At 43.1% G+C, this 72089-nt stretch overlaps 2 protein-coding genes across 3 annotated transcripts; one reads left to right on the top strand and one right to left on the bottom strand.

Moving 5' to 3' along the window:
• The first annotated feature begins 28879 nt into the window (after positions 1 to 28879).
• On the top strand, positions 28880 to 60295 carry UPF1 (UPF1 RNA helicase and ATPase). 2 transcript variants are annotated; one of them, XM_078862291.1, is made up of 24 exons: positions 28880 to 29318; positions 32055 to 32194; positions 32785 to 32874; positions 34916 to 35083; positions 38450 to 38630; positions 41050 to 41211; positions 42005 to 42089; positions 42402 to 42503; positions 42852 to 42960; positions 43856 to 44015; positions 45109 to 45227; positions 46749 to 46913; positions 48098 to 48212; positions 49573 to 49716; positions 50451 to 50664; positions 51486 to 51603; positions 52209 to 52365; positions 52888 to 53030; positions 53696 to 53870; positions 54123 to 54204; positions 54323 to 54487; positions 54679 to 54893; positions 55418 to 55544; positions 56447 to 60295. In XM_078862291.1, the coding sequence occupies exons 1-23, from the start codon at positions 29136 to 29138 to the stop codon at positions 55535 to 55537; spliced, it is 3312 nt and encodes a 1103-aa protein (XP_078718417.1). In that variant the 5' UTR covers positions 28880 to 29135; the 3' UTR covers positions 55538 to 55544; positions 56447 to 60295. The 2 variants fall into 2 exon arrangements, with proteins under 2 accessions (XP_078718417.1, XP_078718418.1); XM_078862292.1 differs by having other exon boundaries at positions 42402 to 42504; positions 42859 to 42960.
• A 3730-nt stretch (positions 60296 to 64025) lies between these two features.
• DDX49 (DEAD-box helicase 49) lies at positions 64026 to 71561 on the bottom strand. The gene is made up of 13 exons (XM_078861898.1): positions 71370 to 71561; positions 70968 to 71091; positions 70414 to 70499; positions 69943 to 70064; positions 69330 to 69517; positions 68931 to 69071; positions 68720 to 68795; positions 68552 to 68628; positions 67996 to 68093; positions 66929 to 67003; positions 66276 to 66364; positions 65270 to 65341; positions 64026 to 64702 (listed from the first exon to the last, which is right to left on the bottom strand). The coding sequence occupies exons 1-13, from the start codon at positions 71485 to 71487 to the stop codon at positions 64580 to 64582; spliced, it is 1389 nt and encodes a 462-aa protein (XP_078718024.1). The 5' UTR covers positions 71488 to 71561; the 3' UTR covers positions 64026 to 64579.
• Between the last annotated feature and the right edge of the window lie 528 nt (positions 71562 to 72089).

The raw sequence follows: 72089 nt of genomic DNA, 5'->3' as shown, positions 1-72089 counted from the left end.
CTAAGCACAAGACTCACCCCCGCAAGCATCACATCAGCATCCCCTGCCAGCGTGCTGTTGGCATGCCCTTCAAGCCCGGCACTGAGGTGTCATCTTCACTCCCTTTACGTGTTATTATTTCTCCCCTCAACGTCTGTCTGCGAAGCATCGCGCTGCATTACGCAGACGTGTTCAAAGATGACTCCGTGCCTCGATTCCCCTCTGCCACTGCAAAGATGCTCGTGTCAAAACAATTAATAACGGTCAGTATTCCAGACCGTTGCAGAAGCTGGGGGTGATTCCACTGGCCTCTGACTCCACTGGGTCACATGGGCAAACCTGTCAACCCCTTATCAGTGCCCGCTACCTTATTACAGACCTTATTGGTCACCCCGTGCCCTTATAAATCTCAAAGTTAATCCTACAAATTCGCATCACAAGGGAGAAACAGAAACAAATAGGCATTCTTTTTTTAGCCCGTATTGAAACGGCTGTACGCCGTACGGACCTGAAAACTCAATTCCCCTGTACAAGAATATGGCTAAACCGTATGTGTTGACAGGTATGCATGGGGTGGTTAAAAACAATATATATGTTTTAAAGAGCATTCATCCAAGCAGCCATGCATGAGTGCTGAGTCGCATGGTGGGTCATGTTGCCAATCCCTGTGGTCCATGTCTATACTTTAGTGGTTGTCTGTGCGGGGTTTGTGAATGATGAGATCTTGACACCCAAGCTGCAGGCCTACGAGTTGAACAGTAGATGGCGATGCTGCAAGTTGGCTGCTTACCTATCCGCAAATACGGTATGATTAGGGTTTATCCCATTATTAAATGTAGGTTTTTCCAAGCACCTCGGGTTACTTCGCAAATGTAGAAAACTTCATATATAACTGGCCAAACATCAAAATGCAGGACTTTTTTTATTCGAATCGGTCCTGGGCCTCCCCTAGGTCGACTCAGACTAAATTGAGTAGCTGGGGCAATGTGTGGACATGGCCACTTGAGAGACAAAGGCGGCCGGGCGCGGTGTTGGCCACTCACTCCCTCGTGTGCCGTGCCGGCCTTCATAGGTGCTCGCCAACAGCACTTGCCCCAACAGTCTGTTTAGGCTATATGGGGGATGTTTGTCTTTGTGTATCACTCACCACTGAAGTTATCCATGGCCGGGGGAATCGAACTCAAGTTTCACAGGTTCTCAGCAGAGTGCGGTAACGACATCGCCGTCACTCCACCCCATTCCAAATTGTGTGTTTCAAATACATTCCAGAGCCATTTATCTGTGATCTGTACCGTAACATTTGTTCTGTATGTACGTATGTTGAACTTTCGCACCATACATAGTTCCACGTGCTAATCGTAGGTGCGGGGGAAGGACAACAAACTAAACACAAAACGCATTTCTAAACAAATGAGTTTTCAATCTAGATTATTTTAAAGTGCATAGCTCCAGTGGCTACTTCAAATCGGAAGAGCGTTCCAGACGGCCGCAGAAGCTCCATTTGAAAACGCGTGATGCGGTGACTGTCTTTGTTCAATGGCTTAGCGTGATGGTTTATGCCCCTTACCAACAATCGGCAGATTCTGCCTTTCCACCAACACGGGAAGGAGGCTCCTAATAGTCACGTACCTTTGGTTCGGATGAGGACTGGCTCGGACCTTTGGCTGGGCCCCGCCGAGTTTACCGCACGTACGTACAGGGCATACGTCTGCCCCGGCTGCAGCCTCACGACCCACTCGCAGTCCCGGATGCCCGAGATGCACCTGCGTGAAAGGTGGCACGGGAAACACATCGTGGGAAGAGGAATATATCCCACGATAGCGGGAGAGGGGAGGACTACGTGTAAATGCATTGTCTACAGTGGTGCATTGTTGTGATGTAACAGAAGAGAAACAGGACTTTTCATGTCCTGGGAAGAATTACAGATTTACTAGGATGGCGCACTCAAAAAGGGAACGATCTTGGGAATATCAGAACAGGTAGCAACATGAGCGTTTCTCCAGAGTCTGCTTATCCCCATTCCTTTAATATAGTGGTCTGAATCCTGCCTTTAACATCAGATGATTGCCAATTTGGAGACCTTAACCATCTGTGAAACAATGCGTATGATTACAAGTTACATCCCTTTATCAATATACTCCTGGATGAAGGCCTCCCAACGCAATTTTTTTTGGTGATGGGTGGTTTGTTCAACCGTACCTCCAAAAGGGTTTAAGATTCACTTACACTTTTTGCATGAACCAGTTTTAAATAAAACACCAACTTCATCGAGGCAGAGTCATCATGAGCAATGCTTTGAAAAACAAATCATTTTATCTTGAGTTGAACGTGTGAACTGATTTGTCAACTCGGTTGTACTAATTGGATTGAAAATGACATTTCCAAAGGGTTACTAATGAGGCGCTCCTGGTTAAAGATAAAACAAATAAACACAAGAGAACCAACAAAGGGAGCAGCAGCAGCATGTCACCGTGGCCAAGCGTGTGGCAGCATCCTGCACTGGCCCAGATAGGCACAACTGCGGAGGTTTGCACTGCTGCACTGTACAGGGTGGCCCAGATGTCTTGTGACCCCCCAATTAATTGACCCCTGACATTCCTTGGCTTATTCATTTCTGTTTTCACACCCATTGGTAAACAACATTGTTAAGTTTTAGAGAATCAAATGGGGGGGGGGGGGGGTCACAAGACATCTGGAACACTTTGTACATCTCTCCAGTGTCCAACGTTTTGCTCCACGTGCTGGAAGCTTCATTTTCACGACTTCAGTCTCTGAAGAGGCTCCAAATGTCGGACATCACGCTTCTCCAAACGACTGCTGGGCTTTTTTCGATTTAAAGCTTTCGTGACTGCAGGGATTCATCTTCTTGGTTATTTCGGTAAAGTCATGTAAAAGGGAAGTAATAAAATAATAAAAAAATTTACATAATAAAATACAATTCTCACGACGTTTCGGCCACAACGCAAGCACGCTGTCTTTCCGACAGCCCTGTTCTTCACCTGAGGACGGCTGCTTGCGTTGTGGCCGAAACGTCGTGAGAATTGTATTTTATTATGTTTTATTTTTATTATTTTATTATTTCCCTTCTACGTGACTTTACCGAAAGAACCAAGAAGATGAACTGCTGGGCTATAGCGATATGCTGCCCTCCTTGGCTCCCCTCTGTTTATTTCATTTTATTTACCAGTTAAGGCCTACGGAGCTATATAGCTTCTTTATTCAGAAGCGACCTGGCCACAGATGAGAGCTCAGCAGAGTGGCTTATCGTGTGGAGGGAATAAACAAAAGGACCAAGAGAAAAATCCACGCGACCACGGGGAGAGAGACATAAAAACTCCAAATATACAACAGTTGTCAGGATCAGGATCGAACCCACGACCTCCTCCATACCAGGCGAGGCAGTTCAACACGTACGCACGTTGAACTTCTTTCGCACCGTACGTAGCCAACCGTGCTAATCTTACTCTTAGGTTTTTTCGGTAAAGTCACGTAGGTAAAACATTAAAATTAATAAAAGTACAAAAAATAAAAATCACGACGTTTCGGAGGCAACACAAGCTTCCGCCTTCAGGTGGAACCGTCACAGCCACGACAGCTGTATCAAGTAAATGAGAGATTACAAGAGCTACCACTCCGTATATATAATGGTTGGAGAGGGGGAAGGGCCAAGTACGGCACACTTTTTATTAATATGGTAAGGTGAGGCTTAAGAGGCTGAGCCTTTGTTATGGAGAGGTACGGTTTGTGACTAAGCCTGGCCTACATAACAATAGTGTGAAAAAAGAAACAAACTAAACATGGTTAAACAAGCCTGGCTGTCTATCAATAACCTGTAATAGTTGTCTGTCAAATAAGATGGTCCAAATAAGTGTAGTTAAATCTTTTTTGCATGGTTAATCACATCTTTCCAATGGTTGGCTACGTACGGTGCGGCGCTCACCCGAAGCAAGACAGAATCGGAGAGAGCCACCGGACAGGCTCACCTGGTGATGTGGCTCTCGGAGGTGTCGTCGTCCACGTCTCCTTCCGCCTGCATGCAGTGCTCCAGCGAGTACGACTCCACGGCCGTCACGTTGCCCGAGTCCCAGCGGATCGTGGCTGCGTCCATGCACGCCGTGCACTCCTCGACCAGGATGACCGGCGGCTCGGGCACTGTGGGGAGGAATCCGGGCTAAAATGAGCGCACGTGACAGTTTCAATTTGATATCGTTTGACCGGGCGAGAACTCAAAGAGAACTACACGTACGCGCGCGCCTCCGATTAGCACGATTGGCTACGTACGGTGCGGATGAAGTTCAACGTACATACATCGTGAATGGAAATTAAAGGCAACTAAGTGTTCATGGCTATGACGCCCCCTTGTGTGGTGTCTTAAGTGCTCGCTCACAGCACTTGCCAAAGTAATCTATGCAGGCCGAAAGGAAGACCTTTCTTTTTTGGGAGTGTAGATGCGTAAGTGGTTTATTTATAAGTTGCAGAGTTCGGCTGCATTGATGTTCTACGGGGTGTGGGGTTGAATGCACATGTGCATGCATGAGAGTTTATGTAGGGTAATGGATGTGAGTGTGAGCGTGCGTGCGTGTGAGTTTGCAAATGAATGTGTGCCGAGTTGAGCTTGATGGGCATGTTTGCGTCTTGATACTTGTGTGTTGCTATGGATGATATCACTCCTAAGGGGTTTATTTGGGTAACAGACTGCTCATTAGACATTCATTCACATTTTCAAATGCAACCATTAAAACACCATCCTCTCAAATGTGCCATTTTACCTTCAATGACCATTCACACGTTATGCCGAGCAAAACAACAACTGTACGGCATAAAAATTACCCATGTAAATCTCATCACAGTAAAAAAAAATCATGTTTTGACATGGAACATGTAACATCGCAGTGTATGCTGCCACCTAGTGTGATATTTGGCAAAACAAAACAAAGGAAATGAAACTGCAAACATTACTCAACAGAGTAAATCGGCGCCGCGGAGACAATGGCGGCAGGGCGTGCACCTGGCCACACAGCCCGCTCGTGTGCCATGCCGGTCTTCATAGATGGTCGCCAACAGCACTTGCCCCAACAGTCTGCATGGCTATACGGGGGATCTTTGTAATTGCTGACCTCGTCAGGGAACATAAACCATCACAGTCATCCTCGCAGCGACTTTTGGCTAACCATCGAACAAAGATGGTCACCGCATGGAGCGCTTTCAAACGCGCTTCTGCGGCCGTCTGGAGCGCTCTTCTGATTTTAAGTAGCCACTGGAGCTATGCACTTTCAAATCTGGATTGAAAACACGTTTTTTTAGAGTAGCTTGTTGTGTTTAGTTTGTTGTCCTTCCCTCGCACCTCCGATTAGCACGGTTGGCCACGTACGTTGCGAAAGAAGTTCAACATACATACATGCACACAATTGTAGAGGTGCCCTCACCGGTGCAGTAGGTGACGCAGTCGCTGGGTGGGCTGGCTCCTGCTGTGTTGACGGCCGATACCCAGAAGACGTAGAAGGTGTTGGGCTCCAGGTCCTCGATGAGGCAGGAGTCCTCCCGTGCCTCCTGCCTCACGTTCACTGCGCACGCCAACCACAGTCCACACACGGCAGCGAGATCGCGCGCAGAGACGTGTACTCCAAAAAAATATTGAAACAACAAAAATTTTGTACCATGTAAGGCTCATTGAGCTACATAGCTCTTTTTTTTAGAAGCGACCTGGCCACAAACGATAGCGCAACCAAGTGGCTTATCGTATGGAACTTTAAAGCAGCCAAATACTCATGTTGATCCTAAACGTGGAGGGAAAAACCGGAGCTCCCGGAGAAAAATCCACTCGACCACCGGGAGAACATGCAAACTCCAAATATACAGTCATCAGGGTCAGGACCGGGCTCTTGACTTCCTCCACACCACGCGAGGTAGTTAACATCTCGCCACCGTGGCTCCTGTACGCACACTTCGCCCCGCCACGGTTTACCCAGTTGCACAAAAAACGAGAGGGCCGGGACCAAGACGCCGCGGGAGGTCGACGCGGGCGACCCACCCGTGTCGGTGTCCTCGCACTGGAAGTCGTCCTCCGCCAGGTAGAAGACATTGTAGTGGTCCACGGTGTCGTCCGGCTCCGCCGTCCACTGCACCAGCACGGAGCTGGTGGTGGCTCCGGCCGGCTCCTGGGGCCGGATCGTGGGCGGGGACGGCACTGCAAGGAACGGCCAACCGTGTTTGGCAGGTGCGTGGGGTTAGTGGGGGAAGGCGTGGAGGGCAGATTGGACCCGGTGGCATTGCGGGTTGGAGGGCCAGGCGAGCGATTTGGAAGGGTTCAATTCCCGGCCGAGGGCATTGAATCAGCCTGTCATTGATTTTATTTATTTTTTTACTTATTTTTTATTTCACCAGGTAAGGCCCACTGAGCTATATAGCTCTTTTTCAGAAGCAATCGGCCCGCAAAGAATGGCTCAACAAAGTGGTTTATCACGTGGAAATCTATAGCAGCCAAATACTCTAAACGCATGTTGATTCTAAATGTGGAGAGAAAACCCGGAGAGAAATCCACGTGACCACGAGGAGAGAGACATGCAAACTCCAAATATACAGGCATCAGGGTCGGGATCGAACCTACGACCTCCTGTATCCCGGGTGAGGTAGTTAACATCTCGATGAATTGAGTGCCACGTTAAGTCAACAATGGTTGTCCTATGCAAAGACTGGTCCTGGCATAAGAATGTGGAATTTAGACCACTAATTCAGCGATATCAACAAAGGTGAGTGCCGCCCGATTGCGCATTTGAGAGGGGAGGCATTTTGACTCAACTTGTGATTTGCATTGTTGGTGGTTGATGGGACAATTCTGGCTGGGGAAGTTCTCGGCTTTAAAGTCGCTGATGGAAAACATATTAATATGTGGAGCACTAGGCCAGATAGATATGTCCCATTCACCACCATGTTACTTGTGGCCACTGTTCAATGATGCAAGGTATTTAATGATAAATATTAAAGATTTGTGACATGTATCGAGGGTCATTGATTTTAGCGTGGAGGTTATCCTGGTTGTGACACTGCATTTTGCATAATTTATGTACTCCTCTGGGATCTACTAAAATCCAAATGCCTCATTATGCGGCCCATAAGCAAACACAGTGCATTTGCTCTGTGCAAAGCACGTGGTAATCATTAGCAATTACAGAATAATTTTTCCGCTGTTCTATGCCAAGACACATCAAAGGTCTTCTCGTAAAACAAATTTTTATTTATTTTTATCACTAAGTGTTTACCACCTGTGTTTCTTAAGGCGACAATGTGGAAGCTTGGTATTGCAGAGACATACTGAGCGTGAAAATGTCACTGACACATCTCTGTACATGTATAATACTCAAACGGCTGGGAGGTGCTTCCACGTGTCAATAAATCTCCACTCGTGTGCGCTACCTGACATTTTCTAACCTTTACTGACTGCAAAGTAAACAGAAGCTGCTCCACCACTCTGCCAATCATAGAAAGACTCCCTCCACTAAAATCACCATTACAATTTGGTTCGATTTTGCCACAAAAACCCTGTGCATTTGTTTACTGCTCACCTATACCTTATTATCCCAGATATTAAAAATATATATAATAATGTATTTGTAATTTTAAAACATCTTTCTCGAATTTCGATTTAAAGCTTTCGTGACTGCAGGGATTCATCTTCTTGGTTCTTTCGGTAAAGTCACGTAGAATGGAAATAATAAAATAATAAAAAATAAAACATAATAAAATAATTCTCACGACGTTCGGCCACAACGCAAGCAGCCGTCGGCCACAACGCAAGCAGGACGGCTGCTTGCGTTGTGGCCGAAACGTCGTGAGAATTATTTTATTATGTTTTATTTTTATTATTTTATTATTTCCCTTCTACGTGACTTTACCGAAAGAACCAGGAAGATCTTTCTCGAAGTTAATAATAACAAAAGAAAAAGTAATAAATTGCTCACACCGCTGCTGGTCACAACATTCTATAGCGGGTATTTTTGGCCTACTCTTCAACGCTGCAAGAGGTGGAAGTGCCCACACTTAACCTCACCACATGCGACCTGACATTGACAGTGGCATACCCACAGTTAGTGAGTGGACAGAGATGGGCGGTGGGAATTAAGAGGTTTGCCCATTGTTGCAAATTACGCTCAGAGAGATCGAATTGGTGGCCACTGGGATTGCAAGGCCAGTGTGCTCACCGTGGCGACATCTAGCAACTACAAAGCCACGTTAATTAAGTCGGCATTTCCGAGGCACACTAAAGCCAGTAATATTGTTTCATTATACAATCATACTCTGCAGAGAGAAAACTATTTCTGAGCAGAACGCTTATGAGTCACTCAATTTTACAAGATAACCTCTACTAAAACCGATATACAGTGTTGTATATTTTTTTCATTTGTGAGCAGCCTGACATGAGTAAAGCTTTCATCTTGCTCCGTGCTTGAAGATGGAAATGGATATCCCCCCACGTAAGATTGCGGAGTTGTCTGGTTGTGAACACAGTGATTGGACCTCTTGAATTTAATGAGCACGAGTCCTCACCGCTCACGCAGCTGCTCTCATCCAGAATGATTTTCTCGTGAGACAGGTCTGGCATCGCGTTCTGGAACTCTGCTGATGCGCTCGGCTGAAACTCATCGACTTGTCCTTCTGTTAATGCAAGATCCAGCCTGCAAACAACCACCAAAGTCAGTTTAACACGTAGGCTTTCGCGACCAATTATTCATAAACAACGTAAATTGTAAATGTTGTGGTTTCACGCTTCAACACACCGGTGGGCTAAAGCAGTGAACTATTTGTCTTTTGTCAACGTGACACTTTTTTTGCTGATTGGCCGTGTCGGGTGGTGGAGGGTTACGACACATTTATAAATAACGCGATCTGAACCCAAAAACGTTGATTATGAACCACCACAGTGTCACCAGTCACGTGAGGAACATTCCCATTTGTGCTCTTATGGCACATTTATTGCCGTTCATATAATTACAATTGTGATAATGATCAGTCGGCGTTGATGATGCCGTGTGCCAAAAGCAATATCCTGCGGGCAATAAAACAATATAGGAGATATAGAGACTTTAGCCCTAAAGTACAGTTGGTATAACGCACCTGAACATAAATTACCATCATCCTTTATTCAGCATCATTTCTAGCAATGAATAAATCATTTACACATGCACTTGCACAGGTGTGAAAGCATTTATACAATCTTCTGGAAAATCCTTCAAAATGGTATGAAATATATTTCTCAAGTCTTATACTTATCAGGTGTGTAATGATGCATGGATTATTTTGCTCACGATGCATGCATTGAAAGAATCGATGATTTACAATGTACGCAAATTGTCTGCAAATTATATGTTCACGTTAAATTCATATTCATGTAGCAAGCACGACTATACAAATGAGATACGACGAGAAACAGGACAAATAAAAGAGAAAATGAGCTAAAAGAAAAATATTCTTGAATTGAATGGATCAAATGAATCGTTGCTGGGGTGAATCATGACGTGCTTACTTATTTCTATGCTACATGTCAATGGGCCAGGGACTAAAATCTTGTTCAATTTGTTTACCACACAACAGAAGGTTTTCCTCTTTCATTTAAAAATAGAATATCAGAACAATTCCCACACAATTTTTGCGGTAATGAAAAAAAATCAGAGGTCGGCAAACCACCAAAACCAACTCACTGCCCTATGCATAACCGCTGGTTAGTAGCAGATGGGATGGTGGTTGTGTCTCTGGAATAGGGATACGTTGATTAGAACACGATGGTAATAGCGCACACTCATTTACACTCGTTATGTCACCCTTAATATTAATATCAACGCACATGTTTCGGATTAGCTCACAGCCAGGCACATTGAAGAGCCTCAACGTTAGACAGGTTGCTGTGAGTTTTTACTCAAAACTTTGACCCCTATTTATCGCATGCGGGGATGTATGGCAAGTAACGTTACACTTAAGACTTTTTTTAATTGCAAACTCTGTTTCCCAATTGCTAGACATGTAGTAAACTGAAAAATGCAATGCACGAAGCAGACATAAGAAAGGATCTTTGTTGCCAGGACTCGTTATGCGCTCATAATCACTTAATATAAATGCAGCACGACGGGCTTGAAGCGTGATGCACGGACGGTCCTGCCGCTTTAAATTGAATGAAATTAAAGGATGAAGAGGGCTCTGCCAAGGGGCCTTATATTTTCAATTGATCTCCCAGTGGTTGCGTCAAATACGATCGGGGATGCGTGCACCTCGCGTGGTTTACGGTCAAAGCGTGCACGAGGGTGACGCAGGAGCCGAAGAAGCAAACGGAATTATAACCACTAGGATGCTTCGTGTGCAGGGGTTCTTTAGGCCTATCAACGTACTATCCAGTTTCATCATTAGACCTCCTTTGCCGGTACCAAAATATAATAATAGGGGTTTTCCCCTTTTTTCTGGCAACAAACTGAAACCTTTTTTACAAGGATTCATGTCTGCATTAACCACAATACTTGCAGTCAAAATGCAAACAAAAACACGCTATGATAATATATGCATTGTCCTTGAAACTGATTTGAGAAAGAAAGCCGTCCCTTTCTTTAAGAAAGAAAGCCGTCCCTGTGTGTGGACCAATCAGTTTCAAGGACAATGCATATATTATCATAGTGTGTTTTTGCTTGCATTTTGACTGCAAGTATTGTGGTTAATGCAGACATGAATCCTCGTAAAAAGGTTTCAGTTTTGTTGCCAGAAAAAGGGGAAAACCCCTATTATTATCGTACTTTCCAGTGTTTCTATGTTTTAACGAGATGGCAATAATTGACCATATGCATAGCATGCACATGCGCCGCTTTCAAAATAAATACCGTTACCTGGCTTTCAGATCTTCTGCAGACTTTAGGACACCCAGAAAGGTTTCAAATACACAAGGGGACAAAACAATGGGTTAATTCAACATTGTTTACGAAAAACCCAACATCGTTTATTGCAAAATTATAACGATCGCGTTCGTGTGGCGAAGGCAGATCTGCTCTCAGTGTCTCACAATGCTGTCAACAACACAATTACTGCGCTTTATGGTAATGATATGATGCCATATGCTACAGGATTTGCCTGCTCTGAAACTGCGCGTGATGCCTTATTTACAAAACATCACGTTGCAAAGCACAGGATGTAAAGTGTAATTTAAATCGCAAATGTTCTCACAATTCTGTAGTATCACAGCGTATCGTGGTTAGTTTACCAAGCGTAATTAACAATCTTACGAGTTCCCACTCTCTCTCTGTTTTTCTGCGAAGGAAATCCTGACGTTAGCTCGACGTTCACTGAGCATTTTTTGAAGAAGCAAGGACATTTCCCACGCTAACACACGACTATGAACGCACACTCTTAAGTTTAATTGCAAGCAACGCAACGCGCCCACACAAACTCCGCGACGGGCACAACAATCACCAAGTGTTCTTGGTTCTTTCGGTAAAGTCACGTAGAAGGGAAGTAATAAAATAATAAAAATAAATCATAATAAAATAATTCTCACAACGTTTCGGCCACAACGCAAGCAGCCGTCCTCAGGTTGGGTGACAATCCATTCTTCACCTGAGGACGGCTGCTTGCGTTGTGGCCGAAACGTCGTGAGAATTATTTTATTATGTTTTATTTTTTATTATTTTATTACTTCCTTTCTACGTGATTTTACCGAAAGAACCAAGAAGATGAATCCCTGCAGTCACGAAAGCTTTAAATCGAAATCACCAAGTGCTTGTTCGCACCATTGCTGGCCCAAGGATCTGCACTAGATGAAACTGAGAGCCTCTGGGGGGTTAATTGGCTCACTTTTCCACGCTGGCTACACACCTACTTAAGTTACATTTAATTATATTCCATATTTCAACTTAATTATTTTGTAATTGTACTATGATCGGTGTGAAAATAACCTGCCCAGTCCCGACTTATCCTGCACGGAATTTAATAGTTGACGTTGATTTAACATCGATTAATGTTTGCGCAATGTTTTCAATTTCTCCGTGAAGCCACAGCGATAAAACGGTAGCGGGAGCATATTCTTAGGTTTTTTTTCGGTAAAGTCACGTAGGTAAAAAATTAAAATTTAAATTAATAAAAGTAAAATAAAAAATAAAATAAAAATCACGACGTTTCGGAGGCAACACAAGCCTCCGTCTTCAGGTGGAACCGTCACAGCACAATAGCTATTTTTATTTTACTTTTATTAATTTTAATTTTTTACCTACGTGACTTTACCAAAAAAAACCTAAGAATACGAATCCTTGCAGTCACAAAAAAGCTTCAAATCTAGGCAGCGGGAGCACCAGGCCATAAAATCGAAGTTTCGCTCACCACGAGGAAGCCCAGGCGGTCGGCGACGGGATCCAGCGCCTGCGCCTCTGCGATGAGAGCGCGCGTGCTCTCGAGGCTGCACCTGCACAGCACCAGCTGTTCGTAGAGCGCCTCCAGCTTGGCCTTCTTCTCCTCCTCTAGGGGCACGCACAGCTCGGCGTAGCGGTCCGACAGCACCCTCATGAGCGTGTCGAACTCCTCCTGCATCGCCTGCTCCTGCTCGCTGAAGTTCTCCTGCGACGCAGAGACGCGCCCCCCCCCCCACCATCACCGCCGGCCCGGGCCACCACGGGTTGTCGTTTGGAAGGAGTGACACCGTTTTTGAAACATGTGACGGTCAAAGGAAGCGGACTCGCTTGTGACTAACAGGACGGGGCAACGTGTCTCACCGTGACTTAAGACGAGGCGGATACATCTCGCTGTGAACTGAAATAAGTCAACTGGAACAAGTCAAACTCCTACCAAACAGATGGGACTGGCAAAGCTGCACGTTATATGCACTGTGTATGGCTGGCCACAAGAATGCGGCATTTCTTCTACTGAGGGCCACCAACAGAGAGGAGCAATATCCGATGCTTATTTGAACACGAATATTATTTGACGTCGTCCCCCCCTCTCCCCTGCCAAAAGCTTTATTTACAGCTCTTAGGTTTTTCGGTAAAGTCACGTAGGTTATAAAGTAATAATAATAAAATAATAGAAATAATAATAGAAATAAAATAATAAATCACGACGTTTCGGAGGCAACACAAGTCTCCATCATCAGGTGGGACCGTCAAATTTAGCTGTGACGGTCCCACCTGATGACGGAGACTTGTGTTGCCTCCGAAACGTCGTGATTTATTATTTTATTTCTATCATTATTTCTATTATTTTTTACCTACGTGACTTTACCGACAAACCTAAGAGTATGAATCCTTGCAGTCTCGAAAGCTTCAAATCTAGAATTCATTTACAGCCTTTATTTATTACGAAGAAAGAACCCAGGTACCTATGGAAAATCAATTAAAACTTTAACAAAGAGGGATGCGAAGTGGAGCTCAAGATAAATGCAAGAAAGAAAAATTACTTCAGCTGGATGAGGATAAAAAAAAAATCTGAAATAAAGCAGTCTACAAAAGCAGGATACAGTCATTTCGTCAAATTGACTTTGATCATAATAAGCAACACACCAAGGTGCTTTCAAAAAGAAGATGTTTGTTAATCAAGTGCATTACTGCTCTGACGTTGATCAGAAGCAGGGTCATGCACAAATAAAATGGAACAGAGGCTGCAAAGTTCACAAAGAAGCATGGGGGAGATGCATGCTTGGAACAACACTCACAGACAGAAATAGGAACATGGAACGGGGAAAACATGCTGATTAAGGAGATAATGTTAACGGTTCAGGAAAGTAATTGGGCTGAGGTAGGACACATCGATTATAAGTGATTATGTCCAAAGAACAAGACTGCTGACAGAAACGGAACCAAAGGAGGAAACATGCTGCAGAGGATGACCATGGTGGAAATAGAGTAGTGAGATCAGCTGATGTGAAGGAGTGCCATGGATTGTGGCATCATGAGACTCCCATGGGGAGGTCTTCGTCCAGCAGTGGCAAGTGGTGAAGAGCCAACTGATATATTTAAACAATTTCTAAAATTAACCTCCCTTAATAGGTCATGGGCGTAGAATGGACGAACTCACACTGCCCGGGTGGGAGTTTTGTCCGCCCAAAATAGATCCATGACAGCCGTGCTCATGCACTGCACACGAAGCACGCGTGTTTATATGATGGGACCATGACCACCGGTCAGTTGTTTATTCAAAGCGTGGAAAGTCATTTATAATAAGGCCCGCAGAATAATTTGGCAACTTAACGTACAGTTTATCGAGCACTCCAGTTTCAAGGTTTAATGCCGAACATCGCTGATTTTCTTTGACATTTCATAACGCTGGGTGTGGTGGCTCATGTCTGAAATCCAACATTGAATTTGTGAAACTCCCAGACCTGCTGGACTATGCGATTGCCAGGAGATGGCAGTACAGCAAATAGATTGTGAACTTATCTCTGGGAACATTTGAGTGATGCATTAATCTGTATGTACTGTTAGTTGGTCAACAGGTAGTTCGTTAAAGTCAGTTAAAGTTTAGGCACTCCAACCTCTGTCAAGACATTTAGCCAGCGTGGCAGAGTAGGCCAAAACACATGTTTGAGTTGCCTCTAGTGGTAGCGTGAGCAAGTCACTGACAGTACAATCGTGTGTGTAAAAATGTGCAAAAGAATCTAGGCAGAGGGAAATTCACAATCTTTTTTAGAACTTCCAACAACAGAGCCATGCATTGCATTGGGGGGGAAACACCTTGAAAGTGACGTCACAATATTTCACATTGCTGCAGCTACTTTAAGGACCTTTAATTACAGCAACCTTTAAATGGCATTTTAGGCAGACGGTTTGGTGCGATTCTGTGCCAATCTGCCAAATGAGCAGAGGTGTGGACTCGAGTCATGTGACTTGGACTCGAGTCAGACTCGAGTCATGAATTTGATGACTTGCGACTCGACTTGGACTTGCATAACAATGACTTTGTCCCACCTATGAGATGTGGACTCGAGTCATGTGACTTGGACTCGAGTCAGACTCGAGTCATGAATTTGATGACTTGCGACTCGACTTGGACTTGCATAACAATGACTTTGTCCCACCTATGAGATGTGGACTCGAGTCATGTGACTTGGACTCGAGTCAGACTCGAGTCATGAATTTGATGACTTGCGACTCGACTTGGACTTGCATAACAATGACTTTGTCCCACCTCTGCAAATGAGCACTTACAGCGCTGAATAGCCAAATAACGGGCAGTATTGCGTGTATGTTGAACTTCTTTCGCATTGTACGAAGCTGACCGTGCTAATTGGAGGTGCAAATGTTTCATGCAACTTACTGCTGGCTGTGCTGCGACCATTAACTCGCTGGACTTGAGAACCTCCGTATTATCTTAAAGTAAATGCTCTTTCATAGTCCACAAAAGCCAGTCATAAAGGTATCTGATATTATTCAACAGTATCTTCTGTATGGTCAGTGATAGAAAAAAACGTAAAAAAAACTGTCATTTGCGAATAATTTATGTATTTACTGGGTTAAGGTTAGGTCAGCATGAATTGAAATCCAACAGAGAACGTACTAATACTGCGTTGTTATAGCAGTGACTTTGCCATTTCATAGCAACGAAAGTACTTGCCTCTAAGGAATCTGAGATCTCATACAGCAGTTTCTGAAGGTCCACGACATCATTGCTCCGTTCCATGAGGATCTTGGTGTTTTCCTTCAGCACCGCCTGGACAACGCACACGTGCATTAGAGACCACTCGGATACATCTCAACAATGTCCCAACTGTAAATCGTGCACTGTGCATGTGCGCACGTATGCACAGTGCGTGCGTGTTTGTATGTATGTTGAATCTCTTTCGCACCGTACGTGGCCAACCGCGCTAATCGGAGGTGCGTGGTTGGTGTTTGGTTGGTGGTTGTGGTGGTGGTCGTGGTGGTTACGGTTGTTGTGGTGGCGGTCGTAGTGGTTGTGGTGGTGGTCGTGGTGGTGGTGTTTGTGTTTAACTTAAAATATACACTCTGGTACCTTGATCAGTCTCACGGCCGTCTTAAGAGCGGTCACCCTGTGGTGTTTGTGATCTCCGAACAGTTTATCGAGCGCCGGGATGGGCTTCTTGCACGTGATGCAGTACACGTCGGGATGCTTCAACTTCCTCTCGGCCTCAGAGCCCGACTCGAGCTCGGCAAGCATCGCGGCGATGTCAAAGTCCTCCGCGTCCATGTACTCCTCAACCTCCTTGTCCATGGCATCGTCAAAGTCCTCGTCCTCCACTGAAATTAGCGAGGCATCCGGGTCCTCGATAGACTCTCCAGCCTCCAGGGAAATGTCATGCTCATACAGTTCCGCAAAGTCCCCTAATCCTCTCTGCGCCTTCCACACTTCAAAGTCAATGCCTTCCTCGGATTGAACCTCTGATCCCAAGCTGGCCTCTCTATCCAGCTCAAGGTGGATCTCATCCATTCTACCTTCAAATGAACCTTCTTCTGCATCCAGCAAATCTGTGACACCTTCGTCCATCTCTTGATCAAACATTTCATCGTCATTTAGGCTAAATGCATGTGTTTCTTCTTGATCCATGACTTCAGTGGGCTCTTCTTTCCACAGGTCTTCCGTAAGTCCAGCGCTGACCGTATCCGCGTCTTCGTTAACGTTCTCGGATGCACGGTCTTTGAATGCTTGGATGCATTCTGGATCCAAGACACCTTCGGCACTCTCGGGGCCGTGATCTTTAAATGCTCCAATTGATTCGTAATCCGAGATATCGAAATGTTCACCTCCGTTTAAATCTTCTTCAAATTCGGTGAAGGTAATTTTTATCTCTTCATCAACACCAAGGGTGACATGCTCCTTAGTGTGCCCAATATTTTCTTGATCCAAGACATCTATGCATTCAACTTCCTCGATGTCTCCGGCAGGCTCTGTGACGAATGCTTTTTTCTCTTCATCCACGTTTGCAGGAGCATGCTGTCTGAGTCTTCCAATGTTATCATGATCCAATTCATCGAACGCCTCAGCTCCCTCGAACTCTGCCGTGAGTTCTGTAATGATTATCTCTCCATCTTCACCAACGTCCCCACCAGGGGCATGCTGTCTGAGTCTTCCAATATTGTCATGATCCAATTCATCGAACGCCTCAGCTCCCTCGAACTCTGCCGTGAGTTCTGTAATGATTATCTCTCCATCTTCACCAACGTCCCCACCAGGGGCATGCTCTTTAAAAACTCCAATATTTTCCTGATCCAAGCCAGCTAGCATCTCAAATTCGTCTAATTCCTCAGCAGGTTCTATCACAAAAGGTTTTATTTCTTCGTTATCGCCCTCTACAGTACTCCATTTAAATGCTCCTATTGATTCATAGTCCATGACCTCAGCGGGTTCACCTTCATGCACATTTTCTATTTCTGTAATCGTTACTTCGTCAACATACTCATCAGGTCTTCCAATTTCCTCTTCATCCAAGGTACCTAAGGACAAGGATTCACGTTCCTCTAAACCTTCTGCAGACTCTGTAACAATAATTTTCGGAACTTTGTCAGCATCATCCAAGATGCCTTCTTTAAATGTGCCCAAATATCTTTGATCCAATATATCTATAGGCTCTTTCATCTGCAAATCTACACGCTTTTCTTCATCAACATTGTCATTGATATGTTCTTTCAATGTCCCTATTGTGTCATGACCCAACATGTGAGGCTCTTCCATCAATTCTGTTGCAGGTTCTGTAAAGACTGCGTGTGTACACTCAGGGACATTCTCTTTCAATGCGGCACACACTTCACTCTCAACAGCATCGCAGGGCCTGATTTTATTGACTCCATCAGGAATTTCCTCCTCGTGTAACGCAGAGACAAACACTGGCAATTCAAGTTGGCCATCATCCCTCGGGTCACTAGGGACAGCCACATCATCAGACACCTGCGTTACAAACGGTTCAGAAGATATAGGTCTATATCCTTCTCCTTGTGTTTGATCATCCACATCGACTGCGGAGGTCTCAGCTTGTATGGGTTCAAAAAGCTGAGTGTGATCGTCCCCACCGTCCCATGGTTGAGGTGTTCCTTCTTGTAGACTGTTGTCAAACTGAGTAGAGATCTCACAAACGCCATCTGTCGGCTTCTCTGTCAGTAGCTCCATCTGTGTGTCCTGTTGTATGGAGACAGGGAATCCTTGTGATCTCATAATTTCAGCCTCTAGATGAGCTTCTTCTCTATCAATTGACTTCTCAAACATTGGCACGCTGATCACGTGCTCTGGTCTGTCACCTGCAATAGGCGCATCGTGCCCCTCGGTGATAACACCTTCGTACAATTCTTTGCCGGATAACTTGTCTGCTGCCTCTCCCTCTTCTTCTTGCAAACTATCTCCAGACTGCTCCACCTCCACCTTCACCTGGCGAGTGATATCATGGAAATTTTCAACCTCAGCGACAGCCTCTTCTGCAGTGTCCATCCCCATAGCATTACCCTCACCCCATGTTACTTCAGATGCATGAATGCACTCACTTGTGAGCGGTTCATCGGGAGGTATGTCACTTGCTTCATGTTGCTCCCCACGTTCTGCAGAAACGTGTGTGCCCATATCCTCGAATGGCTTCACTGCCTGCTGTGCCAATTGAGCTGTGGCCATTTGCTCTGACATTTGCATCTCAGATTCCTTGACAAGAGTTGCAAATGTATCCGCGGCGTTATCTTTTGGGACAGCGTGTTCCCCTGAAACATTTTCCAGTGGATAAACAGATTCTTCATAGCACAGCGGCGCCGTATGCTCAGTCTGCCTCGGAGTGATTGCTCCTGAAATGATCTCCGCCTGGGTTGCCATGGGTTCTTTACTTTCCTCAAGACCTTCGCTATAATCAGCATCGTAGATTGCTTGAGCGTCGGTGCTACTGGTTCCCACAGGGGGGTCGTGGCTGTCAGGCATAGCGTTAAAGCCCCGTTGGCTGTCATCGGGTCTTTTCACACCGCCACCTGTTATTTCATCAGCTGGATGTCTGTCGCTGGTCAGGATATTGGTGTCTGCGCTCCCCCTCTCTTGGTCGCCAGCCGCAGTGATTCTTTCCCAATCGTCAACGTTTTCGTTAACGCCGAAGGCTCCGCGGCATATTGCATCGCGTGCACCCTGTGGAGCCACTTCAGAGACACCGTGGTCTTGTTTTTCTCTAGCAGATGTTTTAGCTAACTGTTGTAAACAAGGAACTTCAGAATTTCCTTGCTCAACGTTAATTTTGGGTGCGTTAAGAGCAACAGATGCAGCTACTTCGTAAGATATATTGGACACACTATCCACTGATTCATCTTTAGCATCCTCATTCACCGTGACTTCTGTTGTGATGCCCACAGCTGTTGCTTGTGATACAGATAGCAAGCTTGGAGTTTCAACCTCCAATTCCTCACATTCAGTAGAAGCCCCACTTGGTATTTGTGACACTGAATCCGTGTCTGCAGGGAGGAATTCATCAGCATGCAAAGCAGGCACATCTGATGCAGTCACGGTTGTTGAAATTCCTACCACTGCACCTTGCTTCACTGTCTCTTCAGCCTTGATGTCATCTTTAGCCTCTCCCTGTTGACCTTTGTCCAATGAAAGGCTGCCGACTTTATTTTCATTGCCAATCAGCCCATCTCTTGGCACGGCAGTGTCAAGAGCGGTCACACTGGTGATCTCTTTAAATTCATGAACGCTGGCATTTTCTGACGGTGTGTTTTCTTTAACCTCGTCGGGTGATTTGAAAGCGCTCTTGATACTAATTGGTTCAGATGAAAGAACCTCTGCAACACTGACCTCCGTTATTTGAGTGAACCCACTAAAAACTTCGTCACCATCACCCACCGCGCCACCATCTCCTGCCACCAGTGTTCCGGGAGTCACGTGACTATCTGCAGCTAGCTCACCAACAGACTCAATGGAAGCTTCAGACAAGGTGGATTTTTGCAGTTGCGTTGCATCTCTCAAGTCATGAGCCAAAGAGACATCCTTTTGCAGTGACATTTCGTGGGCAATCTTCCTCGTCTCCACCAGATCGGCTCGTGTAAAACCCACGTTGGCGGCAGCGGCGGCCGTGGCGAGTAAATCTCCTTTACCGTACTCTTCGGCCAGACGCTGAGCACCAAAGCGGCCGACGCTCTGCTCCAGGTCGCTCTCCTGCGACATGCCAACGCCCTCGTCCGCCGACAAGACGCCCGAAGCGTACCAGCCGGCGGCGGTCTCATCTTCCGATGGCTGATCGCCCGACTCGGATGCCGCCACTCGCCGTGAACCCGGGGCAGCGGCGGCGGTGGAGGCGATGGTTCGGGGCCGTGGAGCGAGCCCCTCGCAGTCCTTGCCCAGCACCACCTCTTTGCCGCTCATGATGAAGATGATGCGACCGGGGGACGCGGCCAGTGGCCGTGACGGCGGCGGTGGCGGCGCCAGCCTCGGCGGTGGGCTGTACACGCCCGACGTGCTGCACCCCGAGGTCCAGGAGGAACGCGAGGAGGAGCGAGGGCCGGGCGCCGTCTCCCACAGAACGGACACGCCGCGGTCTCTGCCTTGGGCGCTCAGCATGGAGAATGACGGGCTCGACACGACCACCTGCACGTGCGGCTGTGCCACCGGGTCCTTCGTCCATGCTCGGAACCTGGGCACAGATCACCCAACACAAGCCGTCATCGTCATCATTATTTACATTTTTGCCAGCATTATTGTTGTTACTTTCATCACCTTGTCATCGTCATCATTAATATTATTCTTATCATTGTCAATGACATTCCCATAACCATTGTCATCACAGTGTCATCATCAGTGTCACTATTCATCAGCAACCATGATCAATCCACCGCTCATCGCATGGAAGATGATGCTGTTTCTGACGCCAATGGACAAATATGGGTAGCCCACAATCATGTTTTTGTCTCTTTTTGTCTGTCAAAATAATTCTAAGCATACACCTCTTCATTTCCCTTTCCACACTTTCAGTTGTTGTACCATGTTCTTTGTTTTAATCAGTGCATACTACCTGCTATGATGTAGGACCCACAAACATGTACATTCACGAATAAAATGGACCAAATACTAAAAATGTCACTATTATTCTTATTGTATTATAATTGTTATCAATGCATCTGTCACAATCGTCATCATCATAACTGTAATCGTTATAATCAGCATCATTGTAGTCTTAAATAAAATAGTGATTAGATGTTTTTAACTATAAACTTTTTTTATTTTACCAGGTAAGGCCCACTGAGCGATATAGCTTTTTTTGAGAAGCAACTTGGCCAAATGATAGCTCAAGGAAAGGGCTTAACACGTGGAAATTCATAGCAGCCAAATGCATACTACAAGATAAATGTAAGTCCTGCATTCCAATAATAATTGCCTTCAGAATTCTGACGGTGAACTGGAATATCAAGAGGATGATATATAAACCTATACTGATAAATCTCCTATTTAAATTATACGTCAATACAAAGGTTTTTCCAATAACACTCAGTCCACTCTCATCAACAAACATATATATCTTGTGCTGCGTTTTCCTCTCCAAGGTTTTCAGCTGAGTGCAACAGTTTTATTTTAGGCAAGTATTTCCTAAGGTCGTTTGCAAGGGCTGAGCACACAGCTTCATATATCACGACAGCCATGGATATTAAATGTTGGACTATGGGGCAGCGATCCATCACACTGGGGTTGGCTGTTGCAGCGTTTACGTCACCACGCCTAAGAATAGCGCGCATCGTCAAGTTAAAGTTTAATTGCACAATGCCCAATTACATAGATGTGCGTGCCACATTGAAAATAGAGCAATCTTGGTGAAAACAAGGTGCATTGAAAAGTTTAAGCTGTCAATAATTTACAGCTCACATAAAATTATACCATTTGTCTCTAACCGTTGTCTGGGATATTATTTCAGTCGGTTAAGCCTTTTCTTAAACTACATTGTGAATGTCACCCTAACCTAAAGGAGAACATGAGCATAAACACCCATTATGTATGCACACATGTAATACCATATTTATTTATGGATTCTGACATTTAGTATCATATATTTGGGTCAGCGATGACAACAGTCTCAGAGACCAAGCCAGCTTGTTTTCATCAAAGCAGCATGCGATATTCAGCAGATGTATGATGCGATGTTATTTATTTAATCATCCTTACATTTTTGGACCAATAGTCAAATCCACCACCTCATACGCTCTTCTCAATGTTACATGATTAAGGTCTCACAATTGTTTGGTAATAAACCATTATGTTGTTTGGCCAGTTATTCCCTTCAATGCAATATTTTATGTAACATTGTAGAGCCATCCTGTACCGTGAGCGTTTTTTAAAGAGGGGGTTATACAAAATAATCGGGAAGGGGGGGGTCTGCAGAGTCAGTTTTAAATAAACTGCATACTTGACTTGACTACAGTATCAATATACATGTTGAACTTCTTTCACACCGTACATAGTCAACCGTGCTGATCGGAGGTGCGGGGGAAAGACAACAAACTAAACACAAAAATAACAGGTCTAAAGGAATGAGTTTTCAATCTGCATAGCTCCAGTGGCTTCCTAATATCAGAAGAGGCGTCCCAGACAGCCGCACAAGCGCATCTGAAAGCGCGTGATGCTTCCAGTAGCAGGGCTCTGTCCCATCAAGTGCCTCTGAAGTTGCAGGCCTCTTGTAGGTAAATAGTATAGTGCACTGTGCTCTAAAAGACATTACACAGTAGATTTACTGGCCGTAATTTATCAAATGGATGTTACCCGATAAAGGCCACACATCTGCTTTATGACAACTATTTAAAGCCGTAATGTGCTTTTACTGTACGTTATAGTCATTAAGATGTAATTCATGGACACATTGCTTACGAAATTGTAAGTTTTGGCAGAATATATACAGTCGTTTTGAGAACCCAAATGACTTTAGCTTAATGATACTACCAGCAGCAACAACAACAAAAAGCATGGAATCATATATTTTGACATAAATCAACACCGTGCATAAATTCAGATAGCCGAAATAAAATGCAAGTTAAGTAGACATGGTTAGGAATATTCCCAAAGGTGCAATTTCTTACCCTTCGGTCATTTCTCGAAGATCCTTGTCATCCAAAAAGTTCTCCTGGTAAGAACTGTCAGGAGACATTACTTCACGAGAGAATCCAGGGACAGAGTTTATTCCATGCCGCGTATCCATCTTCGGGTTCATTTTTGCGGCCATCATGTTCACTTCACAAATCTTTAACTGCAAGCCCACTCCTACTTGTGTTTCGACGGTCTACACAAATTAAAATTTGAAGGTCAGGAGCTAAAGCGTTGTTACCATTGCCCCGCGCGGAGATGACACGCGCGCCGTGGTGGGAGACGCGGTAGTGAAGCGCAACTCCACCACGGATATAGTTAGCCACCCACGACAGGCACCGGGAGACAAGTGGCATCTGGCAAACCCATTGCGCTTTGCCAGAACTATGTGCGCTACGGCATGCCAACGCTGGCCACGTGACTGACAGAGTTACCGCCATCGGTGTCAAATAACGGCCAGGGCGAGAAAGTTTACGAAGTCAACGTAGAGCACACAGGCCACTGTGTATCACTGCTCCGAAGGGGCTTGTGAATTAAGGTGATTTATGGGGACTAAATTACTTTAACGTGTGCACACACTTGCTAAGTCTTTGCCGGTCCTCCATTTTCACGTGAACTTTCGAAAGAACAGCAAATTCTTCTCCCTGTAGGAATGGTAGGCTTTCAGCAATTCCATGCCACTCATTAAATAAGGGAGTGTGTTCCCCTTACTGTATCCAAATCAGCAGCAGTACTCATCTCAATTGTTGGTAGAGTACTGGAATTCCACATGCCCATCGCAGGGAATTGTTTCTCCATAAAGCAATCACTGTGTACCACGAGATGTTAATTTATAAATTAGGCAGATCATTGCGCACTTGAGAATTGAACGACAGGAATACACTCTAATAAAGTAACACAATGAGATTGTGGTATTGTTAAATCACTACAATAAACTGCCACGGACAAGATTTTTCTCAAGATTCATGGAGATTCCTACACATTCGTAATTTTGCCAGAAATGCTTATGGGACTTCACTGATTTTAAAGCACTCTTAAAAAAACTGTTTAAAGTGTATTAATAATCTCCTATTGGGATTTGGAATAACATTATACTTTACTTGCGTGCTTAAGATTGCCTTTAGATTTCTGCTGTAATATTCTGCAGAGTTGTGGCGCAGTGGTCCGCGCACTGCACTACGAAGCCGGCAACCTGAGTTTGATTCCCACTCACGGCTACCTTAAGTGACAGGTGACATCTGTACTGATCCTGGTGAAGTATGGTCAAACAACTTTCATGACAAACATGTCATGGTGAGGGCTTCATCCAGCAGTGGATTGGCAAAGGGTGTTCTAAATATATGCTGGGCTTGGTTGCAGTATCAGCTTATCACATTATTTTGGATGGTACCAATGCCCTTAAAGGAAAGTATAAATGCTGTGCTCCAAAATATTCGCTACTGTATCTGTGGGAACGATAAGAAACCAATGGTGTAATTTGTGTGTTGTCGTGTGTGGCGTGTATTGTCGTGTGCCATGCACTGTAGTGTGTGCTCTGTGTGATTGCTTTATATGATCTCGCCGTGCCGTTATTGATTTTGGGCATGATGTTCAGTTACGAGACACGTAAGAATGATTAAGCCGTGCTGTTTGATCAGTTTTGTTCTGCAAAGAAATAGAATCGTGTTTCACAACCAAGCAATTACTATATATTTTTGGCTACTAAAAATCACTTCCTATACAAAATTGTTTATAGATTGTAGACAATGTACTGTGAAATACACACACACTGTATGCACAGGAAGCATTAACGAACGACAAGGGTAGGCCCTTATCCAGGATTGACATTATTATTATTTAACTTTCCGGTGTCAATAAAAGGTGTACAACTTTGTGGTCAAGTTGACACTGGTCGTATAAAAACACTGACCCACCACGATTGGAGTGCGGAATTTACAATGCCGGTGCATGTCATCCCATTGCCCATTTAAGCAAATGGGACTGTTAAGACTTCAAATTGTATGACATCCCTCTTACGAACTACACTTGCCTAAAGGGTTTCTCACCTTTAAATGCGATTGTCTAATCGTGCACTGTATGCTGAATACAACATACTGGGCAAAGAGTTCATATGGGGCGTAAATGTTCTCCCTGTTTGGATATATTGGTAAAAATACAGGCGCTGTGGTATTGGGTATGCTGTGTAGTGTATGTATTCGGTTTATGCACAGTTAGTTCATTATCCCTTGATGTGGATGATGAGAGCTGAATCTCTCATGCAAAATATATATATCATGTTCAAACTTTATGTGTTTTTTATTCCTAATGCTACAGTTCCACGAATGTCAAAATCACGTTTTCATAGTTTTCATACGAATGTGGAAGCTTAGAAGTAAACCCGTGCAAAAATAGCAAGTTTATAACATTTAAAACGCCTTTCTTCAACGAGTGTTGTTTTGCCAGTCAATGTTGACTGGAGCACGTCTAAAATTAGCAAATGGTTTTGTATGCCAACTATTAATCAGCTAATCTCCTGCCCCCCGCCACCCTGGCTACTTTACACTTACCCTTATCTGAACTATTAATCAGCTAACCCCCCCCCCCAAAACCATATTTCCATTTTGAAAATAAAACATGCTTCAAATCGCTTTAAACTAGTCATTGTAGTGCGTATTTAATGTGGCGCTGCACTCTGATGTTGTAGGAGAAAACATTTATTAAAAAGTCTATTTAATTAAGTGGAACGTGTTGTCTATATTTATTTAAAGTTGCGCATTTTGATGTGACGTCACATTTCTCACCCCCCCCCCTCGTCACACACCGTCAGAAATATCTGACCCCCCCCTAGGTGCGTGACGTCATTTATGGACGGCCCCTTTTCTTTTTTGGCATACAAAAAATAATACAAAATATATTAACTGATTATTTCATAAAAATATTTTCCAGCTTTTTAAATAATGAGATCAAATGAAACAATTTCAAAGGAAGAACATGCTAAGACGGATATATAAACAAGCAGCTAGCAAATTCAGATACAGTACTGATGAGGTACACACAATTCAAGTGCTGTATCATCAAAGGGATTCGACTGGAGAAAGAGCGAGTCAAAGACCGTGGTGTAGGGAGAGCAGATTATGGTTACACTGGTAGGAACCTCCTGGTTACACCAGCCCACAGGGGATTATTGTGTCCGTCGTGCAGGGAGGGGCTGGGTGGGGAGGGAGGGGCTGGGTGGGGAGGGGAGGGTGGGGAGGGGCTGGGTGGCGAGGGGAGGGGCTGGGTGGGGAGGGTGGGGAGGGGCTGGGTGGGGAGGGTGGGGCTGGGTGGGGGGTGGGAGGGGTGAGGCTGGGTGGGGAGGGGCTGGTCACCCCGTGGTGCCCTTATAAAACTCAACGTTTAACCTACTCACGCCGGCTTGTGACCGCCCTCACAGTCGGCCATATATGCGGAATACACCACGCCGCCGTTGACCCTGGCCATTGACCGAGCAACCCAACGTTCCTACCAGCTCCCTCCGCAGGAATGTGTTTGAGAATGATGGGGGAGGGAGAAGGTTTGTATCTGCTGGATGATGTAATGAGCTAATGGGAAGAAGGGTTGGAACAGAGTGACAATGTACTCAAGTTATGTGACGAGTGCAAGACTGGTAGAACGAACCCTGCTATTATGTCCTCTATGCTGTAATCGCTCCATACAATGGCCAGAATCACATTTGTTGAATTTGGTGAAACCACTAAGAAAGCCTGTTCTCTTAGAACACGAGAGAGCCCGATGATATCACCACATGTATATCGTTCCTATGATCACTGTTACATTGTTTTTATAGCTTTATTTTGGTGATTTTGAAAACGTTTTGGTTTAGCCATGTTTGTTTGTTGTTAGCCTGATAACTTTAATCTACATTGTCTTATGGTTGTTATTGTTTGACTTGCATCCCACTGGGATTTTTGCACACAGCGTTGAAATACGGTGTTTTTCTGGAAGACTTTGCTGTTTTTTCCAGGATTTTTCTGTTCGAGTGTAGTCACTTTAAGATGTTTCTTGTTCATGTTTTTGTTTTGTTGCGGTTGCACCCGAGTCAAGAGCCGCATGGCTCACAGGGTTATACCTAATACATGAAACTGAAACATACGTACAGATATGCAATTTATAGAATTGTATTTTCTTCAACCAAGAGCCCAGTGAGATCACCGTAGTTCTTATTCGTCTGATGTGTCCCCGCTTAACTTTACAGAGGCTGTCCAGATGCTGGCAAATATTGCCAATTTGTACCCAGATGTGATTAGAAGCTTCACTTACACCGCCTTCCGCTGGCTATTTCAACTGAGTGCCTTGTTCTCAATGTAACCAAGCAGGCTTCCCTTGCGTTTTACATACACACAGTGTAACAATAAATGTATTTTAATCAAATGTGAAATTATCCATTGACATACGCCAATACGGAACTGCATATGGGGAAGTACACGCAAAACACACGTCTGAGGTCTAATCCAGAATAATAAAGGGTCACACTTAAACTTGAAAATGCAACTCAACATTCAAGAGGGTTAAATTTCGATTTAAAGCTTTTGTGACTGCAGGGATTCATCTTCTTGGTTCTTTCGGTAAAGTCACGTGACTTTACCGAAAGAACCAAGACGATTCAAGAGGGTGTGAAACTTTAACACTCGGCGGGAGTTGTTCTAGATACCACAGTGCCCTTTTGTTGACGTGTCGACTTTGTCAAGAGAGAGCGTTGCGACTGATGCTCGTGATTTGAAGTTTTCGTGACTGCAGGGATCCATACTCTTTGGTTCTTTCGGTAAAGTCACGTAGGTAGAAAATAAAATCAATCACGAGAGATAGAGAGGGGGTGTGGGGTAGGGCGAACAAGGAGAGCAAGGCAACATGCCGGGGGGGAGGGGGAAAGTGGGAGGCTGAAGAAACTGGAGATGTGGATATGAAGGCAACGCCATGAAGCAGTTCAGACGAATACTCTAAAATGACATCACTCCAACATGCTAGTGTCCACATTCTTAGGTTTTTTCGGTAAAATCACGTGACTTTACCGAAAAAACCTAAGAATATGAATCCTTGCAGTCACGAAAGCCTCAAATCTAGAATTGATGCTTGTGTCCCTCAAGCTGATGCGTCGATTAATCGATACGTGCTCAATTCGATTATTTAATCACCACCGCGCGCAGTGCACAACGAGTCGTGCTTGTGAGAACACACGATATGTGACCCATCTACTGTAATAAAAACGCTCAACACATTCCTCAATAATTATGTTTAATGAGCCACTTCGTTGAGCTGTAATTAGTCGCTTCTGAAAAAAATAAGCTAAAAGCTCAGTTGGGCTTTACCTGGTAACAATTTTTTGTTTTATTTGTATTTACTTTTAAAGTTATTTGTTTACATTTTCTATACTTTTTTGCATTGTTTGTTGTTGTAACGTTCTAACCCCGTGCTCCTACAGGACATCTGTGATCAAGAGCTTTATAGCTCATCGGATTCCATCTTGCAGTATAAATAAAGATGCTGATTCACTTCACCCACGGTTCATGAGGGACTCTTTCAAACGACGGCAACGTCACCCGCGCGCGTGCCGTCAATATTCGGCAGGCGCGCGTGACGTCATCCCCCAAAGCTTTTGTGACGTCTCCGCGATCGCCGATTGGTTGCACGTTAACCTTGTCCCCCCACTCACTCACTCCCGCGTTGCCCCTTTCGCGCGTCATCGTGTCCACTCTCCCGCGCGCGCGTGACGTCATTCCCCCTTCCCGCGCGCCAACCTAACGTCATTATCGCTCCAGCGCTCGCGTGACGTTAATCCCCCTTCCCGCGCGCGAGCCCGACGTCATTCTCGCTCCCGCGGACGGGCGTTACGTCATTCTCGCTCCCCCGCGCGCGCGTGATGTCATTCTAGCGGAAGCTTCCGCGCGTACATGACGTCAAGCGTGGGGTGTGGGTGGGGGGAAGGTATTTTGGTAATGGCGCTTCCGCTCGTCGCGCGCCGCGTCCGGTGAACGGCTGCGCTCCGCCATTAGCGCGCGCTCGCAAATCCGCGGCGGTTCTGGCAGCAAAAGAAAAAAGAATTCGCCGCGTTCGCAAAGTTGTACGAAACGAGCGACGACAACAACAACAACGGGCGTTCGTTTTAAAAACAACAACAACCGGTCACGAATAACAACTAATAATCCGTAACAAAGATGAGCGTGGACGCGTACGGGCCGAGCTCGCAGAGCCTCACGTTCCTCGACACGGAAGAGGGCGAACTCATCGGCGCGGACACGCAGGCCACCGACTTCGACTACACGGACTTCACGCTGCCCTCGCAGAGCCAGGGAGGTCCCAGCCAGGGCGGGCAGCTCGACGCGCCGCCGCACGGACAGGTGTGGACGCACCGGTTGACGGGGTTTTTGTTGTTGTTGCGCCCGTTGTGGAGTTATTTGCGTTTAGGCCTGAGCGCAAGCCTCGGTGTTGCCTAGCGGGGCTGCCCGCTGAGGCGCGTGTGGCGACCGCAAGTCCCACACGCGGCTTCGCGGTGCCGGCCGAGCGGCGTGGGTGGTTGCGTGGGTTGTACGTCGGGAGTTTAGAATGTGATTAATGTTAATGTCATTGGGTGTTTCTTTAGAGAGTGTGTTTTGGTGTCTGTGGCTTGCTGGTTAACTGTTTCGTGGGATGTTGAACAAAGTTGACTGAAGTGGAATATCACAGTCGTGACGTACTCGTGTGTGTGGACATGCACGTGGCAGAATTGGTTTAATCTTTTTACGATTTGTCACCCTACGGGGCACAGAAAGACAAGTACGTATGACTCTACACGAGGCGGAAAAGATGACGGATGAATTCGACAATACGAGCAAAGATGGTTAATGTTACATCGCAGGGTCGTGGGTTTTGGGGAGGCCTCAAAGAGTGTCTCTCGACCATAGCTCTTGAAGACATTAAAGACCAAACGGATTGGATGTACAGAGTGCAATGGAGATATTAGATGAAAGACAATCGATTTCCTTTTTTTATCGAATCGTGATGTGTCAATCGTGGCAATCCGGGCCACTGTGCATTATTACATGCGTAGTCCACATTTTCACGCGTCATATGGCTTACAGTTGGTTACAGTTCGTGATTAAAAAATATATATAACGCTTACACTAATAAAGACATTGCGTATTAACATGATTTCTAATTAAAAGTTAGATAATTTATTCAACAAAAAATTACATTTTTTGCTTTAGTAATTTAAGGGTTTTTTTTCGCGTAAATGGGGTTGGGAAACTCTTTAGAACCTACCTAAGACCAGGACATTTTACGTAATTTCTTTTTCCCGAATACGTTTACGACAAATTGAGAAGTAAATTTTACTTGCAAAAAAAAGGAAGGATATTCTAAAATATCCGGAAATTGTATGAATAATTGCGCAATACATTGTTAAATATACCCTTTTCGAATTACTGCCTAAGACGCGCGCACGACTTTTTGAAAGTCTTAATATTGATATCGTATTCTCGTAATGAATGAGTCCACTCAATAACAAATGTGCGCTAATTATTATGTATATAAGGCTCAAACTTGATTTGAAGCTTTCGTGACTGCAGGAATTACTCTTTGGTTCGATTGCTATCGAAACGTCGTATTCTATTAATTTGTTTTCTTTCTACGTGACTTTACCGAAAGAACCAAAGGCTCTTTGGAATAACAGTCATTTTAACACGCAGGCTTTCGCGACAAATATGATTAATAATGCGTTTTTTATTCGATCGTGTGAGTATAAATGTGTCGTAACCCTCCACCACCCGACAAAGCCAGTAAGGGATTTGTCACGTCAACAAAACGCGCCAATTAGTAACTACAGCCCACCGGTGTGTTGTAGAATAAATCCACAACATATACAATTTGATTACGACTTTTCGCTGCTAAATTACATCCAGTATAATCTGGCGATTTGCCAAACGCCATACTCAAATTGTAAATGTTGTGGATTTCCTCTCCAACACACCGTTTACGTGACAAACCTTACTGGCTGTATGGAATAACAGCGTTTGACGTTTTTTGCTACATTGGCTTATACTCAAGCATAGATCCCGAACATCAGCCGGTAACTGGTCCCGAGTCTAAGGTGCCGGAGACCTCTACACTCTTGCTAAGCCGTGTCGCAGAACTGTTGTACGCAGGTTCCCATAGGCTGCAGATCTTTAACGGCTTCTGTCTTGATCCGGTGAGGCTTGACGCACACTGCTCGGCAGGATAGGATGGGGAGCGGATTGATTTAAACGCACTCTTGGTTGGTGACGAATCGGCTTAGTCTGTAAACCAAAGGCAACTAGGCTTCTTGACAATACAGCGGACAACTGCGTATCGATTTTATAAAAACATGTTCTCCAATTAAGGGACATTCATATATATACAAAAAAACCACAACCCGTTGACATTTGGTTTTACGTTATTATGAATAACCATGTCATTGGTATTGCTGGGAAGGAGTGAGGGTTATTTCGGCAGGTTGCAGCTGTCATGAGTAAAGTTGTAAATTGTGTCGTCTTGCCAGGTACCGTACACGTTTCTCATGAATTCGTTGACATTTTCGTGCTATAAGCCCAGTGCTTAAGTGCACCTTTTTCCGTGTTACAATCTTAATAATAAACAAAATTCATGTCAAGATGTAAAGAGTTATTTAGGTCCCTGAAAGTACATGTGTGTAAATTGGATACGAATGAATGAATGCCTTTTGTGCTTGTACGCATGCGGTTACCTTGCTTAAATACGCAGTCAAAATGTGATTTTGTTACATATGTATGCCAACACTGCCTGTTCACAACGACTGTACCGATGATATTGTAATCTAAATATTACAACTTTGTTGCCGTATTTTGAGTTCAGTTTTTTTGTTGGCCTTTAGAGGATCAGGTGTCAATATGCACGAACGGAATACATTTGGAACAAGTGATCCCATCGTTGCCCAGCACACACCACACGTATTGCGGTCGTCATATTTTTAAGCGGGTTTATTGAGCACCCACTGCACGCGTTCACTTGACGAAGTCTACGAAGGGAGATGTATCGCGCGTTGTTAATATGCCGTGTGCGTCGGCTGTATACAGATGTTGCTCTCTACGATCTCATTTTAGTTGAATGGACCAGATGGGGCCCTCGCGAATGGGATGGATGAGGCGGTGGCAAAAGCGACTCAGTCTCTGGCCGAGCTCAACTTTGAAGAAGACGAGGAAGATGCTTATTACTCAAAGGACCTCCCATCGCATGCCTGCAGGTAGGCGTTTGTCGCTTCCGCCGGGTGGTTTTAGAGGAAATACATTCTTGTGGAATTAAGGGAGGTCCACTATAAATAACTTTTAAGGACACTGCATTTGCAAATTGCAGTGTTTCGATATTTTGTTGTACCATATGGGTTTTCCTCAAACTAGCACATCTAATTATGTAATTTTAACTGCAGAAGCCTTAAACAAGTTATATTTATTATTTAAAGTACATTTTTATTTTATTTGTCAGTTGTTTACATGGCAATGGTTAAATTTCGATTTAAAGCTTTCGTGACTGCAGGGATTCATCTTCTTGGTTCTTTCGGTAAAGTCACGTAGAAGGGAAGTAATAAAATAATAAAAATGTTTTATTATGTTTTATTTTTATTATTTTATTACTTCCCTTCTACGTGACTTTACCGAAAGAACCAAGAAGATGGCAATGGTTATTTTGTTTAATGCTATTTTAGCAGTACACCTGTTGCATGGTATTTTAAACATATTGTTTTCATTTAAACTGATTATGTTAAAATGAGTATAACTTGTTTTCTTTAATAGATATGTTAATTGCTGAAATATGGTCATTTTTTTTCTTTTGCAGTTACTGTGGAATTCACGATCCCAATTGCGTGGTGTATTGTAATTCCAGCAAAAAGTGGTTTTGCAACGGCCGTGGGAACACATCCGGAAGGTGGGACAGATGTATTACTTGTAATGTTTAAGCTAATTTTATAATCAAAGCAAATGTTTACAAATCAGACAGCATTTCCTGATTATTTTCCATTTGGCTAAACAATGTCAATTATGATACAGCAGCTTAAGTCCACTTACCCTGTGGTGCAAAGTTAATAATGTTATAGATATGACATTTGAATTCATTTCTTGTAATTAGTGAAGGAATTTGGTGATGTATGTTGAGTCCATTCGTAAGTTGAAAAATGCGCGAACCAACATCTTTTTTGCCCCATGTGCAATAACAATCTTTTTATAAATACAATCTGACAATGATATAAGTTTACTTGACTTTTAAAACGTACCTATTATGCTGGTCCGGCCAAACCAGTTTGATCTCAAAATGTCAGGTATATGACAAATTATAACTGGGCACTTAAAAAAGCACTGTACCACGCGGAATAAATTCACGAAAAAATGTAAGCGACCGCGTACATTCACAGAAGCAGCTCATGTCTCCCCTGGAGTTGTACGTAAAACCATGTTTACGTTGTAAATGTTTAAAAGGAGATTCAGTCTACATCGTACATGTTAGAATGTGTAACACAAAATAGACTTGCATTTGGTCCACAAACATTTTAACAGGTGTAACTATCAATGTTATTCCTACTATTTTTGTATCGGTTTCCAATGGCATTATTTTGGAAAAAAATGTTCTGGGAATTGATTGAAAAGCTGCTGCCTATTGTGGGGTTACTTAAAGCCTCGGATGACTTATGTTCCATTGTAGTGTTTCAATTGAACACTGATTACGGATGTTGAAGTTTGTTACTGGGTAGCTTATTCTCCCATTATTATTTGTGGTAGCATGTTAAATATTTCACGAGTTATCTTCATGTCTCACACATGGTCCTTGAAATCAAAGGATGATGTTGCAAGAGGGATGCAATGACATTGTGTGCATGCATACATTTGATTACATTTTATATATTAATGGGAAATGAGACTAGGTAGTGTTTAGCTGTGACATGTAATATGTAGTATAGTAGACATCTCAGTTCAATACATTCTTTGGGTCTTTCGGTAAAGTCACGTAGATAGGTTCAAAGAAAATAACAAAACTACGACGTTTCGATCACAACACAAGTGATCGTCATCGGGAGGAAAAATAGGGGGAAAGCTGCTGAGATAGACTGTTTTAAAGGTTTAAAATGGGTGTAGCCCAAGGGTCATCAACAAAGTGGGTGGGGCTAGTGATGAGAAATTACCATGTTAATATTCGATCGGAGAGCGGCCTCCACTACGAGGGCGCTGAAGTGGAATTTTTGGATCGGAAGAATTCATGCTTGTCACAATAAATAATTTAAAAACCTAACGAAGGTTAAATAAATTAATCCACCACACCGTTGTGAATAACCAAAGGGTACGAAATTTTCAATATTGCCTACCAACCAGTTTACATATAAAATAAATTACCCATGTACTGTACAATGGGAAAATGCTGTGAAATAAGCCGATGTGAAACACATGCCCACATTAGTATATTCAAATTCTATGGGTCTTTAGGGAAAGCCATGTAGATAGAAAAATAATAAAAATATCCCGACGTTTCGATTGCAACACCAGCAATCGTGAAGACTGAAGACGATTGCTTGTGTTGCGATGGAAATGTGATAATTTTATTATTTTTCTATCTATGTGGCTTTACCGAAAGAACCATAGAATATGTACTGCTGCAGTCACGAATACTTTAAGTCAAGATTTAGAAAATTCAATTTTACAGTTGCAAAATACTGGAGCCTCGAAAGGGCACTGCAGATGGAAACAGAAAATCAGTCGCCTATAAAGCACATTCAGTACGTAAAACATAAGAAAATAGTGGATGAAACAACGTATTTAACTTAAATCTTGACTTAAAGCTTTCATTTCACACGACTATCCTCCTTTATCACCCCTTCCCCTAACCTCATTGTACAAAATGTATGCAGGTAGGACGATAAAGATGTACAATTCGTTTATATACCCGTGTTTTTTTGTTAATATTTTTTTTCTTCCCGCAGCCACATCGTGAACCATCTTGTGCGTGCCAAGTGCAAGGAGGTAACACTGCACAAGGATGGGGCGCTTGGTGAGACTGTGCTGGAGTGCTACAATTGTGGCTGCCGCAACGTTTTCCTGCTGGGTTTCATCCCTGCCAAGGCTGACTCGGTCGTGGTGCTGCTGTGCCGGTACGCTTCCCACTACGTACGGAATACAAAAGTTTCTTGTATTGTGCCGTTTACAATATTGACCAGCAGCACATCACATTTCTGTTATTAATTATGAGTTTAAAAATAAAAGCCAGGTGGAAAAGATACGATTTTGTGAAGTTTCTAACGTTATTGGAAATAGTTGATTCATTTTCACCTTGATAATGTGACTGCAAATGCATTTATTACTGCAGTATTTCCACTGGTTCACCACGCTCTTGGCACCTGTTGCAGTTCAGTATGCCTACAAATACAACCATATGCATAGCATGCATTGCAACGATTTATCACTTGAAACTTTCGTGACTGTAGGAATTCATATTCTTAGTTCTTTCGGTAAAGTCCGCCTGAAGACCGCTTGTGTTGCGATCGAAACGTTGTGTTTTTTTGCTTTGAATTTCAATTTATTCATTAATGAAAAAAATTCTATCTACGTGACTTTACCTTTTAGAACCAAGAATATCACGATTTATAATTTTAGTTTTACGTTAGCATGTTTCTTGGTAATAGCGAGTGATGGGTGTGCCGTTTGTATTTGTGTCGATTTATCAATGAGCATTGGTCTTAACTTGACCATTCACATATGATGCTCTGCAATGATTGGTTAACACGCAGTAGACATGCATGAGCAAAACCTGGTTTGGTCTTTTATTTTGCATCACTTGTTTATGCAAGGCATGATCCTGGTTTACGTAACATGTTCACTGTATTGCACTTTTTGCACTCGCCATCATTTACATCGGAAGCGGTGTCGTAATCATGTTTTTCGATGGAACACAACCAAAACATGTTCCAGCTTAGGCTCCTTTTCCAATGCTTTGTTGACACATTTCAACTTGTTCTCAGCACCCATGGACTCTGCCCAGATTTTGATAGCAATGTTTCATTTCTGTACCCAATAAGTAAACGGCTAATATTTTTGTTAAGATTCAATTGCAATGCACGACAGTTAAGGGCATACTTTGTTTTTTTGCCCACTGCGATTGTCCACGTGAGTCTTTGCACAATGCGAGCTTCACAACCCATTTTGCAGGGAGAGACACAACACCGGGTGAAATCCTTTCTGGTGAATATCAAAAAGGATCAGTATTGCAGGGATTAAAATGGAATGTAGTTTGTACTGTGACACAATAGGCTTACACTGTACTGACATCCATGTTAAAATGAATTGTGTATCTATTCTGTGGTGGTGTTAAGCTGGCAGTGACTGAACACATTTGTTTGACAACAGTGGTAGTTGGGAAATATATGACACTCATTGTGAAACAGATTTGTTTTGCTCGGAATACTGTGGCCGGCTACACCCACACTTTATCACAGTAACATAACTTTAGAACAATTGATAAAGCTTAGCTCATGAAGGACTGGTAGTAACTATTAATTTACAAAGAAAAACGTGTACATTTAATTACATATTTTTCTTCTCTAAGTGCAACAACAAAGAGTAATGAATACTCATTCAAGTTTTTTTATTTGCAGTCGATGCCTGTTGCTAATGATGGTACTGATGCGTAAAATTTTGTCTTCAAATATGTATTATGTTTAATTGTGATATTGCTATTTAAGACCAAAGCATTCATGCTTTTTTTTCAAATGGTCTTCTTAAGGTAGTACTTTTTTGGATAAATATCTTAACATTTTACATGTCATATTCCTTTATTTTTATGTTTATGATGACTAATATTTACATTATCAGCAAATAATTTCACGTGGAAACCTAATGAGTCCTTTAATACTGCACACCACTATTTTTTTTTATTTGCTCATAGTTGCACTGCAATTAAAATCATGGCTGTCTTTCACAACATGAAACAATGAGCATGGGCAATTTCCCATAGGAATTTTGCATTGTTTAACGAAGTGTGTTTATGTGTGCTTGAAATCTTCGATTTTTATTCCACATCATTTGAATGGTTCATATGATTTGTGCATTCTCATTGTTTTTTGAGCCGTAATTTTTTTTTCCTGGTTAATGGTTTTTGATGTATAATTCAAATATGGAATGTCCTCACTGTCAAATTTTTTTGGGATAATTGTTAGGCAGGTCGTGGGGAGCATTTTTGCCATGCAGTATACATGAGTTATGCGAGCTAACATAAGCGTTCCCCAAGCGGAGGTGTGTGGGTAGAATTTATTGCTGCAGCATACCCTTGTACGCTGCAAATCTGTATTTTAAAAAACCCTAAACTCGCATTTGTGTACGGTTACTATGGTTGCAATTTCAAGTGCCCATTCAAGATTAATGTTCATTTTGCAATTTTTTTTTATCAAATTGAACAATTTTATTTGGTGGCTGTTTTTGCAGTTTTCTAACATTTGACTGTTTAGTCATTTTGTTTTAAACAATGCATTTAGTCTGAACTAAACAAAGCATTGGTGATATACATTTCTTTAAGGATTTTTTTTATTGGCATTGAGCAAATTAAACAGCAAATATTGTTTTGGCGTCATCTGGTCCAACACCATGTGAGACGAGGCTCTAAGAAAAGCCGTCTCGCGTGTGGACCAATCAATTTCAAGGACTGCATATCATTATCAGAGTTGTCTCTTTTTGTTTGCATTTTGACTGCAAGTGTTGTGGTTATTGCAAACATGATCCCTTGTATAAAGGTGTCAGTTTTGTTGCCAGATAAAAGGGTAAAAACCTATTACTACAACTTTTTTTTGTTACATAACATTAGCTGTTTTAAAGATATTTTATAAAATCATAACAGGCTTTTACAACCATTCTTGTTTGCCTCTAGCCATCAGTAGCTTGGCTATATATGCTTAACAGCCTTGCATTAACTGAATTTATTTTATGAGTCCATAGAGTTTAAGTTCTTTAAGGGTTTTCATGTGATTTCAAAATGTACGATAGAATACACGATTTTTTTCTTCTGTAAATCAAAATTATCATTACCTTTGAACCACTGTGGGCTGCCTCTTCATTCCACATTCTGCAGTCCTTGTGTAAATGGAGTGTGACATTATAGATGCATTAAGCATTTTTATTGGGTGCAATTGTGAACAACAGCAATATCAGACATGAGTACATCTCATCGGCATAATCATTGGTTCACTGCAGCTCAATGACTCAGTTCTACAAGGCGTGTGGTAATGTCCATGTGCTCGGCATTTGAAGACCTGGAGACTAGAATCTGTGATTTCACGGACAATATGTTCAGGGAGGCAGTTCCATATCCGGACAGCAGAGTGAAGTGAGCTTCTGTCCAGGGAGCATGTTCTGACAGCTAGGGTCACTGCATACATGCCACATTTTATTTCACCATTGTTATTGTGTTTATTTTGCTTACATTTTGGATATAATGCATCACTGCTCCCCCCCCCCCCCAACCATTGCAGGCAACCATGCGCCAGCCAAAGCAGCCTGAAGGACATGAACTGGGATGCAACGCAGTGGCAGCCACTCATCCAGGACCGCTGTTTTCTGCCCTGGCTCGTGAAGATCCCTTCGGAGCAGGAGCAACTCAGGGCACGGCAGATTACGGCCCAGCAGATCAACAAGCTGGAGGAGCTGTGGAAGGTGATGCCGGAGGTTTTCTATTTGTGTGACTGCCAGTGCTGCTGTGTGAAGCAGGGCAAAACTTAGAGGATCACAAGACATAATAGGCTGTCGTGATGAAAAGGCGAGATGCGTTGTCTGTTCTATATTGTCACTTTGTATCAAATATTTTTTAAGAGCACAACTTTAAATACGAGACCACAGTGTGGAAATGTAAGAATGGAATTGTTTTTCTGTTATTGTAGTGCTAAAACACATGGGTGGTTGTCCGAGTCAGAGACTGGCACCCGCCATAAAATGTCAAGTTCCCAAACGTTGGCTCAGGGTGCCACGGTAGCGAGATGTTAACTACCTCGCCTGGTATGCAAGAGGTTGTGGTTTGATCCTGACGCCTGTATATTTGGAGTTTGCATGTTCTCCCCGTGGTCACGTGGATTTTTTTCCGGGTCCTCCGGTTTTTCCCTCCACATTTAAAATCCACAACGTGCGTTCACATTATTTGGCTGCTATAAATTTCCACATGATTAGCCACTTTTGTTGAGCTATCATTTGTGGCCAGGTCACTTGTGAAAAAGAGCTATATAGCTCAGTGGGCCTTACCTGGTAAAATAAAATAGTTTTAGTTGAATAGACTGAGATGAGCACTGCTCTATATTTGAGCATGAAACACACGGCTATCTGGAAACATTGACACTGGGCAAGCTTTAGCAGTGTGGGGAAGGATGACTGGTCAAAGGGAAATTATGGAACATTTCTAACATTACTTCTAATACAATTCTTATTGAAAGATCTTGCTCAAGACTAATTAGACTAATTGAATTTCATATGATTATTGAATGAATTAGCTACATTTCTTATATCTACCGAGTGTTATACAGTGGTAAACGTAATGTTTTCTTTGCTTGAATAGTTTGTGTTGTGCATGCTGCAAAGTAATTTTGTAAATAAAGGTTGATGGTGCAAAGTAAAAAAACAGGTCTAAGTAAAGCTTTTGGAGCAGTGTACATATATACTGCTACATATATTCATCAATCATATCACACATTGTGGAAACATTACGGAATCAAATTGCTTATTTGGCCTAAAGGGCACAGGGCTGCTTATAACAGGAAACAGGTGTCTGAACACAGATTCAAATGTATGTATGCATGTTGAACTTTCGCACCATACGCAGCCAACCATGCTAATTGGAGGTGTGGGGGAAGGACAAGAAACTAAACACAACAGCTATTTATAAAGAAATTCGTTTTCAATCTAGATTTAAAAGTGCATAGCGCCAGTGGCTTCTTAATATCGTAAGTAAGAGCGTTCCAGACGGCCGCAGAAGCGCATCTGAAAGCGTGCGATGCAGTGACTGTCTTTGTTCGATGGCCAGCCAAAAGCCGTTGCTGCAATGATGACCCGAGTCCGTGTTATGGTTTATGCTCCTTGAGATTGGCAAGATATTGTGACTCATTTGTGTCAAGCACTTTGTGTGTAATGAGTGCGACCTAAAATGGTGTTTTGAGGGCAACATAGGAGGTGGAGCCTGCTATTTGGCAACATGTCAAATCAGCTTTTGATTTAAGCAATGTGGAGAGTATAGATTAAGGAGACAGGCGTTCAAAGTCATTGCTTACTGTTTAGTGGCTATTATCAGATGGTAATGAAACTGAAATAAAAGAGGCACTGTTTTGTGGAATGCATATGACTTACACACACATCGACCTGCATCCTACTAGCCTATTACGTTCAGTCATTCCTCATTGAATACGGTAGATGCAGCTTTAAACGAAAACACTGTATGTGAGGAATTGTCTAGACATTACTGGGCATATATAAATCAAAATAATGCAAATTTAATCACATTTGCACTTTGAAATCAGCCTGCGGTTATCCCATGGCGGAAAAAAAGCTGAGATGAAGGTACGCCACGCATTATCATTTTGCGTGTATACCCAGAATTCCCTTGTTGCTCAGCCACACAACTCAACAAAGTTTCTTGTCGTTAACTGCTCAGAAACCGCGGTGTGCATTCCACGTTGTGCGAAAAGTGTTCCCTAATAACGAAAACGCGCCCTAATAACGAAAACGCGTTAAGCATGGACTTAACATACATACATTTTAGGAAGTTTCACACTTTCTGGTGCTTTAGTTTGTTAGGCAATATTTGTAGTACACAAATAACTATGCCTTTGACCTTGTATTAATTAGCCATTATCGACTGAGCCACTGATGCACAGAATAATATCACATACAAAACTGTCTGCTGTGTTTAAAGAAATACTAAAAAACTGTCAGCTTGATATAAAGATGTACATCGGTGTACGTGTGTGCAGACAATATGCTGTTTTTTTATGCATCCGAGACCAACATTTCTGGCTGAGCCTTGGATGCAGTGTGGGTGGGAGCTCTGTTTGTGCTTCCTAGGAAGTCTGTATCACTGCCATGTCTGTTACAGGAAAACCCCAATGCCACCTTGGAGGACCTGGAGAAGCCAGGCGTGGATGAGGAGCCTCAGCCTGTGTTACTACGCTATGAGGATGCCTACCAGTATCAGAATGTGTTTGGGCCACTTGTCAAGCTGGAGGCCGACTATGATAAGAAGCTCAAGGAATCCCAGGTTAGTGCCAAGGGCTTGGGTGCAAGTGGGGTACAATGCCAGGTGTTTATTAGATGGAAATATCAAATTTTTGGTAGATCTTTACAATTTGAGTGGCTCAATTATTGATTTCAAATACCTGGTCACTAGGTTATGCTCACGCGTAGCATAATGATTCCATATTTATTTAGTAAAGCCGCACTTGAGGCGGAAGTTTTGAAGTTCCTGAATTGGCCAATACCAATTACATTGTATGTTTTTAGCTATGGGGGAAACCGGAGGACCCGGAACAAACCCATACAGAACAGGGGGACCACATGCAAACTTCACACAGAAAGGCACCCGAGTCGGAAACCGAACCTGCATGCTTCCTGCTTTTAGGCTTTTAGGCACACGTGTTAACCACTGTGCCACTCATGGTGGATCTAATTGTATAATTCTGTGAAGAACTAGAGCTATGACGATAGCGATTGGCTGCTTCCAACTACACTGCATTACGTGCATGTTTTGTATAATGTAGTATGATTATTACATCATGAAATAAAGCTTGGACAAAGTACATTTTGAGGGTAATTATGTTTGGCAGTAATTAGGCTTATGGAATAGAATACTTTCGGTACACTGTTCACCTCCAGGGGCATTTTAATGATATAATTAACCTTTGTTTTCACGTTATGTTGCTGCTTATTTGTCACGTGTGTCAACTAGTTGCTTGCACAGGAAATTGTTCCATTCGTGTAACACTTTGGCAGTTGTACAGTCCTGAAACATACTGATTAACGTCTGTGTATTGACACACATTTCCATTCCCTAGACTCAAGATAACATAACCGTGAGATGGGATGTGGGGCTGAACAAGAAGAGGATTGCCTTCTTCAGCTTGCCCAAAACTGACTCAGGTTGGCTTTGTAGTTTTTTATGTTTGGCACCATATACTCGTTTTGCTCTTCGTCGGATGTATAGGTACCTATCGACAATATACATGTTCACGTTTGCTTAGATATTGCTCCTAACCTTTGGTAATGTAAGTGAGTTTAACGTTTACTTTTTAAGTTTGCATTACATTGTTTTCATTGCTTTGCCTTTGTGCATTATATGCTGTCCACAACAAATTTAATAATTCTGCAAGAACTCTGTGGCTAATTTTGTATTAAATAACTTGGGAACAATTTGTCATTGGCCTTGTGCTGTCTGCTACTTGTGATTTCCAGCAGACATGCGGTTGATGCAAGGGGATGAGATCTGCTTGCGCTACAAGGGAGAGCTGGCTGCTCCCTGGAAAGGGATTGGCCATGTCATCAAAGTCCCGGACAGTATCCATTTCCTGATTTTGCCAAATCATAAAGTCCATAAATGTTTGTATAATGATGATAAATACACCGTTCTTGAATTATCACGATGTGTGTGTTTCGACAATTGCGTACATATGTCTGATAATGCTACTTGCTATATGAATGATAGTTGTGTACAATTTTCACCAAATATGATAATTACAGTTTCCAAGAGCATTGGCAAAGTTGCATACTACCTTGTGAAAATTGAATTTAGTTCATCCTTTTCAACCTACCAGTTAGAGCAGTGCGTGTTTTTTGTGCTGTAACACTAATGACAGCCTCGGCTTTTAGTTTTCATACGTCTGATTTCCTTTACATTGTACCCAGACTTTGGAGATGAAATTGCAATTGAGTTGCGCAGTAACACTGGCGTGCCAGCAGAGTGCACCCACAACTTCCAGGTTGATTTTGTGTGGAAGTCAACCTCCTTTGACAGGTAAGCAAGGTATTGTTTGATAAGTGCTTATTCAATGTCGGTGTATCCTGAATGGCCTTTTCCTAAATAAACTAATATTTATAATGTTCATACAAAGGACATATGTTCAAAAATCTACTTTGAAATGTTGGTGTTCAGTGTACAATGTGAAGAGTAAATGTTTAATGCCCGTAATTATTTTTGTTCTTTAAATATCACAGTAATTCTCAATTAAGATGTTATAATAATTGTTGATTATAGAGGTTTAGTGAGTTATGAATTTAAGTAAGTGTTATTTAATACTTTCAATTACCTTTGTCATCAAAATTATTTAGTTGTAATTCATTTCCAGGCAGAACTCATTTTATAACTATCTGCTTGGTTGAAGTTATTTTGTGCTTTTCAAAATCGCTATTGATTCTCTAATCTTTGCCAGTAATAATTATTTTTACACAGGTCTTTGACCTTAAAGTCAACTTTATGCCCTTCATGACATGCGTGTTCTGCAATCACAGATAATTCAGTCTGTATTTCATATTTCATTGATTGTTCTTTCATCTTTATACTAATTTGCAATCTGTCTGACCAATGTAACAATTCCCGCAAGCGCACGGAATTAATTGGCTTTGTCAGGTGGGGCAGGGTTCACGACACATTTTTACACAACCTAGCCTGCAAGAAACCAATTGGGAGACATAATTATGGCCGTGAAAGCCTGCGTATAATAGCCTATAAACACTCGGCTTTTACATCGGATGTGAATGCAATTCGAAACGAGCACAACACGTGAGGCTTCCATTTTTTCTATTATTGCCATGTGGCTGTGCTTAAAAAGTTAGTTTTCCCGTTCCTGAAACTAGGGTGTCTCCCCTTGGAGATGAAGGCGATTTTAGTAACAGTCTGTTGACGTGTGCAGGATGCAGAGCGCCCTGAAGACCTTTGCGGTGGACGAGACCTCGGTGTCTGGATACATCTACCACAAGCTGCTGGGCCACGAGGTGGAGGATGTACTCATCAAGTGCATGCTGCCAAAGCGCTTCACTGCCCCAGGCCTGCCTGACCTCAACCACTCTCAGGTGTGACACTGCTGACAATTCTACCTCTTCTTCTTGGTTCTTTCGGTAAAGTCACGTAGAATGGAACCAAGAAGATGAATCCCTGCAGTCACGAAAGCTTTAAATCGAAATTTAATTCTACCTTTTTTTTGTGTTCCTCCCCCCCCCCCTGCTGTGACAGTCTTTGATAATAATTATGAAATAAAAAGGAGCTGGCATTAGCTTGCAAGGTTAAATTTGCATTCGCTTGATTATTACAGGGACTTGGTTGTCTACGATCACGATAATGTGGTATTTATTCTACATAATCTACAAAGTTAAAGCATTTGTAATAAAACGGTATTATTGTTGAGTAAACATTTTTACATACTGATTGAGGTGGTACGACCAGGTTGTTTCTGTATATTTACTATGTGTGGTGTTAAGGTTCAGTTTCATTCCGGTTTTTTCCCTTAAGTTTCAGTTCCTTTAACAAAAATGCTTTTTTCGTTTGTTTCACATTTTTTCAGGCTGCTACGTTTATACATTGTTCATGCTTAGTTTTATTAAACAAATGTACACGGTCTCCGTTTTAAACGTGGGTTTCATTTAAATAATAACGGCAGTATCAGATCGATTACTAAATCATGAAATTTACATTGAGCGATGTTATCTGGGAAGCAGGCAGGGGCATAGATAGGTTCTATCCTATTTTGGTCTTGCCCTGCAATAACATGGAAAAGAGAGGTGTGTTTTGTATTTTCATGATCGTGTTCTCACCTAAATAAGTTGGCAGCCACTTTATCAGTCAATGACCAATATACTTTATCAGTCAATGACCAATATATGACATTCAAAATATATATTTTTTATTCATGATTGAGGTTATGCATGGTGAGTGTTTTTACTCGCGTACAAAATACCTTGAATCGTTATTTTTAACATTTACAAAACACTGCATATAGTACACAACTATTTCACAGTAAGCTGGTAATCCTCTGCTAAGTTTCATCTTTCGTCAATAAAAATAAAATTTTGAAGAAGTGAAACGGGATGTCTAAAAATAGCACTCTAAGAAGGCTACACGCATTACTAAGTGTAAAATATGTACACCCATTGCCTCGTGTGTTTCCAGGTGTACGCTGTGAAGACTGTGCTGCAGCGTCCACTCAGCCTCATCCAGGGTCCCCCTGGCACTGGGAAGACCGTCACCTCTGCCACCATCGTTTACCACTTGGCCAAGCAGAACAGCGGGTCAGTGCTTTCATATGTAAAGCAGTGTAGTGGTTGACAGTCTTTTTAAATCCTTTATATTAAGTTTGCTTGCTTGCTTAGGACCGTGCAAATCTTTCGGTCGTTTTTTAACCCACTTCCCGTGATCCAATCGAGCTGACATTTTGCACACAGACTCGTTGTGCGTGACAATGAATTTTCGTGAAAAATTTTTTCCTAAATTTGACACTGTTTAGGGAATTTTTTAAAAATATTTATTTACCAATTTGTTAATGCTGGCACACAATCATCTGACCCATAGGTGGCAGCCATCTCAAGCCAGAGGACGAGAGGACTCTAGCCGTCCCGATGCCACGCATATAAAGGATTTATAGTGAAAACTTTGTTTTTACGGGTTAATTTTTCCCTGTGGGTTCTGCTGGCTTGGCACATTCAGTGGAAGATTGTCTTCTCCCCCTGTGGCTCTGCTTGCTTGGCAAATACAGTGCCAGTTTGTTTGCTGTGTCGGAAAGTTGTGCAAAGTCCATGCCAGTCTAACTCGTAGTAACGTGTCATTGATGAACGTGAAGAGCTTTAGTAGAAACGTAAGTCAGTGGGTACACGAGTGTGCAGTCCCATGCTGTTGGAATTGCATAGAGGCATAATAGTGGCTCCTTAGTTCCAATAAGGTGAAAGCATTGTGGAAGGGTGGGGCTCCTGAAACTAAATAAAATGTAACTTTAAATGTTTATCGTGCTGCAATTGTGGGTTCCATTTTAGTCGCACTACATTGCAATGGCGCACAGGTGTTACCAAGTGTAGTTTACAGAGTTATTTATTGCTTGTAAATAGTATTGCCCATGCAGTCGAGTGTGCTGGCATGCATCAGTCTGCAGCAGAAGCGCAGCTGACTCATTCTGCTTAAACTATTCAGCATATTTTGTATGCAGGTTATTGATATGTTAACAAAATGCTCCCCAAGTGAAAAATGTTGGATGTGCTTTTTAATATTTTTGTGTTCTTTTCTCTTTGTGCTTGCTTCAACTGATTTACACTCATGAAAATGAGGTTGCCTTGTTTTTATGCTACCCTTACTAATTGGAGTACATTTCATTTTGGAATCTAATATGGATGGGTAGTTAATTGTGAGTGTGTTTGACTCAGATCTCTGTTCTGTGGGTTAATGTAATTTTATTTTCAATTCAATGGTTGAAGATTTTCACAGCATTATTACATTCGAATTATATTTAACTTTGCAAGTTAGACTGGATTTATCATAAGCAGTGGATTACCTTCGAAAAAATGGTACAAGGGAATATTTGACCACAACATATTTTTGTGCATCGTCATCCAATTCGGCGGTTAGGTTGTGACCTTGGGTACAATTATGTGTGTTAGTTTGATTGTTGGTTTCATATGCCTACTGATTGTTTGCTACGAGTCTTTGGCATTGCCGTTCCTGCTCATCTACGAGTTAAGCTTGCTTAAAATGAGAAACTGTCAATCTTTGCTAATGTCAGTACTGTTGGTGAAGCTTGGTGTGGGTGCTTGTTCTGCGTACAGGCCCGTGCTGGTGTGCGCCCCCAGTAACATCGCAGTGGACCAGCTGACGGAGAAGATCCACCGCACGGGTCTCAAGGTGGTGCGGTTGTGTGCCAAGAGCAGGGAAGCCATCGACTCCCCCGTCTCCTTCCTCGCTCTGCACAACCAAATACGCAATATGGACAGGTGAGTTCTACCCCCTGTTGTTGTCTCTCCTTTATATGGATATTCTGCTCGGACAAGGGCGAAATGGTAAAATAACACAGCGTTTACCGAAAGAAAACACATACTGACGCCTATCTGAATGCAGAGTCGCACCATCACCCCGCACAGAAATCTGCTGTTATCAAGATGCTCATTCGTCGAGCTTAGAAAGTGTCACATGTGACAGTCTGAGAAGTGAAATTAAACATGTTAAAGAAGCGCTGCAAATGAACGGTTATAATGATGCACAAATAACAGGGCATTTAATACCAAAACCAAATCCAATAACACGAGCATTGAAACTGCCTAAGTAATTAAAACGATACAAATACCGTACATTGCGGGAGTAGCTGATAAACCAGCCAGATGTTTGGAAAAACAAAACATCCGAGTCAGATTTGGCACAGTACATAAAATACAGAAGTTAATATCTGGTACAAAAGATGTATTCCCGAAGCCATCAACAGAAGGTGTGTAAAGGATTATTAACTGCACTTGTGGCAAATGCAATGTTGGGCAAATAGGACGAATGATCAGCACGATACGAAAAGAACATCAGAGAAATATTAAATACTCCCAAATACAACTGTCAGCAGTAGCAGAACACGTTTGCGAACAAGGATACTCAATAGATTTTGATAATGTTGAAGTTCTGTGCAAAACGAGTTGCTACTGGCCAAGACTAATTAGAGAATCTTTCGAAATTGAAAGAAAGAAAAATAATTTTAACCTTTCGGATAGCTACCAGACTTAGTGCTGCGTGGAAGCGAATACTCAAATAATAGATTGTTTGAATGCATGTGTATACAGAGCACCATACTTCAATAGGGATTACCGTTGGTAGGGCTATTTTAATAAATACAATAGACAGGAAGGACAAGATCAAAGGGCTCGCATAATGCGTGTGCATAATGTATGTTGACTCATTAATCTCCCCCCCCCCCACTTTGCGCAAGAGCGCAGAAGTGTGGTTACCACATCTATGCCTCTATATAAGGAACGAAACAGGTGGACTTCTCCACAAATCTGGCTGTTGTAATTACTGGAGAAACGTCGTACTCACATTGTAAATGTTTTGGCTTTGCTCTCCAACACACCGGTGTGTTGTACTAGTGACGAGTTTTAACAACGGATGGTAACCATGGACTGGTGTGCTCTTGGTGTAGCTTGCCGGAGCTGCAGAAGCTGCAACAGCTAAAGGATGAGACCGGAGAGCTGTCTTCCGCCGATGAGAAACGGTACCGGGCCCTCAAGAGGAATGCGGAGCGTGAGCTGCTGATGGTGAGGGCACAAAGTAAACGGCTGCACCAAGCATATATATTCAGAATCAGAATCTGAATATTTATTTACACTGGAGGAATCCGATGAGCTATAAAGCTCGTTTTCACAGATATCTAGTAGGGGCAGGTCAAAACGTTACAACATTTATGTATTTACCCACCCACCCACCCACAACTCTGCCACCACCAAACAGCTCCATGCCAACTACCGTTGTCATGATCAACATGCCACTTCACCTGCATGCCCACGCTCACAGCAATGGTGCTCTCACCCCCCATGCTCTCCCCCCACAACTTACAAATGTGAATTACGCCGCCAACTATCGCGGCGCATTCCGATGCGCTTGTTTAGTTTTGTGCAAGACAAATGTGTTTTGCAATTTATTCTTAAGGGACCGGTTAAACAAGCCATTGATTTATCTTCGTGGTTCTTTCGGTAAAGTCACTTTACCGAAAGAACCAAGAAGATGAATCCCTGCAGTCACGAAAGCTTTAAATCGAAATTTAAGCCATTGATTTTTTAAAATGTTCGCTGAAGTTTCTGTAAATGCTGACATGTCTTCAGGTTTCACTTGCGGTAACAATTTGACACTGCCCACATGCTCGTCCAATTATTTTTAATGATATTTCTCTCTTGTACCTAAAGGAGGAGGTATGTCTTCAGACAAAGTAATTGTGCCGAGTATGAATTGAATCACGCTACACTCGTAACATAGCTGTTTTTTCGAGGGTAATGTATAAAATACAAAGAAACAACTATACTGTTGGTTAATTTTACCTAATCTATAGTAATAAGTTGCACCTGTTACCAGAAAGTCAAATCACACGTTGGACATTGGCATCACAATGCACAGTGGGCTAAGAAAGTTAGTTTAACACACATTCATAAATCTCGGTGTTCATTGTTAATTCCCAAAGCTCAATGTGCCAGACTCAGGAATATTTAGGCTGTGGCTCAGAGACCTAAACAAAGGCACCTTGAGGATTCTAAGAATTGTTCATGTGTAAGTCTCATAGAGCCAGGTTAAAGCTCTCTTATGATTTGGATGATGATGGATGATTCTTAAGGTTTGGAGTTATTCCTTCAGACCCCCAGAGCCAGATCGTTTCATCAGTGATTTTCAATGTTCACCATTAATCTTGACGGTCACAGAAAACAGTTAACACGAACCCGCATATACATCCCCTTGTATCCAATTACTTGTTCTTATTATCAATTCTTAAACTAACAAGTTTTTTTAATGAATCACATTGCACCTAATTTTTTGCCATTTGCAACAAGCCTTAAGTGTATGCCTGTAGCCCTGATGTCCGCAAGGCACGTTTGCAATGTGTGTTGATGCAGAACGTTGGTTTTTCAGAATGCGGACGTGATATGCTGCACTTGCGTGGGAGCCGGTGACCCTCGTTTGGCCAAGATGCAGTACCGCTCCATTTTGATTGACGAGAGCACCCAGGCCACGGAGCCCGAGTGCATGGTGCCCACTGTCCTCGGTGCAAAGCAGGTATGGCACGAAAGGTGGCAGCTTTTGGTGTCTTCAGGGTCGTGTGCGCTCCTCAGAGTATTAGGCCATGCCTATTTATAGAACTGTTAAATAGTTGCCGGCGGTATTAATTTGGGTTTGGCATTATGAAGTAATGCCAGCCTTTCGGGTGGGACCTTTTAAGCCACAAATAATTAACTTTTATGTTCCCGAGCGATGTAACTGGTGAATCGGCTGTTTTGGCAGACTCTTTGTAAAATGTTGTTTTCAAGTGTAGGTGCCTCTGACACATCAGCCTGTTTTGTGTGGATGGCACGGTGAATGTGAGGGCAGAATGGAGGTTTATGCCAATGGCAAGACATGTGAGTTTAACACGTAGGCTTTCGCGACCAATATCATCCATAATAGACGTCTTTTGGGTTAGATCGCGTAAATATATAAATGTGTTAAAATATTCTAGATTTGAAGTTTTCGTGACTGCAAGGATCCATACTCTTTGGTTTTTTCGGTAAAGTCACGTAGGTAAAAAATATATAAAATAAATAAAAAAATAAAAAAATTGCTTTTATTTCATTATATTTTTTAACCTTCGTGACTTTACCGAAAAAAACAGTATGGACACATGTATATATTTACGCGATCTAACGCAAAAGACCTCTATTATGGCAAGACATGTGACTTGTGTGTGTTGAAAGTGACTGCTGCTCGTGGAGGGAGGGGTGTTACTAACGTGGCATCTGCATCCGTGTGTGTAGCTGATTCTGGTGGGCGACCACTGCCAGCTGGGCCCCGTGGTTATGTGCAAGAAGGCAGCCAAGGCTGGACTATGTCAGTCGTTGTTTGAGCGGTTGGTGGTGCTGGGCATCCGGCCCATCCGCCTGCAAGTGCAGTACCGCATGCACCCAGCACTGAGTGCCTTCCCTTCCAACATCTTCTACGAAGGCTCGCTTCAGAACGGCGTCACTGCTGGTACAAAATACTCCGCACAGCTGTGCTCTACATGACTTCGTGTTCAATTTAGCAGATCTGCGTTGTGCTTTATTTCTGGATGTTTTTGTAGGTTTGGTATAAAATGGCAGTGTGTGTAACCATACAAATAAAAAAAGATCTTTGAAAATGAAAGCTCTTAGAATGAAGTACAGCTTTATTTTCCTGATGTTGCATATTGTTCTTCTTGGCTATTCGCATATTGTTGATTTATAAACAGGATCTAGATTACAGCACTACTAAGTGGAAAAGTAGACGGCCTACAATAACATAGGTTGTGGGATTATTTCATAAATTGGCCAAGACATGTTTAGAGTGTATTGTTAATAGGAAACTGCAAAAGTAAATAAATATCCAATTTTTCATATTATCTTGATGACACATCTAGGAGGAAAATGTCACATTTATTGAAAGTAAGATGCAACACCAGAAACAAACAGCGCATCTTTGTAACTACCTACCTTTTGTCTTCCAGTTTATCCACAGGCTTGAAGCTTTGTTAATGAGCAAAAAATACTTTAAAGTTATGCTTATGGGTGACATAATTATAGCGATGTCATTACATTGATGTATTGAAAAGCATGGGAGTTATGTAGCAGTTTTGTCACCTATGTGCTGTAATGATGCGCCTGAGTTTTTTTTAATTCTTTTACTAATGAAGATTCAGGTTTGTGTAGGACAGACCGGGGCACATCTTAGGTACATATCTGCAAGATAATAGCGATTGTTTATTGGGTTTAATCTTTTAAGCGGGCTTCGAAAATATTTTCTTGACACGTAGATATTTGGGCTTGTTGTTTCAGCGGAGCGTGTCAAGAAAGGCTTTGACTTCACGTGGACTCAGCCTGACAAGCCAATGTTCTTCTATGTGACCCAAGGCCAGGAGGAGATAGCAAGCTCTGGCACCTCTTATCTCAACAGGTGATGTCTCACTTGCTAATGAGGAGCAGAGAATGTTGACCCCACTGCGGGGGTCAATGCAATTGTCTGCTCTGGCTTAATATTGCCACATGCTGTGCGAGATTTACATCAATGTAAAATAAATGTATGCGTTTTATATATATATCTACATATTCTCTCCATTATTTCCCATTTGTAAGAATAAAGCAAGTTCTTGGGGTCAGTGACCATGAACTAAAGACTAATGATTGGAAAATTTACAAGTTACGCTTTGTATATGTACAATAACACTTTGGATGTACGCAGGACATTTTTTTCTATCTATGATTTGGTCTCGGATGTCGCACATTATAGTATATAAAAAAAAAATGTCAAGTGATTTTATGCCTGAGCTAGTGACGGCAATTCCACATTCCTATGGCGGGGGCGAGTCCATCTATAAGGCAACCACTGTTTACTCCCTACAACGTGTCAGTCGTTGTATAGACCCCCCCACCCAACCTCCTTCCCCAGTATTTGAACCCATAACCTTGCGATTGCGAGCTGCTCACCCTACCGCTGAGCCACCAGGCTGAACAGAGAGAGTGTGTGTTGTTGGCTCATGCTTAAAGCCAAATGTTGTGTAGGACTGAGGCCTCGAACGTGGAGAAGATCACAACACGCCTCCTGAAGGCTGGAGCCAAGCCAGACCAGATCGGTATCATCACGCCCTATGAGGGTCAGCGCTCGTACCTGGTGCAGTACATGCAGTTCAGCGGCTCCCTGCATGCCAAGCTCTACCAGGTGTGTGTACCTACTGGACATCTCATTGGATTCCTCCAGTATAAATACATATTCTGATGATAATGTGTTCACTTTACTCAGATCTTTCGAGGTGAATTTTTTTACGACTTTTGAAGATTGTTAACAAGTCTTGAAATGGCCAATGCATCTCTTACCATTTTTACCGTTTCAAGCATAACACGATTACTTCACATTGCCTCACAAACATGGTAGCCTCATCAGTCTTTCTCGACTGATTCTCATTCTGTGAGTCCGTGATCGGACATTACCCACAAACCAACATCACCTACTATAAATGTGTTTAAGAGTATCTTTGTATACCTCTTATTTTGTTAACACCAGTTGGCAAAAATGGCAATTTATTGTTTCTCTGTGACATTATTAAAAACCTGTTATATTTCATCGACTTGTTATCTTACGTGTAAGTTCACTGAAGCAGCAAATTGAAAAGCAGGATAAAAGTACCGCTCGCAATACGTTTCACGAATGGTGCTAATTTCGTGTGTCCTGCCCACTATGCAGGAGGTGGAGATCGCCAGTGTGGATGCATTCCAGGGTCGCGAGAAGGACTTCATCATCCTGTCATGCGTTCGTGCCAACGAGCACCAGGGCATCGGCTTCCTCAACGATCCTCGTCGACTCAATGTGGCCCTCACGCGAGCCAAGTATGACGTGTTCATCCCCCCTATGATAGCTCGCAGAGTGCTCTGAAATTGAGTACTCAGGCTTACGGCTTTGGTTCTTGTTTGCTCTGCTCCACAGCACAACGTATAGCATTGAAATTGTGTTCTGATATGGAAGTAAAGATTTTGAATATGAATCCCTGCAGTCACGAAAGCTTTAAATCGAAAATGTAAAGATTTTCACTATGGGAACCTCATTTGCCAGTAAAAATATGATAATTGGTTCTTTACCCTTCTATCTGGCAACAAAAAAAAGGTGTCAGTTTTGTTGCCAGATAGAAGGGTAAAGAACCAATTATGTAAAGATTTTGTTAAGAGTGGTTGTAAAATATGTAGTTGTCCACCTTAGTGGGTTCTAAATGATGATGTGAACACTTTTATGGGTAAACTATAATGTCATTCAGTATTTTTGTGACGGGGCTTTATCGGGCATCTGTCCATTTTTTGCAACTATAACTGCCATGATGCTTAATGGCTCACGTGTAACACGGCATTTCAATGTCGGCATGCTTCATGGATTATTTCTTTCAAGTGATTAAACGGATTCAAAACTCAACATGCTCATGCATCATGATATTTTACACTTAATTTAGCTTAATACAATCATGTCTGTGGTTGCGATGGTGGTCGCGGTGACTTTCGTGCAGGTATGGTGTCATTATTGTGGGCAACCCAAAGGCTTTATCCAAGCAGCCTCTGTGGAACCATCTGCTCAACTACTACAAGGAGCAGAAGGTGCTTGTCGAAGGACCTCTGAACAACCTGCGCGAGAGCCTCATGCAGTTCAGCAAGCCTCGCAAACTTGTCAACACCGTCAACCCCGTACGTCGCCACAGCATGCTACTCCACCACCGCCTACATACATTGCTATTACATGTACCAAAAAAAGTAATTATTCAGTTCAATTGAACGGCTAAAATAGTATTTCCTGCCAAAACCTTGGGAATATTTGGTGAGTGTTTGCACTTGTCTAGGATTCATTAGAAGTGTGATGTTGAGAAAATTAAGTTAGATTTTATTCTGGAAGGAGTAATGGGGTGTATGTTTCTGTGCTCTGTCTGTGTGCACATACAGGGCGGTCGATTCATGAGCACGGCGATGTATGATGCAAGAGAGGCCATGATTCCGGGCAGCGTGTACGACCGGAGCGGACCGGGTCAGAGCGCATTCCTTTGAAGCAGCAATAATAACTTGACGTCACTGGTGTTGATCGTTGTGAATAGTTTTCTGTTTGTGATAGTGGAGGGTGATTTTTCGTTTGTGTGTCTGTACAGGTCGAGCTCCACACAACAGTTACTTTCAGACTCATGACCAGATGGGAATGATTGGGCCCAATCCAGGACACCCAGCTGCCTTTAACTTGCCTATCCCTTTCAACATGATGATGCCACCGATGCCTCCGCCAGCCTATTATGGCCAGATGAATGGACCTCCAATGGGTGGGCATCTTCTTGCTTCTTTGCCTGTCCAGTTCAATGAAAAGATGAAAATGTGGTGACAGCATCACTTATTGGTTGATTGATCTGTGGCGAGTTGTTTTCACGATTGCGGTTATTCAAAATAGCCGTTATATAAGCTACGTGCATTGTCGCTGCGTGTGGGGGGTTGCGTGCGCCCATGTGTTTTTCAGGCCGCGGGATGGGCCGTGGCAAGCCAGGCAAGGGCAAACAGCAACGCCCGCGTGGAACGGGACGGAGCACGGGCAACGGCCTCGTGGACAGCCAGGCCAGCCAGGACGTGGGCTCGCAGCCCTTCTCGCAGGGCCCTCTCACGCAGGGCTTCATGTCCATGAGTCAGCCTTCGCAGATGAGTCAGCCGGGCCTCTCCCAGCCCGAACTCTCACAGGTAAATTATGCCAATTGTTTATGCTGTCATTGTCAGCGTTGTGTGTGGTCGTCGCGTTGTGACTAACCTATAACGACGCAATGCCAAATCCACAAATACAAGGAGACATCGCAGCGATACACATTGCACTGCTCCTGACGCAGTTATCTGGCTCGATCACCTGAATGTGAAATTGTAGTTGTTGCTCTGTATCTACATCGGCCATGCCAAAGAAGAAGAAGATGACTAATACTCTTAAGTTTTTTTGGTAAAGTCACGTAGGTAAAAAATAAATAATAAAATAATACGTGCCTTTACCGAAAAAACCTAAGAGTATGAATCCTTGCAGTCACGAAAGCTTCAAATCTAGAAAGATTACTAATCTCAAACAAAGCCCTGAATATTAAGAATACCGTGTTTGCTTGATGTTAGCTTGGCCTGGCCTGATTACTATGTTTTGAAGCTGCCTCGAGGAGTAATTCCAAGAAACCGCTGCGCGGTCCTGCAACGTCACGTCGTCTGTGCCACCACCTTTGGTGTTGCAGGACAGTTACCTCGGGGATGAGTTCAAGTCGCAGATGGATGTGGCGCTGTCTCAGGACTCGACGTACCAAGGCGAGCGCGCCTATCAGCACAGCGGCATGGCGGGGCTGTCGCAGTACTAGAAAGCAGGTGAGGGGCCCCAAAAAAAATGACCAACCCTGTTGTACACTGCATCTCGTCGTTGTGTAGTGGGACGTGTACGCAGTGCTCAGGTTTTGTTTTTTGTCATCTGATAGTGTGTGTGTATTGGTACCTGTTGCTTTGTGTAAGGAATTGGCCATATAATATGATAATTAATTTAGCTTTTTTTGGTTTTGATATTTTATTCGCTTTTTGAACAATAATCTCATTTAGTTGTGAGTGGAGGGGTATGTCAATTATAATAATGTTCTAGAATGGCTGGAGAGATGAAATGTGGTACCCATATAGTCGATCCTGTGCCCATACGTAAAACATTCCAAAAAGCTGTTTTTTTCAATTACAAACTTGGCATTTTTTTCTATTTGAAAAACTGATGTCAATTACTTCAGCACACTTAAAAACCTCCATATACAACCTATTATAGGTCTAAGTTCAAACATTTAATAGCCAATTTATTGGGGGTTAACATAGGCCTAGAAAGATTTGCATCTGGAGGTTTTAAAAGGGGAATCTATAATCTGTCGCTGTATTTTGAATAGCTGCTTTTTGTTAGTTTTGCAAAATTGTGATGCTGCAACCAATGGAAAGCGGGCAAGCAGTAAGATGTACATGCAATATTTTTCAGAATAAAACTTAATAGGACTGTATTAGGCATCCTTGTGCAAGCACAGACAGAAATACCTCACCACTAGTGTCATTAACTGTGCCTCATAATGAAATATACAGTACGTTAACCTTTTGAGTAGTGGCCTGAAACAAAATGTTCACCCAGAATGCATTATTTCGAGGAAACTTGACGATGGTGAGAAATGTTCAGTCCGTGTTAGTATATGTATTTGCGTAGCACTGAGCCCGAGCAATGTAACGCAACATCAATTTAATTTGTGCAGGTGTAGGTCTAAGCAGCTGGGCCTGGAGAAGGCTTGGTGACCAAGAGAGAAATCGCAAACACAACGAGGAAAAACTGCTACCGCCGCATCGACCGACCCATCGGAGAATGGACTGACGAAGGAGGGGAATGCAGGAGGAAGAGGCAGACCACAGGGACCGCGTGACCAACAGACAGACGCACGAATGAAGGGATGCGAGAGGGGGGTGGGGAATGGTGGTGCACACACGGAATGGTGGCGCACACACGGAATGGTGGCGCACACACGGAATGGTGGCGCACACACGGAATGGTGGCGCACACGCCAGGAGGCACGGTCGCCCAGAGCTGTGGGCGCGACACGCATGGACGCCATAGGAACGCCTGGCTTGCCTTGGCATTGCCCGGCTGTCGCGTGGTAAGGGTGCATACGGCCAGGGAAGCCCCTGCCGGTCAGAAAATCCGTCGCTAGACCTGTCAGCTGTGAAGGAAGTGTCAAAGCAATTAAGTGGGAGAGGTGGAAGCTGGTGGATTGACTATGCCCTTGTATTGCTTAGTTTGTCGACGCCACCGTTGCCTTGTTTTACATTTTATTTTTGTTTATTATTTTCTTTATTAACTGAAAGTCACATAAGCGACTAGACTTTGGCAGAGTAAATCAGAGTAAATCACATCAGCCTCAAAGTCCTTGACAGTTCAATGACTACAGTACCCCATGTAGTTTGCTTTCATAAATTTGCATTAAGTTCCTTGGTAAGCAGGCAAATCTCACCTAACATGGGACCAGCTCCTAAGTGCTTTGAGATAATACATTCATCTGTTTGGAGCGGTTCTTCCAGTTTGCTTTTATTTAATTATTTTAATTTTAAAATGTAAAGACAAAAGGCATTTTAATAGCATCACTCTGCAAGAGGCCAGCTTGTTGGGCTTGACATTGGCAGTTGCGTGTGCAGTTACGGATACGGACGCAAGTCGCGTGATGTGCGAGGCACAGGGTAGGCTCGGCCATGCCGCAGCAGGGGAGAGCTCTGCCATGGGTGGTGCGTGTGTCCACCTGTACGGTGGGGAGTGGTGACGCAGAAAGAGCAGTCTGGAGAGAGACAGACCGTGGGCCACCAATCATGAGGCCAGCGTGGACAAGGGAAGTGCTCAGCGAGCGAACGGTAGCACGAGACCAAGCAGGGATGGTCTACTTGCCTGTGGTGTTCAGTGGAAATTGGCAGCGGAGGTCTGTCCAAGCAACCTGCCTTTGGTATGGTTCCCCTTCCAAGAACTTGAGACAGAAGCAAACAAAACAAAAAAACTGGCAGGAATTACTGATTTAGTCAAGTGGTGGAAACTTGCCACTTTTGTCTCCGTAAGCACCTCATTCATAAAATCAAGGGGACAGCCACCACCACAGCGTTGTTTCACCATGGCTGCGAGGCCAGTTGATTTGAAGTTGAATGAGTCACGTTAATGTCGGTACAACTGTGACGAGGTTCCCCAGAAGTGCCAGAATCTTTTCCACCGTTTACATCCGCTGGTAGCTGTCTCATTGTGCAGCAACATTTCTAGGCTTAGGACTGCACTACCCAGCTGTTTGGAACAAGGCTTCTGGTCGGCCATCTCTGTGACTTCTCAACACTTACACCTAAAGCGAGGCCGTAGCAGGACAAGGGGCCACCTTGCAGCTTGCGTCTGCTCGCAGCTGTGAGCGCCATCGTTGTTGCGATGCTCCAAAATATGCATGGAACCATTGGGAACAGCAGACTCTTGTTCTTTGGGAATGTTGAAAGTAATGTGCGGTGTGCTTCTGTTCTTTGTGACTTATTTTAAGGGCATAGAGGCTGTTCAGTATGTGTTACTTTTGTCTATGGCTATTTTCTTTCACGAATAGATTAGCCTGCTCAGATTTCTTATTTAGAAGTAGTTATCCTTTCACTGGTTAAAGCTGAAGTTAAATGGTGCGACACTGTCTTGTGCATCTCAACTAAGGTTACGTAGTGCCGTATGTCAAACATTGCTCAAGGAGCCTGCAGCTTGGAATAAAATGTACTTGCTTGCAGCTCCATGTTATGCACCTTAAACTCCACATGTTGCACTGCTTAACTTCAGTTGGAAGTCTGAAATTAGATCTTACGTTACACAGTAAAGTGTGAAGCTAAATGTCAAACAGTTGATTGATGATTCCAAAAATCTATATCTTGTGCTGATGTGTGTGCTTTTTCGCCAGTAGTCAATCTGTCGCTGCAGTTTTCATTTTATGTTTTGAGTCGGCAGTCAGATAATTTGCTTTACACCGATGTGATGACGTTTCTCTGTCTTGCCATTTTAATTTTCTCAGCCTTACACCACCCACAGGTGACGTGGTGTTTATTTTTTGGCTCGCTTTATATTTTCGCAAAATGCACTGGAGCAAGGAAGTCAACAATCTGGACATTAATTAATGTGAGGGTTTGACATCTCTTTCCGTTAATGATATTGTAAGTAAGCTTTATACGTAGGCAGTTGATGTACAATTCATTTTCGACATCCCCCCCCCCCCCCATATCAAAGTTTTTGTTCCTCGTCCCCCACCTCAGTTTTTATCTAAATTGGACTATAATATTCGTAGTATCTTTTAAACAATATTGAAAGACCAGAAATACGCTTTGTGGACTGTAAGACTTACACAAACACCAAGATTTAAAAGGAACAACAGTTTTTACTAATAATTTTTGAACGATCAGATGTCAACTCGTAAAGCGCCAATTTTTGGTTGTGCGTCGATCTTAATTTTGACATGAATGCACAGCGCGCCCACTGAACAGTGCCGCAGTGTCCAACAATGAGTTTGTGGTGAATGAGCCACATGCTGCATGGTCTTCATGACACTGCTGCACTCTTGGCTGTTCAGGATAACCAAAGGATTTGACTCGTCCTTGATGCGGAGTGCCGCGTTTAGGCTTCTGCCGTAGGGATATTACATGTTCTCCTAACTGGCTGTGCCTTTAACCGAGAGGAGCATCGACAATTGGTCGCTTGATTGTGGGGACACTAACTTTGGGCCAGATTCGTATTTTGACAAAACAGCTGAAACATCAGCTTTTGGCCATTTTTTTTGTCAAATGATGAAAAAAATACTATTCACTACCACGTGAATTGGGTTCTTTAACATTTTTCATGAAAGAGGTTACAGGTTATCGTAAAGAGTATCCAGGTCTAGGACTAAACTAAAATGTAGACTAAGATTGAACGTAGATTTGAATTCATGCCCATTTTATTTATTTACAAGCAAATAAAATATTCAAAAAATGTCACGGATTTTTCTGTACTTGCAAGATAATTTAAATTCAAAAGGCTGAGAAAATTAACAGTGGCCATACATGCAAGGGCTGTAATGTGAATTATATTTCTATAAATTATGCAATTTGAAATCCATTTGAACAGTAATTTGGGTTCAAACTTGCATTGTGCTCATCATAGAGCTGTATAAGATAGCTTGCTGATACCTGCTATTGGAACGTTATATTATGCATTCAAATGAAACCTTGCTTTGCAAGATTTTCCAAAGCTTTTTTATCTGTCAGATTGGATATAGCAAATAGTTAAAGTATGTTTTGGTCACCAACTTTATCTCAAATTAGAAAAAATCAACTCCTTATATTTTGTAGCAAAATAAAAACTAAAATTCAAAGTTACACAGAATGTTTTCACAATGCAGCTGTAATGTGGTTCATTTGACTTCATTTTTTGCACGGAAAAGGATCTCGTTTAGCTGATTCACCAATACTGGCTGGTTATCCTTTTTGCGAGAATTAATTTGTGCTCGTGTTTGTGGCTGCATACTGGAACGGCGCATTTTTCTTGGTGTTAGGCTGTCGAAAATAAAGTTTGAACTTTGTTTCAATATTTTATTGCATTCAATTTTTTTTTTCAGAATTATTTTACCTAGAACAGATGGAAAGCATTGATTAATTTGTGCATCCCCCACCGCCTTTTAGTTAGTGCAATCGGACTGCTCAAAAGCAATGTCGTTGGTTCTCAGAGCCCGAGTCTGTACGTTGACTTTACCGTTGTGTTTGCTTGTCCAATGTTCATCATGAAGCAACGCTAAGCAGGTTGGTTCTGGGGTCACTGGTCCACCTCGGCTTCTGGGAGAAGACCTGTGTGTGTCTCTTAAAAACGATGTGTACATCATACCTAATAATATTGCCCTATTACCTTTGCTCCTACCGCATCTTATGTAATGTTCCCCCATCAAACTCTTAAAAGTGCCAGAGCAGTGCACATCCTCGACTGCAGTTCTACAGTTTAACCCGAGTCCCTTCCCATGACCCTGAAGCAAAGATTGAAGGCTGTGAGCGTCACTGGATGTGGCAGGATGACGCTTTTTTTCTTACAGGCTTGAACAATTTATTTGTAAAAGAAACTAAATGTGAGGTAGCAAAGTATATGTATTTAGAATTGCTATTGCATTATGCATGTTTAACTGCACAGACTAATTAACTCATGAACAGCGTTTAGTTTGGAGGTATTTTAGTAATTTGCGTTTTGGTTTATTTCGTACAACTCCAGCTGACCCCAAATGCGGACTTGAGTGGCTCAGAGGTTTTCTGTACCAGCTAATCAGTCATGCATTGGTGATGCACCAACGATGGGGTGGAAACCAGCGTGAATGGTCGATGCGGCATTCAACACTCCCCAGGTGGCACCAGTGATGGTGCCTCCTTCCACGGTTGTCAAGCAACGGCAGCAGCAGGGAAACATCCAGGAGATGAGAAGCTTTAGAACCAAGTTTCCACTTGAGGTTCACACCAGGAGCCTCTTGTCTGGCCAGTCCTACTAAACGCCCCGTGAGTGCATCCAATGTGCTGTGACAGTTCACAAGGTGAGCAGGCAACAAGATAGTGCATACAATTTTGATTTAAAGCTTTCGTGACTGCAGGGATTCATATTCTTGGTTCTTTCGGTAAAGTCATGTAGAAGGGAAATAATATAAATATAAAACAATAAAAATTCTCACGACGTTTCGACTGCAACACAAGCAATCATCAGATTTTCTTGCAGTGGATTTCACACCTGATGATGATTGCTTGTGTTGCAGTCGAAACGTGAGAATTTTTATTGTTTTAGATTAATATTTTATTATTTCCCTTCTACGTGACTTTACCGAAAGAACCAAGAATAAGATAGCACATTACAACTATGCAAGACGTCCAACCGCCAAATATATTGAACCCACACGTTTTTTTTTTACGTGGAGGGATGTGCAGGAAACATCGTCTGCACATGCAATTTTGTTATTTAACAACGGCACTTGGGAGATGTAAGAAGCCAAAAAGCAGGCTTCGTGAGAGTACGGGTGGCTTGGCTGCTTCGGGGGTGTTTGTGTCAGTGGGCACACGTGGAAAATTACCCAGGACTCCCAGTGGTGACATTCCACCCCCCACGCCCAACTGCGCTGGCAGACTTGTGCATGTCAGACGTGCAATTGGTAACTCTGAAGCATGCCGCCCACACATTGTCTTTGCCATGGCCACTGGCGGTGGCAGTGCTGCTCTACGGCCTTGGCTGGTAACTCTCAGCCAGATGTCCATTAGGCAACCCGTTTCTAGTGGGAGCCCTTGGCAACAACAGCAAAGAACAGGCTGCCAATAACGGGCAGAATAGTAATAGCCGGTGAATTGTGAATCTTAATGGTAATGTACACACATATGCGCTTTAACTTTATGAAGCCCATTGCTGTATCCTCCCTTACTCTAAAGATAGACTTAAAAATGAATGCAAATTTCGATTTATAGCTTTCGTGACTGCAGGTCTGTTCTCCACCTGAGGACGGCTGCTTGTGTTGTGGCCGAAACGTCGTGAGAATTATTTTATTATGTTTTTTATATTATTTTATTATTTCCATTCTACGTGACTTTACCGAAAGAACCAAGAAAATGAATGCAAACTTTATATATTTATTGCCATCCTTATTGTTAGCCGTGTTAACTGATGGTTTATGAGAAAAGTAAACTGAGAACCCTTTTCACATTGAACTATCTGGCGCTTTTTCAGATGCTTTGAAATCAGGTCGTGCAAATCCACTTAGCCATTATTGGTGTAACATTTTACCAATTTCCAAATTCCTCATCTATTTGTATAAACTCCTTAAGAGTGGTTGAATCGCAGCTTCTGCTTTATCTTTAGTGCTTTCATCTCTAAGAAATTCAGTCTGGTGGTAATATATACCTGAGATGTTTCTGCATCCTTTGACACCGTTGAATGTAACATTTGGTTTGGCTCCCATTTCTAGTATTTTGGAATAATGAATTGCATCTTTGTTTATAATTAAGTTGTAAATCCAGTGCATGGCAAAGCACAAAGCTTAATATTCAGGTTATACCTACGATAATCACCCAGGAATGTCCTTAACGCTCGTGACGTCACTCCACATCGACCAGCCCCCCTAATTAATATTCATGAGCAGGTGACGTCTCCACATCGAACAGCCGCCATTAATAATCATTAAGGTGACGTCCTCCAAATGGACACCCCCTCCATTCATAATAATTAGCGGGTGACGTCACTCTACATGGGGGGGGCGAGGCGCCTCCTCCCCCCTCCTCGGCGTCAACTCACAACCCTCACTACAAAGGCAGAACCCTCACGTCACGTGATCTCCGTGACGCTGTTGAGACATCAAAGTAAAAAGGACGTCACGATGAACAAGGCATTTTAACCTTTAAATGAAATAGGTCTGTGTCACCGCGGCCTTACAAATTGCACACGAATTGATGCAATGAACATCACGTCGCGGTCTGCTTTTCGCTTGCAAGTTTCAGATTTACTGCAATACACCTGTCCTTGGACGGGCAAAAGTCTCGTTCTTTATAACAAACCAGCAGCATGTCTGTCCTTTGGACGTCACCCTCTCTCCGTCCCTCCAGCCTGCAAATCTTTTTTTTTTATAATGTAGCGAAAGTACCCGTCGTGACCAAAGGTCCTCCCCACGTACACGTCCCCACACCTGGATGCCCCTGCCTCGCGCTTGACGACTCCCAGGGCCCCCCACCATTACCACAAATGAGCCACAATACCTCGCTACAAATCCCTTCAAGGAGCATAAACCACCTCACGAACGAACTCTGGTCATCCTTGCAGCAGCAGCCGCTTTTGGCTGGCCATCATCACCGCATCGCACGATTTCAGATGCGCTTCTGCGGCCATTTGGAACGCTCTGCCGATATTCGCCACCACTGGAGCCATGCACTTTTTAATCTAGATTTGAAAACTAATTTCTTCACAACTGATTTTTGGGTTAAGTTTGTTGTCCTTCCCCGACACCTGCAATTAGCTACGTAGTGGGAAATCTCAACATCCACCTCCCACCCCGCTGAGCATAACTCAGAACTCATTGCCCGGTACATCCTTCTGAGGCATTACGGTCCTTGATGCAGAACTCGTCTGTTCATACGACTACTTGTGTGGCTGGCCCTGGTGACGACGAGAGCTTGTCAAATGAACTCTAGACACTCAGGAATCATCTTCCATGAAGACTTTAGTCATGTCCCTCAGAAGTTTTTTCTAGGACCTCAATAAATGGTTCTTTCGTAAGGAATAGTCACGAAGAACATAACATGAGCAGTTGCATACATAAGTTTATTATTTTTTAAACGTTACCCACTTTGAGATCCATTAAATATTTTCTGTAAAATATACATACATTTTATATACATATACACGGTGTGCTTTTGTTACGTTTTACCAAAAAGTGGAACATTCAAAAACTTGCCAAAGAAGCACACATTGGAACATAAATCATGCTTAATAGGCAAGTGACCGAAAATTTCCGCTAAGAAATCAAATTGCTCGTTCATTCATCCAATTCTAGCAGGCCAATGTGTGCCATTGCCTGAAATGCTGGGTGTTATATCCTTTTACGGCAGTGTCAATGATGAACGTGTTGCATAAAAAAACACAGAAAGCTGAAAAATTACAGGATTTCAATGGGAGCTTGTGGCAAGCCACAAATGGCTGGTGAATTTCCCAAATCATGGTATTAACTCCCCAGAAAACCCACATATGACATCAATGTAGCATTATAAAGGGGTTAAATGTCAGTAATTCACAGTTAATATTTGAAATTGACTTAAAATCACTTTTATACTACTACGTCGTTTGGTGTGCATTGGATTTCCTGCGGCCTTCACGTCTGCTTCTGCTTTTTCTTCTCGAGCTTTTCTTGTATTCTGGATGCGAGCCTTTCCTTTTTGCGTTTCTTTTTAATCTTCAGCAGCTCTGCCTTCCTCTTCACCTCAATGTCGGGATCCTGAAGTTGACAAAAAATTAATCTCCATCAGAGTTCATCAACAAAAAACTTTGGAAAATGTACGTTTAAAAATTGAAAGCGTCCCTACCTCCCCTGCATTAGCCATGGGGCAAGCAAATCTCGTCCCAAGTCAGTTGTGGAAATTCCACCGTCCCTTGGCAGAGGCTATTCACCGAAAAGGATGCGCATTGTAGATTTCCCACGAAGTGGTAATTGTTGTAGAATCCAGAAGTGATGAGAAGCTGAGTTGTTGTTCCCCAATTGAGATTTCAACTTGAAACCTCATTGCAAGTCTAGTGCTATAATCACAGCAGTACCCAGCGAGATATATGAGACATGTGCATACGTTCATTGCCCCTGTGGAGGTGGACGCAAGGTCTTCCATCATAAGAAAACATCAGATCAAGTAACCTCCGTACGACCCTGTGTAGTGTAAATCAATCTCAAATGATAAATGGGGCCACCAATTGCCATTACAACTCATTGTATCAACAAAAAAACTACAGCTTGATACATGAATTGCATTAAAACACAACTTGTAAACGATGACCATGTATGTAGACTTACCTTCCCTTCCAGTATCATCTGCTTCCGCTTATTAGTCTCCTTTCGCTCATCAAAGTCCTCCTCCTCCAGTTTCTGAAACGTGCAGATCGATCACAAAGAGCGTTACGTAACCCGTGTCGTCACTGCAGTCAGGTGTGATTGGCGTGCCGAGCAAATGCAGTCTAAAGATCAACACCTCGGCTTCAAACATCATAAACTTGCACTTCATCTCAGCTGAGAAGCCAATACACAACGTATTTAAATAACCAAGTCCATTGCATTCACCAACATTTAGCTGCAAGTACTGTAGAATGTACCCTAAACACAGGTTAGGGTTGATAACACGCAGAGGTATAGTCACACAGCGGAATGCAGCAAACAAAATAAATCAGACTTGTCTGCTTCCCATATCTGTCCCTTTACACAAAAAAAATATGAAGCAATTTCTATGCATCCCATCAGCCACCATGGCCTTCTGGGGGGAATGCATAATTGCAGCAGTATTGGTTTAACACAAGGAAACTCTGGAGTGGGTTTCAAAAAATCAGTGTCTCATCAGCATTAAGGCTTGCGTGAACAAATACTAGATAACTGCCAGGTGTTTATTGGCAAGAACCCTTTTTGATAGATATGGGTCCTATCTTGACACAAAATGCTATTAAACACAACACAAATTAATGATTAGCATCGTTGTGGAAAACAAAACTATAAAAAGATTATGTCATTGTGACTAATGTTGTGTGTAGAAAAACTTGAATTTTTTGTGTGGAGGGACAAATATGGGGAGGAATATTGTTTGCTTATTTATTTGTGTTGGTTATATTTAAAAAAAAAATATGTTACGAATAATTAAAAGGGTATTTTACGAGTTCGACAAATCCAAGCGAATCCCCATTACATTCGTGCTATTCTTCACAACGGACGTTTAACCCATTTCCTCTTTCCTCGCCGCCACGGATTGTCTCGTGTCAACAATTCTTTAAAAAGGCGTCGAGCTCTGAGAAGCTGAGAATGCGAGGGGACTTACGATCTCGCACTCGCGACGCTTCACGTTGACTTGCGTCAGAATCTTGAGCACTTCCTTCTCTTCCGTTACAAACTCCTTCAGCTTCGTATCTAGGGGACAAGGCAAACACGGAGGGGGGGGGAATGTGAAACCCATCCACTTCCCCACACACCTCTCCTTGGGAAAGTGCCACAAATGGTGAGACATGTAGAACTTCGTTTGCAGTGTACGTAGCCGATTGTGCGAATAGAAGGTGCGGAGACCTACAATTACTATCAATGTCTTCAGATTCATTGAGCTTTTCCAAAAACAAAGTACATTATTATTACTACTTAATGTGTACGCAGTGTCAAATTTTTTGTAGGGCTCAAGAAGTCATGTATATCCCAAGTAAAAATGTCTTTCTAGCTGCTTAAAGGTATTGTTTCCATAAGGATATATATTATACGGCAGGTACCAAGACAACCATTCCAGAATTAATATTAATCCTTTCATGCTCAGGATGCATGGATACAAATTGTACATGCAATATTTGATTACGTACCATTGATGTAAGTTACTTTTAAATGATAGGCTATATTAAATTTAGGCTAACGGAGTGACGAGTTTGTAATGTAGAGTGGATCAATTGATGGTGAATTTTAACAGAGATGTTTGAAAGTGTGAATGCTCACGGATCGTCTCCTCGATGGCTTGCACCAGGTGGATGTCGTACTGGGTCACGATGGTGATAGCCACTCCATTGCGCCCTGTCAAGAGAGCAGAGTGATGCGTAATTCACACAAACAACATTTACTGCTGCGTGCTCACACGCTGCACCAAGTTAGATCACCAGTTAATTATGTAAAAAAATTATGCAAAAAATATGTTTCAAGTTCATTACTTGAACACGAAAAGTTCCTGTGCATAAAAAAAAAGATTCACTTGATGAATGAGCAGGTGTTTCCAACATTGCGATCTGAATCATGGTTTTAATGTCTCCACAGACCAATTAAGCCATTCATAATTATATATTCATGATCATAATTACCCAACCCAGCAGTGCCACTGCTTTAAAATATGAAATTCCTGTGGCAGGAGAAACGTGATTGTAAATTATGTTGTGAGCGGCTGTGCAGTCGTTCGTCCACTGCGCTACAAAACCTGGCAGCCCGAATTTGATTCCTGGCTACGGAATACATCGGTGGCGAGTAGCAATACCTCATCTGGTTCCCCCATTCACCATCCCGCACTAACATGCCTAGTGGGGTATGATCAAAGACAAAGATCCCCCGTGTAGCCTTAAAAGACTTTTGGGGCAAGTGCTGTTATAGCGAGCGCCTATGAAGGCCGGCACAGCACATGAGGGGGTGGGGGTGGCCAGCATTACGCCCGGCCACTTTTGTCTCCCCAACGGCGATTGTTACACACTGGCCGAGTCGACCTAGGGGAGGCCCAGGACTGGTTCCGATAATCGTCACTGGTGTTGGCCATGAGCGGGAATCCACCTCTGGTCGCCGGGTTCGTAGCGCGGCGCGCTAACCGCTGCATCACTGCTCCCCATGATATTGTCAAGCAAGCCCCATGACAGACGAGGGAAGGTCTTCAATCAGCAGTGGATTGACAAAGAGCTGCAAAATATTACCACTCGATTCATTTATTTTTGGGACTTGGTGCAACCGTAATGTCGGTTAGGCTGGTACAGCCAATTAAGTTTGTACAATTGTAAAAACTGATACGGTGAGATCTGTGCTTTACCCACCTGCACGTGCTGTGCGCCCTACGCGGTGGATGTAGGTCTTTGGCAGCGATGGTGTGTTATGGTTCAGCACGACTTGTACCGTCGGGATGTCCAGACCCCTGGCCCAAAAGGAACGCATGAACAAAAACAGTGGACTGAATTTCATACGTGAATCCGACAAAAAAAATGGGATTAGTGCAATGATATACATTTTCAAGACTGATGACCAGCGAGTGCCTATCGATTAGCAGCTATTGACACATTATACTCTTTGGTTCTTTCGGTAAAGTCACGTAGGTATAAAATAAATCACGTTTCGGGCGCAACACAAGCGCCTGAAACGTCGTGATTTATTTTATACCTACGTGACTTTACCAAAAGAACCAACGAGTATGGATTCCTGCAGTCACGAAAGCTTCAAATCAATATTGACACATTATCTAAATGCATAAGCGCATTAAGATTGAAAAAAGTATAAGCAGAATAATGAAACCAGCTTTTTAATGTCATGTGTCTGTGAACTTCCGGGACAATTGGGACATTACAATTCATGTGATATCTGAAAAGTTCAGCTTACCTTGAAGCCACATCTGTTGCAATGAGGATCTTGAACACGCTGGACTTGAATTTGGAAAGCGATGCAAATCGCTCAGTCTGAAAAAAAGAAATTGCCGCTTAATTGAAGTCGTAAATGATTGGGAATATTTTCTGGAAACTGCAATTTGATTACAGAGATGAGAATTACCTGTCTCATCATGGAGTGCAGTGCCACACTTGGGAAGTTGAAGTGACGCAGCATCATATTGAGAACCTGGCAATTCCTGGAAGCAAGCAGAGAATAATTAACATACAATGACAACAACAAAAATCAACTGGGCTTGTGTACTAATGACTCACAATGCCATGAGCTGGGCAAGGCCACGCAGATTTAAACATTGCTTGGGTGAGGCACTCACTTGCAGGTGTTCGTGAAGACAATGATGGACCAGTCGTCGTGAGCGTCTTGTATCTTCTGAATGATGTGCACCAGGTAAGCGTCCTTCACCTTGTCTGCCACCAGGATGTACCTCTGGTCCAGCTCCTCCACTGTCCGTACCCTTTTGTGAAATCGAAAGCATTGCATCAAACGCTGACAACTACTAAAGTCTGCCACATGCAAAACATGATATCTATAGGTATATCAAGCCATGGCATTGCTATCAAGTAATTTACCAAATTCAGTATATTTGAGAGAAATATGTAAGTTAAGCAAGGCAAAAATTCAAGGTACTGGACATTTATCAGAAGCACAGCAATAACAGCTCGCAGCAACGACTGATACCGAGAGTGATGACAAAGGTCTTGAAGGCACTCACGGCTCCTTGGACTCCCAAAAGAAGGGGTTGGTGAGCGCAAGGTTGCGTAGCTCCTGCAGCGTGTCGGTGAGCGTGGCGCTGAACAGCAGCGTCTGCCGCTTGGCTGGCAGGGCCTGCAGGATGACCTGGAGGTCCTTCGTGAAGTCAGTGGCACCCTGCTCCAGCAGACGGTCAGCCTCGTCCATGACCTGCGGCAAGCGAAACACCGTGACGGCTTGGCAACAAAGCAGCAAGCAACAACTCACTTCCAAAATAGAATTCACCAATGTCTTAAATTATACTTTAATTATTGATTTTACATGTGTTCACCTATTCTAAGATATATTAAGGTTCAGTTCACTTGGCATAAAACATTAGATATTGCTGGTAGCATCAATAATTTGCTGATAAAGTATCAGAAAGATATGATAGTAGCTTAGGATATGCCTATAAAATGACAGTAAAATTCTGCCAATCTGCTATTAAAAGTATATGACCAATTCACAAATATATTAAACATTAAAAAATTGATAGATGACCATGTTTTCATTAATCAGAAACAATTTTAATAGTGATTTTCTTAAAGTACCTAAAGTAGTGATAAGATATAGATATATAGCAATGCTAGGCTTACCAGGAATTGTATTTTCTTGAGGCTGAAAGTGTTGGAACTGCGGAGGTGATCAGCCAAGCGTCCTGGGGTAGCGATGACCACGTGAGGCTTCCGGGCCAATTCCTGGGCTTGCCGCACAGAGTCTGTAATACACACACACACATGCCACCCATTCCAGTGTGAGTGTATTGGACCTGATCTTAATATCGGACCAGATCACTTGAGGGGTGTTAAGAAATGTAACTCTTAAGCTCATCATATTTGGGTTGACCTTATGATAGCAGCTATTCTGTAAAAGAATAATGTAGTGTTATGGTGAAGCAACAACTTTTTAGCTAGTGTCTCTCAAGACAAGCATTCACATTTTCTGGGTGCGAGCATTAATATGTATGACTGTAACTACAGTTCTGAGTTGACAACATGAAGTGAACTGTAAACAAAACAACTTTAATGCAAGTGATAAACTGCACTGATAATGTATGAGCCACCCACCCATGCCTCCAACAATGACTGAATCCTTGAGGCCCAATGGTTTTCCCATAACACGGAACTGCTCTGCGATCTGGTATGCCAACTCCCTGCAAAAAAACATCAATGTTAGGAAACGTTAAAAACATACAAAATTGCACTTGCATGGTAATATGACGACTTCAAATTGTCAAATAAATTGCCCTCATTTATTTGACAGCCACAATGTTGTAGAAGTGCACACATTCAACACCACAATTATCACTATTACCAATTCACTTTTTGGCAGGAAAATAAAAGTGTTCTCCATGATACAAGGTACAACGTTAGTCCATTAGGGTGTGCTACCTTCACAAGTTTTAAACACTTCGGGTTTGATTGTTCAATTTAGTGCTAATAGCTTGTCCTGTGCTTTTCATGACAATTATTTCCAGCAGCATTAACCAGACACTGCATTGTTTTTTTAGTACCTTTGTGGGTCTCATCGGTAGTCAGGATTGTTTAACAAACACCGCAGGGTTACCAGACGTTACGGGCAATCTTCTTTCCACAAAATCTGATTTAAGACACCGTCTTACCGGGTGGGTGCGAGCACCAAGCAGAAAATCCCATAAGGGTCCTCGGAGAGTTTCTGTAGAATAGGAAGCACGAACGCGGCCGTCTTCCCACTGCCCGTCTGAGCACAGCCCATGCAGTCCTGGCCTGATGTCCATACACGTTACACACACACAGTATTTAACACGTTACACACACACACACAGTATTTAACACGTTACACACACACACAGTATTTAACACGTTAGATTTCGTTACCCAGCCCATGCAGTTCTGACCCGATGTCCATACACGTTACACAGTGTTTAACATTAGCTGGCGGGTTCAGTCAGGCAGGCACACGGCACGCGGGACCCGGCCGTCCAACTCAGGCAAACCGTAAAACGCCTGTCCCGCTAGGCCGCAGGCCTCGCTCTCTCGCTCACCTCTCAGTATTGGCGGGATGCAGTTCTCCTGCACCGGCGTGGGCTTCGATATGCCCATCTGCTTACACTGCTGCATGAGCCAGTCGTCCAGGCCCAAACGTTTGAAGAGGTTCGCCATGGCGTGCCGCACTCCACGCGCTCCACGGAGCTCCGAGAGGGACCGACGGCGGCAGAATGGCAACGCCGGCACACCGGAAGAGGGGGGGGGCGAGGTGCCCACGTGGGCCACCACGTGTTCCGGTATCCACAATGCTATTCGGCCGCTTGGCATGAGCGACTCCACGTGGTGGGGTGGGAGCGGTGTGGTGGGAGCGGTGGTGCAGCGGTTAGCACTACGATGCGCTACAAATCCCCGAGTATCCGGGTTCGATTCCAACTCACGGCCACTAACACCCAGTGACGATTATCTGAACCGGATCCTGGGCCTCCCATAGGTAAACTCAGCCTCAAATGAGTAGCCGGTGTGGTGTGTACACATCGCCACTGGGGAGACAAATGCCACCCCACCCCCTCGTGTGCCGTGCCTGCTTTCATAGGTGCTCGCTTACAGCACTTGCCCCAACAGTCTGTTCAAAAACAATAGGTCAGAGGAGCTCACAACAACGAGCGGAGCCCCGGGTGGATAAATGCAGAAAATCGGCACAGTAGGGGGTACCGGTCATCTCGGTCAACTGACCCGTGGCACCTGCTGGGTCTGTCCTGCGACTTCCTGTCAGTGAG

The sequence above is a fragment of the Lampetra fluviatilis genome, chromosome 13 (genome assembly GCF_964198595.1).
Source record: "Lampetra fluviatilis chromosome 13, kcLamFluv1.1, whole genome shotgun sequence".
In the NCBI taxonomy this organism is placed as follows: domain Eukaryota; kingdom Metazoa; phylum Chordata; class Hyperoartia; order Petromyzontiformes; family Petromyzontidae; genus Lampetra; species Lampetra fluviatilis.
Note: the sequence above shows the minus strand (reverse complement) of the source record. Positions and strands in the feature narration are given on the sequence as shown.

Bases quoted from the DNA above. Each gene is read 5' to 3' on its own strand.
- UPF1 (XM_078862291.1), top strand. From the start codon at position 29,136: ATGAGCGTGGACGCGTACGGGCCGAGCTCGCAGAGCCTCACGTTCCTC. The intron at 49,717-50,450 runs GTATGGCACGAA...CCGTGTGTGTAG, and splicing joins CTGTCCTCGGTGCAAAGCAG to CTGATTCTGGTGGGCGACCA. The intron at 54,205-54,322 runs GTCAGAGCGCAT...GTGTCTGTACAG, and splicing joins GTACGACCGGAGCGGACCGG to GTCGAGCTCCACACAACAGT.
- DDX49 (XM_078861898.1), bottom strand. From the start codon at position 71,487: ATGGCGAACCTCTTCAAACGTTTGGGCCTGGACGACTGGCTCATGCAG. The intron at 70,500-70,967 runs GTAAGACGGTGT...GTTTTTTTGCAG, and splicing joins TTGGTGCTCGCACCCACCCG to GGAGTTGGCATACCAGATCG. The intron at 70,065-70,413 runs GTGGGTGGCTCA...TGTGTATTACAG, and splicing joins AGTCATTGTTGGAGGCATGG to ACTCTGTGCGGCAAGCCCAG.